This window comes from Indicator indicator, chromosome 24, assembly GCF_027791375.1.
Source record: "Indicator indicator isolate 239-I01 chromosome 24, UM_Iind_1.1, whole genome shotgun sequence".
NCBI classification, from domain to species: Eukaryota; Metazoa; Chordata; class Aves; order Piciformes; family Indicatoridae; genus Indicator; species Indicator indicator.
In genome coordinates, this window is record NC_072033.1 from 1,744,003 (window position 1) to 1,814,135 (window position 70,133).

General features: G+C 48.7%; 2 protein-coding genes across 2 annotated transcripts; one reads left to right on the plus strand and one right to left on the minus strand.

Annotated features, from left to right (window-relative positions):
- Positions 1-11,396: 11,396 nt before the first annotated feature.
- Positions 11,397-36,476, plus strand: AHCY (adenosylhomocysteinase). Its single transcript, XM_054392119.1, has 10 exons — positions 11,397-11,424; positions 13,220-13,410; positions 17,299-17,374; positions 20,283-20,435; positions 22,713-22,825; positions 25,467-25,674; positions 27,142-27,229; positions 28,701-28,818; positions 35,278-35,472; positions 36,070-36,476. The coding sequence occupies exons 1-10, from the start codon at positions 11,397-11,399 to the stop codon at positions 36,199-36,201; spliced, it is 1,302 nt and encodes a 433-aa protein (XP_054248094.1). The 3' UTR covers positions 36,202-36,476.
- A 10,376-nt stretch (positions 36,477-46,852) lies between these two features.
- Positions 46,853-57,185, minus strand: ASIP (agouti signaling protein). The gene is made up of 4 exons (XM_054391941.1): positions 57,172-57,185; positions 52,400-52,554; positions 48,313-48,374; positions 46,853-47,029 (listed from the first exon to the last, which is right to left on the minus strand). Exons 1-4 carry the CDS (start codon positions 57,183-57,185, stop codon positions 46,853-46,855), a joined length of 408 nt encoding a protein of 135 aa, XP_054247916.1.
- Positions 57,186-70,133: the final 12,948 nt, after the last annotated feature.

The window sequence follows — 70,133 nt, forward strand, 5'->3', positions numbered from 1 at the left end:
GACAAGATGAACATAGAGCAATCTTCACACTCACACTCACTCAGAGATCATTTTCCCTGTTAAAAAGCATGGCCTAGCAGTCAGCTGGAACTACAAATAATGAACTCATGCCAGAACAATGTGGCAAGCACAGATGAATATCACTGAGTGGCAGAAGAGCTACCTGGCTAGCATTTTACCTTTCTAGTGTTTGAATACTCGGGAAAAGGAGGAGACTACTTGATTAGTTTCTTGTTCCATGTACTTTCTATACCTACAAGATAGGCAGGATGGAATTTTCATGGAATCATAGAACCATAAAATGATTTGGGTTGGAAAGGACCTTAAAGATCATCTAATTCCAGCCTCCTACTAGCTCAGGTTGCTCAAGGCCCTGTCCAACCTGGCTATGAACACTTCCAGGGGAAGAACAACTTCCTTGGGCAACCTGTTCCAATGTCTCACCAGCAGAGCAAGGTAGATTTAGATTGGACATTAGGAAGAAGTTCTTTACTATGAGGGTGGTGAAACATTGGAACAGGCTGCCCAGGGAGGCTCCATCCCTGGTGACCTCAACGGCTCAGAGGCCCATCAAGGTCAAGCTTGATGGGGCTCTCAGCAACCTAATCTTGTTGGGGATGTCCCTGCAGTGGGGGTGGACTAGATGACCATTAAAGGTCCCTTTCCAGTGCATTCTATGATTCTATGAAGGCTGCAGAGTGGAGAGACTAATACCTTCAAGCAGAAGATCACAGCATCTTCATGCCCTGGTTGAGTTTGGTGATCTACATAACGATGTTTTTTCTTTATCTCTAATTGGAATTTTACTTGTAGGAACTTTCACTTCTTGCCCCTCATCCTGTCCCTGTGCACCTCTGTAAAGAGTATGGCTCCATTTTCTTTACACCCTCCCATTAGGCAATTGTAGACAGCAGTAGGACCCTCTTTGCCTTCTCCAGACTGAACACAATCACCTCTCACAGCATTTCCTCATATGTCCTGTGCTCCACCCCTGATCATCTTGGTCTCTGGTACCTCAGTGCCTGTTTTATACAGGGAACTCAAACTGGACCCAGCACTAGCAGATGTGCTCTTACCACTGTGGAATAAAGGGCAAGGCTCCTTTATCTTACCCTGCTGGTTGCACTCTTCATGATACAGCCCTGGATTCAGTTGCTCTTCTTTGTCACGGGGGCACTCCTGCTCTTTCCCAGGCCCCCAGCATGTCTTCCACCAAATTGCTTTCTAGGCAGTCAGCCCCATACCCTGCTGAGTTTGGGTTATTCCCTCCCCCAGCCCCTGAACCATCTTTGACCACCCATGTTTGTCTTTGTTGAGTTTCCCAAGATTTCCATCCACCTTCATTTAGGGACTCAGTCTCCTAATCATAGAACCACAGAATGGTAGTGGTTGGAAGAGAATGCCAGAGATCACCTAGTCCAACCTCCCTGCAAAGAAGAGTCATAGAATCATAAAATTGTTAGGGTTGGGGAGGGACCTCAAGGATCATCCAGTTCCAACCCCCCTGCCATGGGCAGGGACACCTCACACTACCTCAGGCCTGGCCTTGAAAACCTCCAGGGATGAGGCTTCTACCACCTCCCTGGGCAACCTCTGCCAGTCTCTCACCACCCTCACAGGGAACAACTTCTTCCTAACATCCAATCTGAATCTCCCCATTTCTACTTTTGCTCCATCCCCTCCAGTCCTATCACTACCTGACAACCTAAAAAGTTCCTCCCCAGCTTTCCTGTAGCCCCCTTCAGATACTGGAAGGCCACAAGAAGGTCTCCTCAGAGCCTCCTCTTCTGCAGACTGAACAGCCCCAACTCTCTCAGTCTGTCCTCATAGGAGAGGTGCTCCAGCCCTCTGATCATCCTCGTGGCCCTTCTCTGGAAACATTCCAGCACCTCCAGATCCTTATTGTAATAGGGGTCACCCAGGGCAGGTCACACAGGAACACATCCAGCAGGTTTTGAAGATCTCCAGAGAAGGAGACTCCACAACCTCTCTGGGCAGCCTGCTCCAGGGCTTCAGCACCCTCACAGTAAGTTTTTTTTCATGCTGAGATGGAATTTCCTATGACTGAGTTTACATCCACTGCCCCTCGTCTTGTCACTGAGCATCACTGCAAAGAGCCTGGCTCCTGACAGCCACCCTTCAGGTATTTGTAGACAATGATAAGAGTCCTCTGAACCTTCTCTTCCCTGGACTAAACAGCCCCAGGGCTCTCAATCTTTCCTCATCAGACAGATGTCCCAGTCCCTTTATCATCCTCATAGCTCTCCATTGACCTCTCTCCAGTAGTTCCCTGTCCCTCTTGAACTGGGTAACCTATAACTGTACACAATATTCCAGATGTGGTCTAACTATGGATCAGTAGAGATGAAGGAGAAGCCCTGGGCACCCTCTTTTGTATGAGTATACCATTGGCCTTCTTGGCCACCTGGGCACATTTCTGTCCCGTTGATAATTGTCCACAGGGGCTCCAAGGTTCTTCTCTGTGGAGCTACTCTTCAGCAGGTCAACCCTGAAGCTGTAATGTGTCTAAGTCCACAACATAAGCTGGTTATGGTCCTGAAGAGACAGGCCCCAAGCCAGTATCACACAGTTGAATAGTCATCAGATGGCATCAGGACCCATTAGCTGCCAAGCTATTTTAAACCTTTACCACTTCTGTCTGACTTAGGGCTTTGTAAAGTTGATGCTTTAGAAATAGAGGAATATTTTGTTTTCACATCATTTTTTTTTTCATGACTGATTTAAAAGCACTTTCTAAAAAACAAGTTACTTGTAACTAAGTCTTCTGGAGCTTTTTATTTACTAGGTAATTGTTGCAGCAAACGCTTACTAGTTTGAAACCAGTCTTACACCTTGAAATTGTCATCCCTAAACAGGGGATTTTTGTTGTGCTGCTTTGTTAGCAGAGTCTGAATTCATGATTTCCCTTATGAGGAAAGCCTGAGGGAGCTGAGGGCTCTGTAGCTTGGAGAGGAGGAGCCTGAGGGTGACCTCATTCCTGTTGATAAAGATGTGCAGGGGGAGTGCCCAGAGGCTGGAGCCAAGCTCTGCTGGGTGATGCCCAGTGCCAGCACAAGGGGCAGTGGTGGAGTTAAGGCATAGGAAGTTCCATGGAAACATAAGGTGACAGAGCCCTGGGACAGGCTGCCCAGGGGGGTTGTGGAGTCTCCCTCTCTGGAGATATTCAAGACCTGCCTGGTTGTGTTCCTGTGTGACCTGCTCTGGGTGACCCTGCTCTGGCAGGGGGGTTGGACTGGGTGAGCTGTTGAGGTCCCTTCCAGCCCCTAACATTCTGTGCCTCTGTGATTTCACTTGTGAAGATAACTGTGCTATCACAGAACGCTTTGGATTGGAAGGGACCTTAAAGCTCAGCCAGTTCCAATCCCCTGCCATGGGCAGGGACACCTCCCACCAGCCCAGGTTGCTCAAAGCCTCATCCAGCCTGGCCTTGAACACCTCCAGGGAGGAAGCAGCCACAACCTCCCTGGGCAACCTGTGCCAGTCTCTCCCCACCCTCACTGTCAAAAATTCCTTTCCAATATCCAGTCTAAATCCGCCCTATGTCACTGTATCTATATCTAATTGACCCTTAAAGCAGAACTGATCCATTTGAATTAGGATTTAGAAAAGTATCAGTAGGAAAAGATAAATTACTTCCTGTTATCTGCAGAAGGAATGAACAAACCCCTCAGGTTGGTGAGAAACTATTATTACTTATGAGTAATTGAGGGGTCAAACAAAGACATGAGACTACTTAATTAAGTATTTTATTACTCAATTGCTCTACAGTGCATAATCAGAGAACTGGGAGGGGGTGATTAGGTGTCTGGAGAACGGAAATGACACAACCAAGATAGGTAGTTTTAGAGGAAGGACAGGGCGCTGGGAAAATTGTCCCTCTCTTCCCCACACAAAAGGCTGAACATTATTTTTCCCTGGGCCTGAAGAACATGACACCATAAATCTGGGGAGTTTGCAGGTGCTGGGTAGGGGAAACACACTGTGCATTTTTTAACTGGATGGCTCCTTTGCAAGCAGCTTTCAGGTCAGCTGGGAGCATGGTGAGGCAGTATGGTGGAAATGCAGGGTACCCACAAGCACCACTTGGATCTCAGTTACAGCTTTGCTCTCAGCAAGCTCCACCTAGGACTCCTAAAGGACAGGAGCACATGCATTTGGTGCCAGTGTGAGTGGGATGCCTGCTTCTGCTAGGCTCCTTGAAAATCACAGGATCACAGAATGTTTAGGGACTGGGAGGGACCTTGAAAGATCATCCAGTCCAACCCCCCTGCCAGAACAGGATCACCTAGAGCAGATCACACAGGAACACATCCAGGCAGGTCCTGAATATCTCCAGAGAGGGAGAAAAGCTTTTGAAATGTAGATGCCAGTAGAGAGGCAGCCTTTTTCTTGTTTAGAGCCAGGTTTATTCCTGTCCCACCCTGATAACCTCCCTCATTTATACAGTCGTAAATTATCTACATCAGAAAGGCTGATTCATCCCCTAAGTGGTTTACCTCCTTGCAAATTGCTCTGGTATACACCAGCTTGTGTTTCTGAGCAGAGCAGATGCTCACAAAGGCAGTGTCAAAACTAATGCAAAGAGAAAAGGTCCAGTTGAAATACTTGGGGCTTGATCCAAAGCCAAATAAAGCTAATGGACTGCTGTTCCTTGTGAGGTCTTTAAAAGCCTTTCTCAGCTTCAGGGGTCTGTATTTTCCTTACCTTATGCAGTTCTTTGTACCAGGATACCCCCAATGCCCTCCAATGCAAAGAACAAAGCCACCCAAGCTATCAATCCTGTTAAGTGAGAGGTCAGGTTGTGTGCAGGTCTGTCTGTGCCTTGGAGCTGCAGCACTATACTTCTGAACAAGAACTCTGAACCAAATCTCTGGTCTTGGACTGCAAGCAAGCTCACAGGCCCAGGCTTTGCATGTCCCTTGCTGAGTGCTGATGGTGCTCATTCACCATTTCACAGAAACACAGAATCACAGAATGGTAGGGGGTTGGAAGGAACCTCAAAAAATCACTTAAATCCAAACCCCCTGTCAGAGCAGGATCACCTAGAACAGGTCACACAGGAGCACGTCCAGGTGGGTTTTGAATGCTTCCAGAGGAGACTCCACAACCTCTCTGGGCAGCCTGCTCCAGGGCTCCAGTACCCTCACAGTGAAAAGGTTTTTCCTTATGTTCACATGGAACCTCCTCTGCTGCAGCTTGCACCCAGTGCCCCTTGTCCTATCACTGGACATCCCTGAGCAGAGCCTAGCTCTGTCCAGCCTTTCTTCTGCTCAGTGTGCACTAAGTAAGTGGGCAGCTGACTTGCAAACTTAAGGTGAGTAACAGCAAGGGGCAGGAAGGTTGCTGTACCAGTCCCATCACATGCCATTAACATACCAGGTGCACTGCTCATTATTTCCCAGGCTGGATTAAAGGAGAATTCACTTGGTTAAACTTGCTCTGCAAGGCTCAGGGCTTGGTCCACAGTTCATGTTGTGCTCATGCTTGCTACAAGTGTAAGAGGGAGGAGAAGATGATGATGTTGTACTGACTTACCACCAGCTCAAAGCCTCAGGCTCTTGGCATCTGACCCAGCCTCTTGTGTATCAGGCTGGCCCCAGGGTTCCTCTAAGAAACAAAACCTGGGGTTTTTCACTTATTGAAGGTATAAGGAAAATAAGTGGCAAGAGGTAAAAATTAGTTGGAACTTCCCTTCCTAGCAGTCCATTTATTATCTTCTAGCTCTTGCTCCAGTGTGTACAGACAGCCTGCTCACAAGTAAATAATTTCCAGTATTCTTGCAACAAAACCATAGCTTCCTTTTAACCCTTGGACTAACCCTGCTCCTCTCAAAAGGTACCATCAGGATCACACCAAACTTAGTGGAGTGCTGCTGTCCTCACTTGCAGAGGAGTCAAAATGAAGGCTCCCTCTGCCCTCTGTTGGGCAGTTAATGATGGGAAGTGGATGGTACCATAAAAACAAAATCAGGACCTGGTGAAGTGCAGAAACCTTTACTGAGGAGAGGAGAATCATATGACTGCAAGATTGCAGAATCATGTTGCTCAGAGCCCCATCTACCCTGATGCTGAATGCCAGCTACAGCAGTGGCACCCAGCCTGCTGCCACTTCAAGGGCCATGGCTCACTTGCTCATCTTGAGCTTGGAGTACAGAAAGGTAGCTGCAGTGAATCTGGGATGTGTTGAATTTAATCTCACTGGGACGAGTGCCATTGCCATTGTAATGCTAATGCTTGCTACAGAAATAGGAATGTCACTGTGGATAGAGATAGCATTAACTGAGCCACATCTCAGAGGCATTATTCTGCACTGCTGCACTAGGTGACAGTGAGCAGGAAACCACATTGGGAAGGACTTCAGGCAAGCACACCAGGCAATGCATCTCTCACTTTATGCTTGAGGCAGGGAGGGTGAGTTCACTTGCAGCATGAGCAGCCTTGGGGCAGAGTGGCTGGAAACTGTACAGCAGAAAAGGATGTGGGGCTGCTGCTTGACAGCTGCTGAACATGAGCCAGTGTGTGCCCAGGTGGCCAAGAAGGCCACCAGCATCCAGGCTTGGATCAGCAATGGTGTGGCCAGCAGGAGTAGGGAAGTGATTATGCCTCTGTACTCTGACCTGGTCAGGCCACATCTTGACTGCTGGTTTCAGTTCTAGATGCCACAGTAGAAGAAGGACATCAAGATCCAGGAGTGTGTCCAGAGAAGAGCACCGAGGCTGGTGAAGGGTTTGGAAGGCATCATAGGAAGAGCAGCTGAGGGAACTGGGGGTGTTTAGTCTGGAGAAGAGAAGGCTGAGGGGAGATCTTATGGCTCTGTACAACTCCCTGAAGGCACGTTGGAGTGGATCTGGTGTTGGTCTCTTCTCCCAGGGATAAGATGAGAGGAAATGGCTTGAATCTGTGCCAGGGGAGGTTTAGGTTGGACATTAGGAAAAATTTCTTTGCTGCAAGAGTGGTCAGGGATTGAAACAGGGAGGTGGTAGAGCACCTGGAGGTGCTCAAGAAGCTGTAGATGTGACACTTCAGGATATAGTTTAGTGGTCATGGTAGCTGGGTTATGGTTGGACTTGGTGACCTTAAATGTCTTTTCCAACCTTAATGATGAGCTGTAACATCTTTGTGAGTACTCTAAATGTATGTCTATGGTACCCCTAGCAGCCCTGTATTAAAAGCCAATTTAAGGCACAACCAACAACGGCTCTAGCTCACATGGGACCCCTACTAAGCTAAATTAGCTGCATGAGTCATCCAGCATCCATGCAAGAAGGCTGCTGCAACCCTCAGCTGCTGACTGGGGCCCTCACAAGCTGTAAGGCTATTGAGCAAAGCATTTAGAAGATGTCTGTGATGAGCATCACTGCTACAGTCCTCATGAGCTATGGAGTTTGTTCAGCCTTGAGAAGAGAAGGCTTAAGGGAGACCTTATTTACCATGGACCAGTAAGAAAGGGTGGCTAGCAAGAGAATGGAGATTCCTTTTTTACAAGAGTCCCATGACAAAGACAAGAGGTGATGGGAACAAGTTGCTGCTGGGGACATTCCCATTGCACTCCAGAAGAAAATATTTCCCCCTGAGCACAGTCAGAGATTGGAATCATCTCCCAAGGGAAGCAGTGGATTCCAACCCAAACCATTCCATGACTCTATGGGTCTAAGAAATCTTCCTAGCCATGCCAGTAAGCCCATTTTTTAAAAGAATATAGTTCTATAGAAATGCCATATTCTCATTTAAAGTGATTTTTTTCTCCCGAGTCTCACAGCTTTTCACTGACTGTGAGTCATTTACATTTACAGCCCAGAACTTCCTTACTTGAACTACTGCAGTAAATGAAACTGTGACAGGATGTATAACATGAAAAACATCCTGTTATTGTTTTATCTGCTCTGGTAGGTAGTGGGGATTTGTGCTTTTCTAGTCATTGTCCTGTTCCTTCTTCTTCTCTACATCCTATTCCCTCTGTTTTGAGCCTATCTTGTGCCATCTGGTGTCCTATATCCACTTGTGACAGCAACAGTGAAAGGACCAGGGTGTTCCTGAGTAGTAAAGGCACTAACTACTTACACATTAGGTCATAGAATCATAGAATAGTTTGGGTTGAAAGGGACCCTAAAGAGCATTTAGTTCCAAACCCCTTGCCATGGGCAGGGACACTTTTACTAGCCCAGGTTGCCCAAGGCCTTATCCAACCTGGCCTTGAACACCTCCAGGGAAGGGACATCAACAACCTCCCTGGGCAACCTGTTCCAGTGTCTCACCACCCTCACTCTAAAGAATTTCTTCCTCATCTCCAGTCTCAATCTCCCCTCTCTCAGCTCAAAGCCACTGTCCTTCATTCTGTCACTCCCAGCCCTTCTCAAAAGTCCCTCCCCTGCTCTCCTGTAGCCCCCTTCAGGTACTAGAAGGCCACTATAAGGTCTCCCCAGAGCCTTCTCTTCTCCGTGCTGAAGCAACCCAACTCCCTTAGCCTGTCCCCGTAGGAATGGTGCTCCAGAACCACAGAACAATTCTGCAGAAGCATATAGGTAGAAGTGCAGATTAGCTCCTTCTCCAGGCTGGACTGTAGTAGTATAGAGTGCTAGTACGACTTGTCTTTAAATGCTCCTTATGCACTTAAAACCAGGACAAAGTATTTTGCCAAAGCTGTGGAGCACCTTCACACTAGGTGGAGCTGATCTGTCCTCATTCAATAATCAGCTCCAGCCACCCTCTCCTCATCTGAGCTGTACTCTGGTGCTGCTCCTTTTCAGTCTACACAGGGAAGCATGCCCTGAGATGAAGTTAGTGGGAATTCTGTGAACTGGCATCTTTGTTCTGGCCTTGCTCATTCCTTTAGGCAGGACATCTTAGGTGTTGCTGGGGGTTAGTGCATGAAAACATTTGACTACAATTGACAAACTGATGAGAGGTTTGCTGGGGAGGCTCTGGGCTGACACCTAAGGCAGGGCACGTTTGGAGCATTTTGTTGCCCTTAGGTCACACTAACATGGAGCTGTTGGGAAGCCTCCCATTTACCTGTTGGCAGAGGCAGGTGTGTAGAAACTGCAGTCTGCCAGGGATACAACCTTGGTGTCTCTGACAAGTGCTTGGGAAACTATCAAAGACTGCTGCTGCGAGCCAGTGCTGCAGAGCTGTGACCCACAGGTTGTTGGTGATGTACACCAGTGAAAGCAAGACTGAGGTGAACCTGCCCCAGGGCAACAGATATCACAGAATCACAGAATAGTCTGGGTTGGAAGGGACCTCCAAAGGTCATCGAGTCCTCTGCAGTCTGCAGGGACATCCTCCACTAGATCAGGTTGCCCAGAGCCCTGTTGAGCCTCACCTCCAGGGGTGGGTCCCCAGTCACCTCCCTGCGCAACCTGCTCCAGTGTTCCACCATCCTCATGGTGCAGAACTTGTTCCTAACATCCATGCTACTCCTTTGAGCACTTTTTGATTTACACAACTGCTTAGTATGGTATCAGATGTGCCAGTGAGCCTGCAGCACTCTGAATATAAATCATTATCACTTGCACATGGACTTGGTGTAGGTTTCTTACTTTGTCTTTCTGTCTACAGTCTTCACTGTAGGATTAATTTACTCTGCCCTGGTGAGACCACAGCTGGACTACTGTGACCAGTTCTGGGCTCCCAAGTTCAAGAGGGACAGGGATATACTGGACAATGTCCAAAGGAGGCTGTGAGGGTGATGAAGGGACTGGAACATCTGATGAGGAAAGGCTGAGAGACCTGGGACTGTTTAGTTTGTAGAAGAGAAGGCTGAGAGGAGATCTTATTTATGTTTACAGATATCTGAAGGGTGACTGTCAAGAAGGGGCCAGGCTCTGTTCAGTGGTGCCCTGTGATAGGACAAGGGGCAATGAACACAAACTGGAACCCAGAAAGTTCCACTATAACATGAGGAAAAACTTCTTTGCTGTGAGGGTGCTGGAGCCATGGAGTAGGCTACCCAGAGAGGTTGTGGAGTCTCCTGCTCTGGAGACTTTCAAACCCCATCTGGATGTGCTCCTGCGTGACCTGCCCTGGGTGACCCTGCTTTGGCAAGGGGGGTTGGACTTGATGATCTCTAGTGGTCCCTTCCAACCCCTACCATCCTGTGATTCTATCAGTCACTGAAGATCAGCTGCTGCTCAGGTAACAAATACTGAACTGGGGAGCACTATGAGTTGGGGTCTCAGGGTGAACTCTACACTGAGAACGATTTCAAATTTTGCAAAATAATTTACTGAGCATTTCTGGGTAAGTATGAGGAAACCCTCACTTTTAAATATGTCACAGATAATAGAAGAGGTGTATAGCCCCTGGTTGCAAAGTTTGCCCCAGATTATGACCAAGGTTTATGAAAAACCCATTTCAGCTGTTAGACCAGGAACGAATGTGTACGTGACCCCCACGCAAGGCTGAAGCAGGGCTCTGCCTCCTGCTTGTGCAGCAGGCATTGGCTGTGGCAGGGGGGCAGGGGCTGGCAGAACTGGCTGTGCTGTTCCTGCCCTGCACCTGGCAGACTGGCTACAGGCTAGAACGAGGAGCAGGTCACAGCCAAGTCCAAGGTCCAGGCAGATACAGCTCTCCACGTGCTGTGCCTCAGCAATGCCTACGTGGCATCTCACCAGGTGCTGCCCAGCCTTGCAGGCCTTGTTGTGTTCTCCACTGCCCTCGGCCTTGCTGCAGCAAAGGGTCTGCATATCACAGAGTGGCTACTTACATTGACCAGCTCATAGCATAGCCCGAGGAACTCCGGGGGATCAGGACAGGGTGTGCTGCCCCTTCAGTGCTCACAGTAGCTCCATGGGCACACCTGGCACTGGCAACCAGGGCCTGTCCTGGCACTGCCCTGAGACACCCTTTGGTCCTGTGTGGCTCCAAGGCCTGTCCTGGCACCGGGAGTGGTGGGTGGCAGGGCTGCTCTGGGTACCACTGGATGGGCGCCTCGGCGTGGGTCTGGGGCTCCCTCAGGTCCCTGGGGCAGTGGAGACCTCTGGAGCTCACGATGGTACTGGGGGAGCCTCTTTTGAGGACAGCCCAGGCACCGAGGAGCACTGGGTCCCCCTCTGGTCACGGATCAGAGACCAGGCCGGCCCCACGGGCCCGGGGGCAGCCGCACTTACCCGGCCTTGGCGCACGCAACCCGGCGGGTACCTCCCGAACGGGCACGGCCCAGCGCGGCCCCGACGCGCACAAGCCGACAGGTACCTCCCGAACGGTCAAAGCACGCACGGCACGGCACGGCACGGCACGATGCGCACAACCGGGCGGGCACAACCCGGCGTGGTCCAGCCGCGGCTCCGCCCCACACAGGCCCTGGCGCCTCCTCTACTTAAAGCACGCCCGGGGCCGCTCCCGCCTTCTTCTCCGCCGGCTCCTCCGCCCGCCAGCATGTCGGACAGGCTGCCTTACAAAGTGGGTGAGTGTGCGTCCCGGGCTCTGCTTGCTCCGCGGGGCTCTGGCGGCTACCCCGCGGCTGTCGCAGTGCGCCGGGCCCGGCTGGGCCTGCCGCGGCGGGGTGCGGGGCTGGGCCGCGGCCGGGGCTCTGCGGCCGCGGGGTGAAGGGAGCCTGTGGCCCATGCGGAGCAGGGAGTGCGGCACGGCAGGCAGAGAATCCCAGCCTGAAACCCGCTCTGCGCTCTGGGCCGGGCTGCGTTTGCGGCGTGCTGCTGCTAGACCCGGCGAGGAGGAAGGCGGCTTCTAGAGGGGCTGCTCCGGCCCTCTACAGCTGCTGCCTCGTTCCGCAGCGCGGCACCAGTGGGGTTTCCACTCGTGGTTTTGCTGCTCTGCTGCCCCAGAGCCCATGGTGCGGCTAAGCTCGGCCGCCTCGCCCCCAGCCCGCCTGCCGCGCTGCGTGCGCAGCCGGAGCCCTTGGCTGCGGGCGGGCTTTCGCTCCGAATGGGAAAGCTTAGGGGCACCTCGGTTAAACGTTTCCCTAAAGACTTTATAGACCTTAAACTACAATCCTTCCCCCTCCCCCAGATTTTTATCAAGGGCTGTATGCTTTTTGTTAAAGGAGAAGAAATTTAGTCTAGAAGGCTTAGATTCATAAATAATTCAACATGGAGGTTATGAACCTGAAGTACCACAGCCTCTATATCTATCTATGTATATTAAATAGCTTTGGTAAAAGTACCAAGGTCTTAAGAGAGGTAGAATACAAGCCCCTCTTGATGTAGTTTACATCATTCTTCCGCTGCCTGGGGCATTTGCATCACTCCTGCTGAGGTGAAGGCTGTGCAGCAGTTAGCTAACATGTAGGCAATAGCTCCAGTGGCCCCAAGGTTTCATTCTAGAGGAAGAAGCAATTAGCTTGTCTGTATTAAATGTAGTGGGGTGAGTCTGAGGTCTTCCTGTGCCTGAGTTCACTAGGTAGGTGAAAGGAAAGTGTGATCTTAAGAGAAATGGTAAGTTGCTGAAAGAGCAAACTGAGTGAGAGGGGCACTTGGTGTTGGCTGATGTTGTCAAGTGGTGCATCTAGACATTAGCTGCTTGAGTCTTGCCTTTTCAAGGCTGGACTCAGCATCCATGGTGAGTGCAGTATTTTTCTGCTGTGAGCTGGCCTGTTGGAAGTCTCTTTTGTTCATGTTTTGCAGACTTTCTACAGAGCCTTATCACAAAGGCAGAAGTAGACTTGTTCCTGAGGTAGTTCTGGTGCCAAAAATACCTTTGTGGATCCAAAGGGGTAGGAGCCCTGCAGCTTAGCTGTCAGGAGGAGCTGGGCTGGGTTCAGCTCCTGGTGCACCTGGCAGGGAGCATGCTAAGTGTGGGAGCATCCTTTTCATGTGGGGAAGTTCTTGCCAGACAGGCAACCCCCCCTTCATCAGAAGTCTTAATACTCTGGAAGTAAAACTTTATAGGAAGTGTCAGATCCTTGGGCAGGATTTGTAAGGGGGGAGAGTTTTAGGCTGGGGCTGACTCAGGTAGCAGACCCCAGATGTGTGCATGATAGGACACAGCTGATTAATATGCTCACACAGGAGCACACTTGTTTTCAGAAGGGCTGTTAGGTTTGGTTTAAAGTTGTTTGAAAGCCTGTGTGCTGTAGTAAAGAAAGAAGAGTAACCGGGATAGAGTCCATTTTCCCCCTAACTCTGTCTCCCAGCTGTTCCAGGGTCTTCAGCTGTTGCAGCCAATGCCTGTCGTCTAGTATGTGAACAGACACTAAAGTCTCTGCTATTTCAACTCTGACACCTGTCCTCTTTCTCTTGCAGCTGACATCAGCCTTGCAGACTGGGGTCGCAAGGCCATTGAGATTGCAGAGAATGAGATGCCAGGGCTGATGAAGATGAGGGAGATGTATGCTGCATCAAAGCCTCTGAAAGGGGCACGTATCGCTGGGTGCCTTCACATGACAGTGCAGACAGCAGTTCTCATAGAGACCCTGATCGTGCTGGGAGCTGAGGTAAAGTGTCTCTGAGCTTCTCATTCTGCTGTGGAGCTGCCTTAGGGGATCCTGGCCCTTGGCTGTATTTTTTGGAAGAAACTATGCTGCAGTTTCCAGGTGGATGAATTAGATCTTCTCTCCTTAAGTAAAAAGCATACTGCATACACCTCTGGGGTGTGAGATTTGTCTTCTCTCTGGGCAAGCTGCATAGAATGGTTTGGGTTAGAGTGCCTGTTTTGGGCTGGGTTGCTGGCTTCAGCAGCTCTGTCAGCTGTGTGTACAGCACTCTGGGCAGCAGTGCTGGAAGGTGCTCCCACACTGTTGTGCTGTGCTGGGGTGTGCTGTGCAGCTCTGGTGAGTGCCTCCAGCACAGATTAGTCTGTATTATGAACCACAGTGTGCCCTGGTGAAGTCAGCAAAAACTAATGAAGCTTTCTGAAAGCTCATGCTGGCCCTCGAGCTGAGCAGGAGAACAACAGGGACACAGGGTGATTTGGGGGCTGGGAACTCCCCTGATTTATTGTGTGACTGTGGACCAGTTAGTCTGGTCCATATTCAAGACTGAGATACCTGTAAGCCGTTTACTGCACTGTGCCCTCTGCCTTGCTTACTGAGTGAAGTCCAAACAGCATGGCTGAGTACTCACTGCACAGGGCATGGGGAGGGCCAAGTATCCACATAGCTTGTGTGCTGAGCAGGGAGCTGGCTGGAACTTGAGGATGGATTATGCTAAGTACATATGTGATCTGAAATTCCTTCTTAAAGTTTAGCTTCCTGAGCTCAGGTTGTCCAGGGCCACCCTGTATGGGATTTACAGATTCACAGATCACATTGGGTTGGAAGGGACCCTCAAAGGTCATCTTGTCCAACACCCCTGCAGTCAACAGGAATACCTCCAACTAGATGAGGCCACATCAAGTCTGATGCTGAATGTCTCCAGGGATGGAGCCTCAACCACATCCCCGGCCAACCGGTTGTCTCTCCACCCTCATTGTGCAGAACTTCCTCCTCATGTCCAACCTCGATCTCCCCTGCTCCAGTTTCAAACCATTGCCCCTCATCCTATTGCTACAAGCCCTTCTGAACAGTTCCTCCTCAGCCTTCCCATAGTTCCCCTTCAGATACTGAAACGAAGCTCTGAAGTCTCCCCAGAGCCTTCTCTTCTCCAGGCTGAACAGTCCCAATTCTTTCAGTCTGTCTTCATAGGAGAGGTGCTCTGGGCATCTTCATGGCCCTCCTCTGGACCTGCTCCAGCAGGGCCATGTCCTTGTGTTCAGAGCCCCATAGCAGTACTGCAGGTGAGGTCTCACCAGAGCAGAGGAGCAGAATTCCCTCGTGACCTGCTGATCCCTACCTGGGAATGGTTAAAAAAACTGGAGTGTCATGCTGATGAGAGGCACTGGCAGAAGGGTGAGCTCTCTGCAGCAGCTAAGGCATTTCCTTAGGAAGTAGAGAGGATGGGTCTAGACAGCCTGGCAGGTCAGCCTGGGCAGGGTGCATGCAGTCATGCAAGTGTTCTTCAGCCTGTTCAGAGCTGTTCCACTGTTGCAAACCATGCAGTGCTGATGGAGAGCTTTGTGGAGGTACAGTCCTGGCTGTATTCCTGCTGTTATTCTCCCTCCAGGATTTAAAATCAGTAGCCACTGCAATTTGGGAAGCTCCTTGCTGCTCCTCTTGGTTGCTGTATCCCAGCATGGCTGTGTGCTTATTTAAACTTTAGCATAAGGAAAATCCCAAATCAGTGTTGTGTGGGATTAATCCAAGTTATTCAGGGAGGTAACTGCAGAGATTGGTTCCTCTAAGCATAAGTTATGGTTGTATCCTTAAGGTGTGTGCTGTCATGTTAGCTCCTTCCTTGTCCTGATTCCTGCATGTTAGTTTAGACTTTGACTTGAGTTTGGATTTAGCTCTGGTTCATCTTTTCTGCCAGAGCTTTGCCTGGAAGAGAGGAGTAAACCTGGTGGAACTATACCCTACCTCATGAGGATGTGGCTCACTGCAGCATAGTAATCTTGGTGTCCCTTTTTTTATGCCATCTTGGCAGAGTCACTATAAATACCCAGAGTGTACACCCTAAAATTCTTACAGAAACACATCCTGTCCATAACCAGTGATGTAAATATTGGACTCCAGCCTATCAGGTATGCCAGATATTCTGGAGTCACAAACTGATGTCACAGATTGGAAGATGCAGAGTTGAAGAAGAGAAGGCTCCAGGGAGGCCTTAGAACAGCCTTCCAGTGCCTGCAGGGGACCTACAGGAGCACTGGGGAGGGACATTTGACAAAGGCTTGTAGTGACAGGACGAGGGGCAATGGTTTGAAACTGGAGCAGGGTAGATTTAGGTTGGACATTATGAGGAAGCTCTTCACAACGAGTTGTAAAATACTGGGAGAGGTTGCCCAGGAACCCCTGTGGTGGAAGCCCTGTCCTTGGAGACCTGGGCAGCCTGATGTAGTTGGAGATGTCCCTGCTGACTGCAGGGAGGTTGGACAAGATGACCTTTGAAGGTCCTTTCCAACCTTATGGAGTCTGTGAATCTGCATCTGTGAAGTGAGCTATGACTTGTACCAAGCATATACAATGTGTGTGGGTATTCTGTACACTTCCAGTTCCATGATACCTCCTGATGTCCTCTGCCCTGATATGAAGGGAGCTTTAGAAAAACCCAGGTGAGGAGGTGCAATGCTGAAGGTCATCAATTTGGTTTTCCTGTGCTTCTTCCAGATGTATTTTCCTGGCTTTTTCGGCTCAGGTGAGGTGCTTCCCCCTGCAGCCCTTGATTTGAGGTGTCAGTTCTTGATGAAATGGGCTGAGTGTCTGAAAATTGGCTGAGGGATTGTGCCTTACTGCCCTCTCCTCAAGGTCTGTTACCAGAAAGGATGCAAACTCCTGCCAGTCAGCGCTGTGCGGAGCAGAGAACTCCTGTGTGGCTCTGGAATCTGTGGATGTGGTCCCTCTGCAGAGGGACTTTTCATGAGGGTGTCCAGTGGCAGGACAAGGGGGAATGGTTTGAAGCTGAGAGAAGGTTAGACTGGAGCTTAGGAAGAAGTTCTTCAGCATAAAGATGGTGAGACTCTGGAATAGGTTGCCCAGGGAGGTTGTGGATGCCCTCTCCCTGGAGATATTTAAGGCCAGATTGGGCAACCAAGTCTAATTGAGAGGCATCCCTTCCCATGGCAGGGGGGCAGGAGTGGATGATCTCTGAGGGCCCTTCCAACCTAAGCCATTCCATGGTTCTATGGTTTCTGTGCCTGCTTGGGGAGCTACAACTGGTCTGCAGATACTTCTCAGTGCAACTCAGCAGCTTGCTGTTGCTTTTTTAGGTGCTTGAGCCTAGTTATGAAATCTGTGTGAAACCCACTATGCTCAGCTGGAGGAGCTTACATGACTGGAGCACAGAATGAGAGTTGGGTGAGCATAAACTTGGAGAATGCCTCTTGATCCAGTGTAGTGTTTCAGCTGCATTTCTGACTCTCCTGAGTGCAGCAGGTGTGTTGCTGCACATCTGTATCCCTCCATGGACACTTGCTGCGTGGCTGTGCTGAAACATCTGAACTTTATCGACCAAAACTTTCTAAACTCAGCCTGCTGTGTACTTCATGGAGAGCTGTAGGTGAATGTGTGCACTGTCCTGGCTGGCAGAAGCTCTTGTGAGTGAGGAGATGGCAGAAGATGTGGTACACCTGAAGCTCCATTGTGTTCTCTCCCAAGGTGACCTCATTTTTCCTGGCTTAGTCACATACTTGGGTCTCACCTCAACTTTGCAAGAGCTGCTGGGAAAAGCAAGAATCTGCACTAAAAGGCTTTTTTGCTCTTGCTGCCTTTTTAACTCCTGTGTCTGAAAGAGAGTGCCTGATCTCCCAGAACTTTGTTCAGCAAACAAAAGCTTGGGTTGTTTTCCAGGTACAATGGTCAAGCTGCAACATTTTCTCTACCCAGGACCACGCTGCAGCTGCTATTGCAAAAGCTGGCATCCCTGGTAAGTTTTCCATGTTCTGCTTTGGTGCTGAGTTGTTAGGGGGTGCTGCCTGCTCTAGCTAAAGCAAACTGTGTACAAACCAAGCTCTTCTGAACCAGCTTCAGGGTAGAAATAGCCTGGCAAAAGCAGTGATTGTTACAAAAGAGGACATTTGGTTCAAGCTGCATTGCATCAGCACTCCTGACAATGGCTGATGTGAGGCTGTGAAAGAGCCTGCCTGGATGTTACCAGCTTTGTGCCTGGGCACTGAGAAGATTAAATTGGCTGAGTAATTAAATTGATTGGTGTGTAGGAGTGTGGAGATGTTTGGTGCTTTTCAGCAAGCCTGGTACTAAATAGGGGTCAGAGAAGGAATGTCAGCTCCTCTGTGCTCTGTTAGATTGACAGGGTCAATACTCAAGCTGTTTTTAGGCTAGAGCTAGAGCAGTGGTGCTGCTTAATATTCCTGGGGAGATTTATCAGGTTGCTGCTGGTTTGTTATTGTCACCTTCCAATACAGAGCAATTCCTCATGGCTCACTATGAATACATTAAGCTGTCTGCTGTCATACTCAGCTTAAGGACACACAGTCCTCAGGGCTCTGGGCTGGGAACTGTGGCCTAAGCCTGCATGTTGGCAGAAGCCAAATCTGATTTCTGACACCTTTGGGATGTCATTAATTTATGTTATAATTGGCTATTGCCAAAAGCCTTTTCCCAGTTGTGGTCCATTCTAAGGTAACAGAAGACAGTGGTCACTTCATCAGCTCCTTTGGTGTTACTGGCTGCAGGCATTTCTGCCTCCTTGTCCCTGGCATGTGATGTCAAAGACCTGGTGTGGGACTCTAGATCTGATAGTAGGATATTACCTTCCTTGCTGCTCTCAACACCCAAAACTCAGCTGAGGAGCAGTTTGCAGGTGAAGTGTTTGACCTCTGCTCTTGGCATGCTCCTTTTGTGGAACTTGCTCTTTTTGTTAATGTTACACTTCCTGTGTTTACAAGATCTTGGAGGAATGCTGATTTTTTTTTTTTGATACAATGAGATAGTAATGAACATTTCTTCAGCAAGGGCAATTGCATCATTGCCTCCTGGTGGGCCAAGGTTAGTTTTCTGTGCAAACATTGAAAAGGTCATAATTTAGCCACATGTTGGGGTATGTGAGCCTTGTGCCTAATCACAGCAACGTTCAGGTTGGAAAAGGCATTCAGGATCACCAAGTCCAACCATTGACTCTACTCTACAAGGGTCACCCCTAAACCATAGCACCAAGCACCACATCCAAACCATGTCTAAACACATCCAGGGTTGGTGATTCCACACCACACACACTGCCTGACCACTCCTTCTGTGAAAAAATTCTTCTACCTGTCCAGTCTAAACCTCCCCAGTAGTAGCTTGAAGCCATTCCCACTTGTTCTAGCACTAATTACCTGGGAGAAGAGACCAGCACCAACCTCTCCACAATGTCCTTTCAGGGAGTTGTAGACAGCAAGGAGGTCTCCCCTCAGCCTCCTCTGTTTCACACTAACCATCCCCAGCTCCTTCAGTCACTCTTCATCACATTTCTTCTCCAGGCCCTTCACAGCTTCCTTGCCCTCCTCTGCCCTGGCTCCAGCACCTCCACATCTCTCTTGGATTGAGGTTGTGCCCAAACTGGACACAACACTCAAGGTGTGGCCTCCCCAGAGCTGAGTCCCAGGGGACAATCCCCTCCCTGCTCCTGCTGGGCACAGCATTGCTGATCCCAGCCAGGATGCCTTTGGCTTTCTTGGCCACCTGGGCACTGCTGGCTCCTCTTCAGCTGCTTGTCCATCAGTACCCTCAGGTCCCTTTGTGCCAGGCAGTTTCCAGCCACAGTGCCCCAAGCCTGGAGCATTGCTTGGGGTTGTTGTGCCCCAAGTGCAGGACCTGGCACTTGGCCTGGTTGAAGCTCCTCCTGTTAATGTTGGCCATGGATCCAATCTATCCAAGTGCCTCTGTAGAGCCTCTTTACCCTGGTGCAGATCTCTCCACCTAACCTGGTGCCATCTGTGAACTCACTGCTGCCACACTCTGTGTCCTTATCAAGGTCATCAATAAAGATGTTAAACAGAAGTGGTTTCAGCACTGAGCCCTGAGGAACACCACTTGTGACCAGCTGCTGGCTGGATTTAACTCCATTGACCACCACTCTTTGGGCCCTTTCACCCAGCCAGTGCTGTATGCAGCAGAGATGTTTGTTTGAATGGCTGAGTGCAGCTGAGGCTCAAGTGTAGGATGAAGCCTGGAAAGGCAGAAATCCTCCTGGGTAGATGGCAGTGGTTGCAGCATGTTGCTGCTGATGGCAGATGAAATGGTAGAGAAATATGTCCTAATAAGGGCAGACAGGGCCTGGCAGGTTAGGTTTTAGTGCTGGGTTGGAGACTAGAATTTAAACTCGGACTTGCTGAAGAGTTTGTCATCTGGTGCTTAGCTCATGCTGCAGTTTAGTCCTTTTCTGCTGTGCCAGGAAAAGCTGTGATTGTGTTTGCATTGGTTTGTATCAATATATCCAGTGGCTGATTGCTGGAGCTGTAGGGTATGTTAGGGGAGTAAGTGGGTGTTGTGAAGTCTGCTTTAGCTACCTTTGCTTTTCTCCCTCTTAACATTGGAAAATGAAAGCAGTGAAGTCTCAGATTTTAACCCTTTCTTCCTCTTAACATTGCAAAATGAGAGTAGTGAAGTCTCAAATTTTAACCAGGTTTGTAGCCTGGAACAGAAGGTAAAGTTGATTTCACTTCTCATTTTGATCTTTATTTTTTTTGCCCTGTGCAAGTGTCCTCCCTGTCCTGCAGGCACAGGAATTCACCTGTGTCAGCTCTGCTACTGAGAGCTGCTGATGAAATCTGCCTTTGGCTGCTTTGCCACATGCTGAGTAAAACTAATTATGTCTGTCTGCTCCTGTGTAGTGTTTGCCTGGAAAGGGGAGACAGATGAGGAGTATTTGTGGTGCATTGAGCAGACCCTGTACTTCAAGGATGGGCAGCCCCTCAACATGATTTTGGATGATGGTGGAGATCTTACCAACCTAGTTCATACCAAATACCCACAGCTCTTGAAAGGTGACTTGCATGTTTTGTTTTGTCAGACACAGTTCTACTTGGGAGGCTGTTTAGGCAGTCTGCTCCTGTGGGAATTCCCTGCTTGTGTAAAAGGGGTGGGGGAAGAGGGGCAGGCATGTGTGCAAACAAGCTATGAAAATTGTTTGTAGTCCAAAGCCAGAATCTCTTACCTGTGGGATCTGCTGCCACCTCTGTCCTGTGTGGTATACAAGTGGCCTGCCCTGGTCATCTTTCACAGTGCCCATTGCCTGGGAGTGACCACTGGTACTGCTGACTTGCAAAAGCTTCCAGGGAAGGGACTGAATTTTACAGCTGCCTAACATTTCATGGAATCACAGAATGGTTTAGGTTGGAAGAGACTGTAGAGATCACCTGGTTCCAAGCCCCTGCCATGGACAGGGACACCCTCCAGTAGACCAGGCTGCTCAAGGCCCCATCCAACCCAGCCTTGAACACCTCCAGGGAAGGGGCAACCACAACCTTTCTGGGCAATATCTGCTTGCAATTACTATTTTAATGTTATGCTTTTTCTTCCACATCCTTTTAATGCACCTCTAGATGAAGTCATGACATCCTGTAGCCCTTCTTGGTAAGGGAGCTGTTTGCTGCCTTAGATCAACTACAAGGCATTCAGTCATCCAGTTTGTCAGTGAAGCTGCTGATAGTCAGGGCTGAGACTCTTGCTCTGACTCATTATCTTCAGTTAGTAAAAGTGAAAACAGATCAGTGTGGTGCTGCTAGTGCATGTTTGTGTAAAGATTTATCTGAAGGGGATTTGACATGACCTGCAGCAGCAGCAGATCTGTCTGGCAAGTATGACAGGTCTTCTGTAGCTCTGCCAGTGCCCATTGTATGTGCTGCTGCAAGGGCTGGGCAAGTTTTCAGGGCTAATGACAAAGAGAATCATAGGATTGTTTTGCTTGGAAAAGTCCTCTGAGATCATCCAGTCCAACCTTAAACCCACCACCACCATGGCCATTAAAACAAGTACCCAAGTGCCATGGCCACATGTTTCTGGAACACCTCCAGGGATGGGGACTCCACCTCCCTGGGCAGCCTGTTCCAATTCCTGACCACTCTTGCAGCAAAGGTTTTTCTTCATCTCCAACCTAAACTTCCCCTGGCACAATTTCAGGCCATTTTCTCACCTGAGCCTAGGGAGAAGAGACCAATACCAGCCTCACTCCAACTTCCTTTCAGGAAGCTGTAGAGAGCAATGAGGTCTCCCCTCAGCCTCCTCTTCTCCAGACTAAACAACCCCAGGCCCCTCAGCTGCTCCTCACCAGCCCTGGGGAGACCCTTCTCCAGTTTTGTTCTTCTCTAGAGACACTCCAGCCCCTCAATGCCCTTGTAGTGAGGGGCCCAAAACTGAAGGTTAGATTAGGTTAGAGTGAGGTCTCTCCTAATCTAAAGCTGCTCCCTTCCATTTTTCTAAAGAATATTTTATCACAGGTCACTGAATCACAGAGTGGCAGGGGTTGGAAAGGACCTCTAGAGATCAAGTCCAACCCCCTACCAAAGCAGGATCACCTAGGGCAGGCCACACAGGGGTGCATCTGGGTGGGTTTTGAAAGCCTCCAGAGAAGGAGACTCCCCAACCTCTCTGGGCAGCCTGCTCCAGGGCTCCAGCACCCTCACAGTAAAGAAGTTTCTCCTCATGTTGAAGTGGAATTTCCTGGGTTCCAGCTTATACTCATTGTTCCTTGTCCTGCTACTGTGCACCCACTGAAAGGAGCCTGGCCCCTTCATCTTGACACCCACCCCTCAGATATTTGTAGACATTAGTAAGATCCCCTCTCAGCCTTCTCTTTGCCAGGCTAAACAGGCCCAGGTCTCTCAGCCTTTTTTCATAGGAGAGATGTTCCAGTCCCTCAGTCATCCTTGTAGCTCTCTGCTGTACTCTTTCCAGCACATCCTTGTCCCTCTGGAACTGGGGAGCCCAGACTTTGACACAATATTCCAGGTTGGCAGAGTAGAAGGGGAGGAGAACCTCCATAGGCCTGCTAGATGCTTATCTTGATGCACCCCAGGATGCCATCGGCCCTCTTGGCCACAGAAGCATCCTCTTTTAATTGTTTTATAGGGGAAGAAGCTAGTTTCAAGTTCCAAACTTCTGCTTTGAGGACCCAAGTGAGGGTTTTCATCTCATCCCTGCTTCCTGCAAAGGGTTTGTTTAATTTTGGCCTCTGGAAGATTCTCCTAGAAGCTTGGTGTGTTGGTTTGCAGCAGCTAAGGATGATTCACCAGCTAAGGTGACTCCTTTTCCTCTCTCCACAGGAATTAGAGGTATTTCAGAAGAAACAACCACTGGAGTTCACAACCTGTACAAGATGAAGGCCAATGGGACTCTGAAAGTGCCAGCTATCAATGTCAATGACTCTGTCACCAAGGTAATGCAAGTGGAGCCCTTCTGCTACATTCTACTGCCTGACCAGTTTGGGGTTGGGACGTTGGCATTCTCATGCAAGTTGTTCTTTCTCTTGACCTGGGACTGTTCAGTTATCCACAATATCCTTGAAACGGGCCCAGGATGGATGAAGCCATTGCATATGTTGTGCTTTCAGAACAGCAAGGGTTTTTTTGTGTAAGGACATCCATTCTTCTGCCTTCTGATAGTGTGAAAACACCTTTGGAAATCGTGGCTCCTGAGGTGCACTCAGTTCCTGTGCCAAGGGGCATGCCCTCACTCTGAGTAGCTTAAATTCCAGGGGTAGGTGGCAGGTACTTGCTAGAAAGGTTGCATCCTGGGCTGCAGCAAAAGAAGTGTGGCCAGCAGGCTGAGAGGGGTGATTCTGCCCCTCTGCTCTGGTGAGACCTCACTGCCAGTGCTGTGTCCAACTCTGGGGCCCCAACACAAGAGAGACATGGACCTGCTGGAGTGGATCCAGAGGAGGCCACAAAGATGATCTGAGGGCTGAAACACCTCTCCTACAAGGACAAGCTGGGAGAGCTGAGGCTGTTCATCCTTGAGAACAGAAGGCTCCAGGGAGAACTTAGAGTGATGATTCTGCCACATTGCTCTGCTCTGGTGAGACCTCATCTGGAGTACTGTGTGCAGGTCTGAAGCCCTCAATATAGGAAGGAAATGGACCTGATGGAGAGGGTCCAAAGGAGGCTATGAAAATGCTCAGAGGGTTGGAGCACCTCTGCTGTGAGGGCAGGCTGAGGGAGCTGGGGGTGTTCAGCATGGAGAAGAGAAGGCTCCAGGGAGACCTAGTAGCCCCCTGTCAGTACCTGAAGGGGCTACAAGAAGGATGGAGAGAGACTGTTTGCAAAGGCCTGCAGGGACAGGACCAGGGGCAATGGCTTCAAACTAGAGCAGAGCAGCTTTGCATTGGATGTGAGGAGCAAGTTCTGCACCAGGAGGGTGGTGGAGCACTGGAACAGGTTGCCCAGGGAGGTGGCTGAGGCCCCATCCCTGGAGATTTTCAAGGTGAGGCTGGACAGGGCTGTGGGCAACCTGATCCAGGTGAGGATGTCCCTCCTGAGTGCAGAGGGGTTGGACTGGATGAGCTTTGAAGGTCCCCTCTAGCCTGGACCATTCTGTGATTCTAATCTCTTCCAACCTGATTGATTCTGGGATTGTGTGCTGAAATCTAAAGGTTCTTGGTTGTGAAAGACTACCTGCTGCTTCCACATCTAAGCAATGGTGAGGTCTGGCAGTGTTGGTTTAACTGTGCTTGGGAGAAGATGTCATTTTGATCTTCCTGGGCTGCAGGAACCAGTTTCCCATGGTTGCTATGGGCAGCTTGCTGTTTCTGCAGGGTGCATGGGTCCTGCAAAGGTAAGAATGTGTTAACCAACTGACCAGGCATTCTGCTGCTGTTTTGCCTACCTGTGGCTCTTGGTTCTGTTGATTGGCTGATAAACAGCAGCAGAGAACTGGTGAGCACCTGGCTAAGGAACTCGGACCTACCTCTATGCAAAACTTGTGCTTTGACCTGATGTGGTGGATTGAAAATTCCCCCCAACATTAACCTGATAAATTCAGGTTACCTTTAACAAGATTTGAAGGAAGAAATTCTTCCCAGAAAGAGATTGGCCATTGGAATGGGCTGCCTGGGGAGGTGGTGGAGTCACTGTCCCTGAAAGTGTTTAAAAAAAGACTGGATATGGCACTCAGTGCCATGGTTGAGTTGATTAGATGGTGTTGGGTGATAGGTTGGTCTTGATCACCTCAAAGATCTTTTCCAACCTGGTTAATTCTGTGATTCTGTGTCCAAGCCATAGTCAGCAGACGCAGCATATTTATCATACAATCATGGAATTGTCAGGGTTGGAAAGGGACCTCAAGGATCATCTGGTTCCAACCTCCTGCCATGGGCAGGGACACCTCACACCACAGCAGGTTGCTCACAGCCACATCAGCCTGGCCTACAAAACCTCCAGGGATGAGGCTTCTACCACCTCCTTGGGCAACCTCTGCCAGGTTCTCACCACCCTCACAGGGAAGCACTTCCTCCTAATATCCAATCTGAATCTCCCCTTCTAGTTTTGCTCCATTCCCCCCACTCCTATCACTCCCTGACACCCTCAAAAGTCCCTCCCCAGCTTTCTTCAGATACTGGAAGGCCACAGGAAGGTCTCCTCAGAGCCTTCTCCAAACTGAAGAACCCCAACTCTGTCTCCAGAGCAGAGCAGCTCCAGCCCTCTGCTCATCCTCGTGGCCCTTCTCTGGACAGCTTCCAGCACCTCCAGATCCTTCCTGTAATAGAGGCTCCAGAACTGGACACAATGCTCCAGGTGTGGTCTCAGCAGAGTGGAGCAGAGGGGGAGAATCCCCTCCCTGGCCCTGCTTTTTACTAGGGATGTGCTGAAGCCTGTATCTGGTGTAACTCTACAGATTGAAGGTGGATAAACATCAAAGCCAGGTGATCGTTTTCCCATCCCTCACTGTGGGTACAGTGTTTGGCTGGCTGGCAGTCTCCTGCCCTGTAGCACTGGTACAGAAGAAACATTTTCTTTCTGTAAGGAATTTTGACTGGAGTGACTTTGATCTGTTCTGGAACTTTCTTCCTTTTCCTTCCTCAGAGCAAGTTTGACAACCTGTATGGCTGCAGAGAGTCCCTGATCGATGGCATCAAGCGTGCTACAGATGTGATGATTGCTGGCAAGGTGGCTGTGGTGGCAGGTTATGGGGATGTGGGCAAAGGCTGTGCTCAGGCCCTGAGGAGCTTTGGAGCCAGAGTCATCATCACTGAAATTGACCCTATCAACGCCCTGCAGGCAGCCATGGAAGGTGAGAACTGCAGAAATTCACACCTCTGATGGGGTCTCTGCCTGCCAGTGTAGAACAATCCATGACTGGGGCTGTTCAGCCTGGAGAAGGGGAGGCTCCAGGGAGACCTTAGATCTGTGTTTCAGTATCTGGAGGGGAGCTACAGGAAGGCTGGGGGAGGGAATGCTTAGAAGGGCTTAGAGTGATAGGATGAGGGGCAGTGGTTTGAAACTGGAGCAGGGGAGGTTTAGGTTGGACATGAGGAAGCAGTTCTTTGCTCTGAGTGAAATACTGGAAGAGGCTGCCCAGGGGTGTGGCTGAGGCCCTGTCCCTGGAAGCACTCAAGATCAGCCTTGATGTGGCCCTGGGCAGCCTGCTTTAGTTGGAGGCGTCCCTGTTGACTGCAGGGGGGTTGGACAAGATGGCCTTTGAGGGTCTCTTCCAACCCAGTGCATTCTGTGATTCATTTTGAGAGCTGGCCAGGTGAGTTTCAGCCCTGAGCCTGCTGAGGCAGCAATGACTCTAACTTAGCTGCAGGAATTCTTTCCTTACTGTTAGAGAAGGAGCTTATCAGTATAGGCCATGAAGATGTCTTCAGAGTTAAGAATACCGGTGAGGCCTCCATGGCATAATGCTGTATGCCTAACTTGGGATAAGTTCATTATCTTCAAGTTGTGGAACTCTTAATATCCAGTGTGGGTTAAGACCTCACTGGGATATCCCCACAGTAAACTAGGCTTTACCTTGCTTTTGGAGGGCAATGCCATGCTCTGCCTTTCCAGCTGTGCTCACAGCATGCTCTGCAAGCTGTCTTCCTTCTCTTCTGTGGGTGCCTCATGTAACTGTTTCTTAATACCAGTTTATCCCATTTCTGTTCATACCTGTCTGGAACCTGCAGGCATGGTGGGTGCATTTTCCCTGGCAAACTTGACCCCCTGGAATCCAGTCTGAGTGCTGTGCTAGGTACTATAGCTCTGGACAGAAGGGCCTGCATAAATCTGCAGATTGGAAGCAGCACAGAAATATCTGTCCCTCATCTATGTGCATATTTACTAAGGCAAGGATGCACACTACAGAATCACAGAATGGCAGGAGTTGGAAGGGGCTTCTGGGGATCAAGTTCAACTTCCCTGCCCCAGAGCAGGTTCATCAAGAGCAGGGTGCACAAGAGTGAATCCAGGCAGGTTTGAAACGACTCCAAAGATGGAGACTCTACCACCTCTGTGGACAGCCTGTTCCAGTGCTTCACTAGCCTTAAATGACAGAATTTCCTCCTCATGTTTGGATGGAACTTCCTATGTTCAAATTTGTGACTGTCAGCCCTTGTCCTGTCACTGGGCACCACTGAAAAAAAATTGGCCCCATCCTCCCTGGGTTGGCACAGGCTTCTCCATTCTCTCTCTGTACTTTTCTGCTTCTGCTATTGCATCCCAGTTTTTAGGAAGTGCTGGTGGTTGAGTAGAGCAACACTTTTTTTTCTCTTTTCAGGTTATGAAGTTACAACCATGGAGGAGGCCTGCAAGGAAGGCAATATCTTTGTTACCACCACTGGCTGCACTGACATTGTTCAGGGCAGGTATGGTCTGGCTACTTGCTTTAGTGACAGAAAGTACATGATTAAAGTTATGATTAAAGAAAAAAGAATAGTCAGCAGTATGGTGACAGTGTCCTGGACCTCACACAGTGTCCTGGACATGACACAGTGACGGTCACACAGTATCTCATTTCTGGACCTCAGAATTTAGCATCATTTTAATGACAAATTAAGGTTTTGGCCTTTCAGTTTGGATGTTGTCCTCTTGCAGTTGCTCCTGTCCATCTAATGCTGGAGAAAGAAAAGGTGAAGGAGGATAGACTGACTGCTGGAGAGTGAGAGCATCAGGGATAAATTCTGTGCTAGGACAGATAAAGGTGAAGAAGAGAAGGCAAATAAAGGTCAAAAGTAAAGGCTGAAAGTGATTCCATCTGAGTACACACAGCAGGCTTGACACTAGCCTGTTCTCAAACTACCCTGCAGGTTTTGTTGCTGCTTCTTAAATCTCAGCTTAGAGCCCCTCCACTCTACACAAACTCATTCCTGTCTTTGCCATTACCATAGAATGGTTTGGGTTGGAAATGACCTTAAAGACCACCTAGTTCCAACCTCCCTGCTGTGGGCAGGGACACCTCCCACTAGCCCAGGTTGCACAAGGCCCCATCCAGCCTGGCCTTAGACAATTATCCTCCCTGGAAGAGTTGATGTTGTAGTGAAAGATCAGAGTAAGTGGGAGGAGGCAAGGCTGTTGGTCTCTAGAGATGTCAAACTGCTGGAAACTTTAAAGTCATGAAGAAGACTTTCTTCTGTGTAAGAAAGTACAACTGGAGGTACTTAAAATGTGGCAAATGAAAATATTTTTACTTTCCATACTGGGAAAATATGAGGAAAGGCTGAGAGCCCTGGGGGTGTTCAGTCTGGAGAGGAGAAGGCTGAGAGGGATCTGATCAATGTCTATCAATAGCTGAGGGCTGGGGGTCAGGAAGGAAGGGACAGGGACAGGGACAGGCTCTGCTCAGTTGTGCCCTGGGACCTGACAAGGGGCAATGGATTGAAACTTCAGCATAGGAGGTTCCAGCTCAACGTGAGGAGGAACTTCTGCACTGTGAGGGTGCCAGAGCCCTGGAGCAGGCTGCCCAGAGAGGTTGTGGAGTCTCCTTCTGTGGAGCCTTTGCAGCCCTGTCTGGATGTGTTCCTGTGTGACCTGTGCTGGATTCTGTGCTCCTGCTCTGGCAGGGGGTTGGACTGGAAGATCTCCAGAGGTCCCTTCCAACACCTAACATCCTGTGAACCCCTTAGATTCTTGGGAAGTGTTCAGTGTCCTTTCCCCCAAGCTTGAGAGCTTTTTGCGGTAGCCTCATGCCTGGAAGATTGTCAGACCCACACATCTTGTGAGAGTGAAATGCAGTCAGTGAGCCCAGGCTTGTTTTCTCCTAGAGCAGAGCTAAGGACCAAAGCACCTTGTGCTGAAGAAATGTGTGTTAACTTTTGATGTAACTTTTTTCTTTTGCAGGCACTTTGAGCAGATGAAGGATGATGCCATAGTGTGTAACATTGGCCATTTTGATGTTGAAGTTGATGCAAAGTGGCTGAATGAAAATGCAGTAGAGGCAGTGAACGTTAAACCTCAGGTGAGACAGCCCTTGCACAAGCTCTCCTGCTGGGAAGAAGCAAAGCTGTTCAGTGTCTGTTTCCAGAGGTGGGGGAAAATTCTCTTCAGGTATTCTGTTTCTGGCTTTTTTTGGAAGCCAGTGCTGCTCTAGGCTGGTCAGAAGGGAGATTCTGCTGTTCCCTGATTAAACTGGAACGAGCTGCACGTTGTATTCTTGTCTTGGTATTGAAGCAATTGGTTCCAGGCAGTACCCAGATGTGCAGCATGGTCTCAGGTGAGAGGCACCTGGTATGGATGCATTTTCCTCCATGTGTTCCTACTTCCTTGACAAACAGGAGTCTACCCCTTAGTGGTGATTAGAGAATGAATTGCATCAAGTTCCTTCCTTAGAGGACGTCTGCATTGGTGCTAGGGATGTGGTGAGGAGGTGTGGAAGTGTGCTTGCTTTGAGAGCCCTCAGCTGAAAACAATGTCACAGCTCAGTTGCATGAAAGAAGGTAGATGCTGAATACAGAACAGGCCATTAGGCACCACATAAAACTGGAAAACTTAGGAACAGAGCCCAGAGGCTGTCTGGTGGCTGATTTGAAGTTGTTCTTGGGAAGCTGCTTGCTCATGTACTGCTCTGCACCAGAACATTCTTGGGTGCCAGGGTTAGAGTGAAACTCCAAGGGATGTTTTAAACATTCTGTTGAGGTTTGAAAAAAAATCCTCATCTGTCTGCACAGCTTTTTTGATGTGGAGATTCAAGCCTCAGGAAAGCCTCTCTGGAGCTCTGCCAAACTCAGACTTCTCTTCCAGACTTACTGGCTTCATTCTAGAGGCCTGTGTAGACCAGAAGTCTGATGTGGGCAGACAAGGTGAGATGATTTATCCTTGCTCACCTCACCTTCCCACTTTGTTCACTTCAAGCTGTGGCTGTAGCTGTAGCTGCACAAGAAAATAGAGATCTAAAAACTTCAGCTTTTCAGCTGGGTTCTGAAGCAGAGAAGCTAAATGAAGTGTTTTGTAACACCAGTTTTTTCTGCAGGCCAGATTGAGGGAAAATACCACATAAAGTAAGCCAAGCATCAAGAAAAGTGTGTCCAGCAGGGCTAGGGAGGTTCTCCTCCCTCTCTGCTCTGCCCTGCTGAGACCACAGCTGCAATCCTGTGTCCAGTTTGGGGCTCCCCAGGTCAAGAGAGACAGAGACCTGCTGGAGAGAGTCCAAGGGAGAGCCAGGAGGATGATTTGGGGACTTGAGCATCTCCCCTGTGAAGAGAGCCTGAGAGCCCTGGGGCTGTTTAGTGTGGAGAAGAGAAGGCTGAGAGGGATCTGATCAATGTGTCTCAATAGCTGAGGGGTGGGTGTCAAGGGGAGGGGGCCAGGCTCTTTTGGGTGGTGCACAGTGATAAGCCAAGGAACAAGGGAGACAAACTTGAACAGAGAAGATTTCAGCTCAATAGGAGGAGAAACTTCTTTGGTGTGAGGGTGACAGAGCCCTGGAGCAGGCTGCCCAGGGGGGTTGTGGAGTCTCCTTGTCTGGAGACTTTCCAAATCCACCTGGATGCATTCCTGTGGGGACTACCCTGGGTGATCCTGCATTGGCAGGGGGGTTGGACTTGATCTCTGGAGGTCCCTTCTGACCTCTAATGTACTGTGATACTGTGAAGCCTGGTCTGGCTTGGCTTGGCACTTGTAGCTACCTTTCAAAGAGGGAGTGTTCTTGCTGAGAGCAGGCTTCTGGGACAGGTTTTCTACTTTGAGAGTGCCACACCCCAGAACACATCTTAGATCTCAATCTGCCCTTGCAATTTTCATAACCCTCCTGTGGCCTACTGAGTACCCACATCAAACTCTTAGTAAGAAGCTGTGTCTTTCCAATATACTGTTGTTGGGACACACTCCATAGGCTCAACCAGGTGTGAAGTTAAACCCTCAGGTACTCACTAGCAAGTCTGCTCTTGCCCATGACCTTAGTGTGGAGCTGGCTTCACTCAACAACTTTTGTCCTAGAGGAGGCTGGAGCTAGCTGCTTGCTTTCTGGAAGCTCAGGGTTTAAAACTAAAAGTGGGACTGCTTAGTAAGGCTAAACTGGATGTCAGTATGGCACCACACAAGCTCCTGGCATGTGGCCATTCAGTCTGGCACTTAAAGTCCATGAAAAAATTGTCACTATTGGCAGAGGTGGTAGTCCCTTTTTCTTTGTTTACTCTGTGTGGAAGGAGCTTTTCCTTCATTCATATTTTTTATCCATCTCTATTTATTCATTGTGTGTCTCATGTGCAGTAAGATGCAGTCTAGTCCAAGGTATGAAAACTGTAACATGTTTCTGGTTAAAACCAGATGATTACCTTCTCAAAAGGATGGAACATGGGGTTGAGGTCATTCATGTGGTTTAAAGCCAAAGACCTACCTCCTGCCGTGAACCTTTCTGGTGTGTTGCATAAACTGCTGCTGGTGCAGGCAGGATGTTGTGTGTGGTGCAGAGATCATCACAGGATGTTAGGGATTGGAGAGGTCCTCTGGGGATCATCTATTCCAGCCCCCCTGCCAGAGCAGGAGAGATCACAGCTCCTGCTCTGTGAGCAGCTGACACAGCTGCCCAGCATGGTGTGGGTGCCACAGGTGGGTTTGCTTACAAGTCATTAGCTCAAGTTTGTAAGAGGTGTTTCTGCCAGCCCTGAGGGGACCACCTCTGTCTCAGCTTGATGCTGAGAGGGTTTGCAGAGGGGAAACAGCACTGTACCCTTGGGCTTCTCTTATGCTACTCCTTACCATCTAGTGGCTGCCACTGGAGATGGGACATGTCTAGAGGGAAATCTGATCTTACATGGCCATTCCACATGTTTCAAGCTTTGCTGAAGTGATGGTGGCCTGTAGATATGCTGCCAAGCCCAAGAACAGGTGGTCCCTGACTCTTGTAGCAGTGAGTCTGAAGCACTGTTCTCTCCAGCTGTTGTTTAATGCTGTGTGTAGCTACACTGTGCTTGTGGCATTCCCTTGTGCTCCAGTTTGTGTCTGTGGAGATTTCTTGCCTCTAAAGATTTCAGACCTGCATGACAAGGTGAAGGAGGTGCTGAGCAGGTGCTATGTGAACAAGTTCTGCTCTGTAAAAGCTTCCTTAATCTTCATTTATCAGTGATCTGGGTGAGGGGATCAGCTGCACCCTCTAAGGATGCAGATGATACAAACTGGGGTGGGAGTGTTGATCTGCTTGAGGGGTAGGAAGGCTCTGCAGAGAGCTATGGACAGGTTAGAGGCCAATGGGATGAGGTTTAGCAATAGCTATGGGATGGGGTGGGAGGAAATGAGCTTAAGCTGTGTCAGGGGAGGAGTAGATTTCACATTAGGAAGAATTTCTTTATTGAAAGAGTGGCCCAGGCATTGGAACAGGCTGCCCAGGGAGATGGTGGAGTCCCCATCCAGGGAGGTGTTCAAGAAGCTGTAGGTGTGGTGCTTCAGCATATGGTTTAGTGGTCATGGTAGCTGGGCTTGATGGCCTTTTCCAGCCTTAATGATTCTGTGTTTCTCTGCCTGATCACTGTGGTGGGGGAGCAGTTGAGCAGGAGTGGGCTAACACACATCCTAAAAACTTACTTGATTTAAAAGAGGGGAGAGCTGAGGCTGGGAGGCAAAATGTGATGTTAGAACCCCAAATTCCACACTTGAAACAAAAGTCCTTGGCTAGAAATTCACTGCAGTTGCTTAACTCTTCAGGACATGCAGTAACTAGAAACAAGCTCTCAGGAGGTATCCTCACCCTCTGCATGGGAGTTCATCTGCGTGTGATGAGACCACAGTGCAGTGCTGAGTCATTACAATAAGTGATAGAATTGCTCTGACACTGGAATCTGGGAAGGAAATTACCAGTTTGCCACTTAGGCTGTTGCTGGCTTCTTAGTTTTGTTGCTCAGATTCATCAAAAGGGACATTTCTGTGGCCTTCTCAGCCTTTTGGGCACCTCAAGGGGAGATCGGTTGTGTTAAAGGTGTGAGATCTTGCACTTGAAATGTTTTCTTGATGCCAATCTTCTGAGAGAGATCCTGTGTTTTATAATACCAAGTACAAGCTCTCTAAATCCTCAAATCTCAACCTAAGACCTGGCAGCTTTTTTTTCTGTATCTTGTATCAAGGAGAGGAATCATAGAATGCATTAGGTTGGAAGGGATCACAGAATTGTCAGGGTTGAAAGGGAACTCAAGGCTCATCCAGTTCCAACTCCCGTGCCGTGGGGAACCTCACACCAGATCAGGTTGCTTACAGCCAGATCCAGCCTGGCCTTAAAAACCTCCAGGGATGAGGCTTCCACCACCTCTCTGGGCAACCTGTTCCCAGGCTGAAGACTTGGCTCTGTAGCCCACATGAGACTTCATTCTGTGTGCAGATTCCTGTTGTTTCCAGCAGAGCTTTGAAACCTGAGTGAAGGGCCACTTTTTGGGCCCCCTGAGGGTGAAAGAGGAGGAGTTTGTACTGTAAAGCCTTAGAAGTGGGAAGAGCTACAGGGGAGCATTTTGAACAGGCTGAGGAATCTCAATGCTTGTGTGAGATGCAAAGGCTCTGGACTGCTGCAGGCAGAGGTGTTCCCTCTCCTCTTCTCTCTCCACAACAGCTGTTACAGTTAGGGCTGTATGAACTGCATTTGCCTGCTAGCAGAGTGCTCCCCACCACAGCCATCTGCCTCAACATGCCTGTGGAAAAGGCAGAACAACTGGATGATAGCTGCTGAAATATGAATCATAGCTGAAGGCGAACATTGTGTAGTCTTGCACCTGGGAAAGAACAACCTCATGGAACAGTAGAGGTTGGGGACTGACCTGTTGGAGAGCAGTGAAGGAGAAAGGGACCTGGGGGTCCTGGTGGATGGGAAGTTGACCACGAGCCAGCAATGTGCTCTGGTGGCCAAGAAGGCCGAAGGCATCCTGGGGTGGATTAGAAGGGCTGTGATTAGTAGGTCAGAGAGGTTCTCCTCGCCCTCTACTCTGCCCTGCTGAGGCCACATCTGGAATATTGTGTCCAGTTCTGGGCCACTCAGTTCAAGAGGGACAGGGAGCTACTAGAGAGAGTCCAGTGCAGAGCCACAAAGATGGAGTGGAACATCTTCTGTATAAGGAGAGCCTGGGGAAGCTGAGGGCCTGAGGGTGACCTCATTGCTGGGGATAAAGATGTGCAGGGGGAGTGCCCAGAGGCTGGAGCCAGGCTCTGCTGGGTGATGCCCAATGCCAGCACAAGGGGCAGTGATGGAGGCTGAGCTATAGGAAGTTCCATGGAAATAGAAGGAAAAATCTTTTCCCTGTGAGGGTGACAGAGCCCTGGGACAGGCTGCCCAGGGGGGTTGTGGAGTCTCCCTCTCTGGAGATATTCAAGACCTGCCTGGATGTGTTCCTGTGTGACCTGCTCTAGGTGCTCTTGCTCAGGCCAAGGGGGTTGGCCTGGATGAGCTTTGGAGGTTCTTTCCAGCGCCTCATGTTCTGCAGTTGTGTGAAGCCCAAAATTGCTGCAGGCTTTGTGAGTTCTTGCTGGGAGCTGAGGGAAGGAGGTCTCAGGTGTAATCAGAGGTGCTGTGTCGAAAGTCCACTGCTCAGTTGTAGATACAGGAGGGAAGCTCACAAAGCTCTGCGTGATTGATGTAGGAAGACGCTTCAGAGAGACCTGGCCAGGCTGGGTCAATGGGCTGAGGCCAGTGGTAGGAGGTTCAACAAGGCCAAGGGCAGGGTCCTGCACTGTGGCCACAATGACCCCATGCAGGGCTACAGACTGGGGGTTGAGTGGCTGGAGAGCAGCCTGGCAGAGAGGGACCTGGCAGTGCTGGGTGACAGCAGCTGAACAGGAGCCAGCAGTGTGCCCAGCGGGCACAGAGGCCAAGGGCATCTTGGCTGGTATCAGGAATGGTGTGGCCAGCAGGAGCAGGGATGGAATTCTGCCCTGTGCTGGGCACTGGTGAGGCCTCTCCTCAAGCACTGTGTGCAGCTCTGGGTCCCTCACTGCAGGAAGGATCTTGAGGTGCTGGAGCAGGTCCGGAGGAGAGTGACCAGACTGGGGAAGGGACTGGAGGGAAAGTCTGGTGAGGAGAGGCTGAAGGAGCTGGAGGTGTTCAGCCTGGAGAAAAGGAGACTCAGGGGGATCTTATCACTCTCTACAGCTACCTGAAGGGGAGTTGTAGTCAGGTAGGGGTCAGGCTCTGCTCCCAGGCAACTTGTGACAAGAGAAGAGGGCAGGGCCTGAAGCTGTGCCAGGGGAGGTTTAGGCTGGGTGTTAGGAAGCACTTCCTGAGGGAAGGGGAATCAGACACTGGAATGTGCTGCCCAGGGAGGTGGTGGAGTCACCATCCCTGGAGGTGTTGATGGAAAGCTTGGATGTGGCACTTAGTGCCATGGTCTGGTCGAGGTGGTGGTGTTAGGTCATAGGCTGGGCTGGATGTCAGAGGTCTCTTGCAGCCTCAGTGGTTCTGTGGTCTGAGATCTCTCCCTCCCTGAGCTGGCTCTGTGTTGCCCTCCAGGTGGATCGCTACACGCTGCGGAACGGCCGGCACGTCATCCTGCTGGCCGAGGGGCGCCTGGTCAACTTGGGCTGTGCCATGGGCCACCCCAGCTTTGTCATGAGCAACTCCTTCACCAACCAGGTGCTGGCACAGATCGAGCTGTGGACACACAGTGACAAATATGCTGTTGGAGTCCATTTCCTGCCAAAGAAGGTGAGTTAGAAGCCTGCATCTTTCTGAGGAAGCCAACTCCAGATGTGGCCCTGTAGGTTTGGTTGCTTTGTGCTTGAGTTGATTTTCCTGCTGAATGTTGTTGCAAGGAGCTTCTGGCTCTCCATGCATGCTTGGCTCTGGGCATGCTGAGTATTGTGGCTAACCTGTTGTGCTGAACCTGCACTTGTCTGTCCTGTGGTAGGAACATCCAGTCACTTTTTGGCCTCACTTAAGGCTTTCCCCTGACGTGCTGGGAAGCCCTATGCTGCCTCAGGCTAGCCAGGGTGCTTCTCCCAACCAGCTTGTTCCTTCTGAGTGTCTGCATTGTCAGCAAGCTTTCACGTGCTTATCCAGCAGCAGAGCCTAGTGGGACAGAGTTGAAGCTGGAGTGAAACTAGGAATTGATTTTACTGTGGTTGGGAAGAGTCTCAGTCATGTTGGCACAGAGCTTATCACAGTCCAGTCATAGAATGGCTTGAGTTGGAAGGGACTTCAAAGAGAATCTAGTTCCAACCCTTCTGCTGTAGGGTGGGACACCTGCCTTCCTGCGCTAAAAGGACTGTTCTAATCCTCTTGTTTCAATGTTTTGTTTTCCAGCTGGATGAAGCTGTGGCTGCTGCTCATCTGGACAAGCTGTGTGTGAAGCTGACCAAGCTGAGTGACAAGCAAGCCAAATACCTAGGCTTGCCAAGAGATGGGCCCTTCAAGCCAGACCACTACAGATACTGAGCAGATGGCACTACCCAAAGACCAAAGTTCAGGGATGCAACCTTCCAAAGCCCTTGTGTGTGTGCTGGGCTTCTGAGAACAAGTCCTTTGCCATGCTCCTCTCAGTGCTGCAGACCCCTTCCCCTTACCAAGGGAGCTTCAGGGCTTTATTAGTGAAGAGGATCACTCTGACTCTTGGAATTAGAATTGGTTTCTTGGCTAATGAAAAGGTTCTTATGCAACGTTTGTGGGCTCCTGATGTCACAATAAGGGGAGCAGCACAGAAGATTGCTAAATGAAACTGTCTAGTCTTGTCTGAAGTGGCTGACAACCTCTTTGAACAGACTAAGCAGCAAGATGGGGAAGAGGAGATGCTTTCTGCCATGCCCTGCTCAAGTTAGATGACTCCTGTTAGGAGGCTGCCAGTGTCAGGCTTCTGTCCACAAAAGTGCCCTGGCTCAAGTGCACACTGGGAAACTGGAGGCAGAAGGGGAGAGTACAGCTTGGCTGGTCTCCTTCCTATGAAAAGAAACTTCACCTCCTGCTTGGAGATGAGAGCTGGAGGCTTTTTCTGGCTTAATTTACTCCACTGGGTTTGGTCAGAACAAAGACCCTTCTGTGCTGCTTCCATACCAACTCCAGGAGGTGTGAGGCAAGAGAGACTCTTTTTGGTAGTCTTCTAGTGTGTTGTAAATGGCTGGGAAGCCACTGAGGGGAATGGTTAGGTGTAGGGACCTTGTTCACTCCTCTGGAAACCACTAGCAGCACACTTCTACCCCAACTTCATTTTTCTGAGTTGTCATACCTGCTGTACCTTGTCTGTCACTGACTCAAAGTGCTTTTATTAAAGATCTGACTGTGGCCTGACTCATTTTGCTGTTGATTTGTTCTCTTCTGTGTGAACCTAAACCTGCTCAAGATACTTCATGTACCCACATGGAATTTCCTCAAGACAAAAGGCAGTGCTTTGGCCAGCCTGCATTGTACCCTTGAGCTGAGGATCAGCTTTTCCCAGCTGCAGTGGTGGAGGGGCTGAATCTTGCAGGGAAAGCCCTCTTCCCCTCTGCCCACAGAGACTTGTCCCTGTATGCCATGGAAGTGCTCTCTTGTCGTTGTCCTCTTCAGTCAACGTTATGCAGCAAGCCACCTCTGTTTATGGGCAGAAGATGAAAGGTTTGTTATGATAAAACATGCTTGTGCTGAGCTTCATACAATGGTTTGAATTGGAAGGGACCTTAAAGCTCAGCCAGTTCCAACCCCCTGCCATGGGCAGGGACACCTCCCACCAGCACAGCTTGCTCAAGGCCTCATCCAGCCTGGCCTTGAACACCTCCAGGGAGGGCACAGCCACAGCCTCCCTGGGCAACCTGTTCCAGTGTCTCCCCAGCCTCATGCTAAAGAACTTCTTCCTCCTCTCCAGTCTCAATCTCCCCTCTCCCAGCTCAAAGCCATTGTCCCTTGTCCTGTCACTCCCAGCTCTTGTAAAAAGTCCCTCCCCAGCTCTTCTGTAGCTCCCTTCAGGTGCTGGAAGGCTGCTCTAAGGTCTTCCTGGAGCCTTCTCTTTTTCAGGCTGAACAACCCCAATTCTCCCCACAGGAGAGATTCTCCAGCCCTCTGATCATCTTCATGGCCTCTCCTGGACCACCTTCAGCAACTCCAGGTCCTTGTGCTGGGTCCCCAGAACTGGAGGCAGTGCTTCAAGTGGATTTCAGCAGAGCAGGACAGGGTCCCCTCTCTGTGCTTCTGCTCACACTGCTTTGGATGCAGCCCAGCACATGGTTGGCTGCAAGCACAGCCTAACCATTCATGAAAGCTTGTGACCTGCAAGCCAGCTGAGAAAAAGCAAAACCAAACCAAAGACTGAAAGAAGAAGAACAACAACAGTTCTGCAGGAAAAAAAATACTTCCAGGAGTTAATAGGATGAAATAAAGGGTTTAACATTTTGCAGCATCCTTTTGAACTGGATGGGGACTGACAGCCCTTCCTGCTTTTCTAATGCCCTGGAATTCCATACCAGAGGGATTAAGCTCTTCATCTTCTTCAATAAGCTCTTAATTTTAAGATTTGGTAAGGCTATGATGAAGTTTTTACTTCTTGTTCCATCTGTAGAGCACAGAGACATTTTTCTGCAAACCTCTTACTTTTCTATATCACTCTGGGTTTGATTTCATCAGTTGGGGAAATAATTTCCACAAGGGAATATTGAATGGGCCTCATCCACAGGCATGGGCTTGATTGAAGAGCAGGATTTAGAAGCAAACTGAACAGCATCTTAATTGCAATGTTGCAGATGTTGGGAGCCAGAGTGTGTTTTGAGCCAGCAATTATTGCAGGTATCTGCTTTGCATTAACTTGATTTCCACTCAGAACAAACATTTGATGCTGCTGGTTTTCCTCCTGCCCAAAACTTGCTTCCTATGTGCATTTTATTAACAGCTGGATACAAACTCCTTTGGCAGTGAAAGCCTTTGCCTGTGGTGGTGTCTGACTTGCCACCAAGATGCCATTTTGCAAACAAAGATCAGCATCTCTGACTAAAACCTGGCACTTAGGAGCAAGCAGTGGTGATGGAGGAGTGTCATGGAATCAAAGAATCATTTCAGTTGGAAGAGCCCAACCCCCACCTCACTGCAGCCTCCTTGCAGGGAGCTGTAGAGAGCAGTGAGGTCTCCCCTGAGCCTCCTCCAGACTCTACACCCCCAGTTCCCTCAGCTGCTCCTCACCAGCCCTGTTCTCCAGACCCTTCCCCAGCTTGGTTGCCCTTCTCTGGACACTGTCCAGCACTTCAATGTCTTTCTTCTAGTGAGGGTCCCAAATCTGAACCCAGGATTCAAGGTGCAGCCTCACCTAAGCCAGAGTACAAGAGGACAATCCCTGCCCTGCTCCTGCTCCCACACCATTGCTGCTCCAGGCCAGGCTCCTGGTGGCCTTCTTGGCCACCTGGGCACCTCCTGGCTCCTGTTCAGCTGCTGTCAACCAGCACCCCCAGGTCCTTTCCTGCCAGGCAGTTTCCAGCCCCTCTGCCCCAAGCCTGGAGCTCTCATGGGGTTGTTGTGACCAAAGTGCAGAACTCAACACTTGGCCTTGTTGAATGTCACACAATTGGTCTCACTGCATTGATCCAACCTGACCTCATCCTCATCACCACTCCTGCCTAACTTGCTGTCTTCTGGGAAGTTCCTGGGACTTGCTGCCTTTCGATTCTATGCTGCCTTCAGTTGTTCAGCTCTGTGACAGGGCATGGCCAGGCTTGCTCTGGAGCAGAAAGCAGAGTGAGCCTGGATGCTCTCCTGGGCTCATTTCTGCTTCTTACTGTTAGTAATTCTTACCTTGTCTACACCTGGGGCAGCTGTGCAGAGTGAAGGGAAGCCCAGAAGTGAAAATTTTAGCTAAAGAATCTGCCAAACCCAGCAAAGGGACCCCAAGAACACTGTTATTAGCTAAACTGTCCTGAGAGATGAAGGTGTTTATTAAAGGCCCCAGAAGATTTGAGGTGATTCCAAGGGGCCTGGGCTAGATCACTAGGGAAGGTACATTTTTGTCTTTTCCTGCCTTTATATGTATTAAATGGATGCCAGATGTGAGTTGTGCTATGACACTGTTACAGCCATTTTAGGGCTCCCATATTTCAGAGCAGGATTTCATCCCAAAGGATTTCCTGGATAGAGATAAGTGTGCATGTGGAAAAATCTTGCAGAGATGCCTAAAGGCTCCTTCTCCTCTTTCTGGGAGAGGGACTCAGCCATATGTTGGCCATCTGCACATCAGCTGAGGACTCTGCCAATAAACTGATTTTATTACCATTGAAAATGATCTGCAGGCACCACATATCTAAGAAGGACACTTGGAGAAGGAGGGATTGCTCTCTCAGGCAGCCTAGTGTGTGTCTGGCCTTGTGCTGCTGCTCCAGATGGGGAGGGTCTCCTCTAGGTCCCATGTCACATCTGCCAGCCTGGCATGGGTGTTCCTGATGTCTCTAGGATGCCGCTGGGCACTTACAGCAGCGATGCTGAGCTGCTTGTTTGGTGAAAGTCACTTTCTGGGGGGCCAGGGACACAACAAATTTGTGTTAGGGGTTGGAAGGGACCTCTGGATATTGTTGAGTCCAAGCCCACTGCCAGAACAGGGTCACCCAGGGCAGGTCACACAGAACACATCCAGGTGGGTTTGAATGTCTCCAGAGCAGGAGACTCCACAACCTCTCTGGGCAGCCTGCTCCAGGACTCTGTTACCCTCACAGGGAAAAAGTTTTTCCTTCTGTTTCCATGGCACCTCCTCTGCTGCAGCTTGCCCCCAGTGCCCCTTGTGCTGTCCTTGGACATCCCTGAGCAGAGCCTGGCTCCAGCCCTGCACATCTTTATCCCCAGCAATGAGGGCAGCCCTCAGGCTCCTCTGCTCCAAGCCCCAAGCCTCATCTCCCTCATCCTGGCCTCACAGGGAGTTGTTCCACTGCCTGCAGCAGCTTTGTGCCTCTGTGCTGGACTCTTCTTAGCTCTTTGAAGGATGACTGTGCCAGAAGCAGAAAATACCTGCCCTGACCAGAAAAACCTAAACTAGCCCAGCATGCCAGTCTGACCTTTGGGTGTCTTTGCCTCTAGGGCAGGGTAATTTGCTGTGGAAGGGTGAGAATATTCCACCAGATCCTCTCCAGGTATAAAACCTCTCTCACTGTTGTTTGATGCACTGGAGATAGCTAATCAGCAATGGGGCTGCAAGCTCCTGCTGGCTTCAGGATCCTGTTGCTGCATCTGAAGAAATCAGGAGCATTGTTAAAGCATGTAAGGTAAGTTATGAGCAGAACATCTCAGGACCTTCACTCTGGAGCTTTCTGGAGCAGATGTCTTTTTTTGTTGTGCTCAAGAATGGCATTAAGCACATTATGAGCACTGGGATAGTACAGCAGGCCCTGTAATATCTGGAACTAACCTGGGTGAGGAGCCATGAGGTTTCACTTCCACTTTGCAAGCTTAAGGAGCTGGATGTGTTCCTAACTGAGAGTGATGAGATGCATGGCCAGTCCCTTATGTGCATTCCCATGCTCTCATAGAATGGTCCAGGCTGGAAGGGACTGCCAAAGCTCATCCAGTCCAACCCCCCTGCAGTCAGCAGGGACATCCTCAGCTAGATCAGGTTACCCAGGGCCTTGCTGAACCTCACCTTGAATATCTCAACCACCTCCTGGGCAACCTGTTGCAGTGTTCCACCACCCTCCTGGTGCAGAACTTGTTCCTCACATCCAATGCAAAGCTGCTCTGCTCTAGTTTGAAGCCATTTCCCCTGGTCCTGTCCCTGCAGGCTTTTGCAAACAGTCTCTCTCCATCCTTCATGTAGCTCCCTTCAGGTACTGGAAGGCTGCTCTAAGGTCTCCCCAGGAGCCTTCTCTTCTCCAGGTTGAACACCCCCAGCTCCCTCAGCCTCAGTGCTGTGCCTGCACTGATGAGAGCTAGATACTGTATTGAATAATCCCTAGTGGAGTCTGGGCACTAGCAGGACAAGAGCTGAAACAGCTCCTAGTGGGCATGGTACAAACAGAGAGGAAGGAGTCACTCACGCAGGGACCAAGATGCAGCACTGTCCATGTGTGGGTCCACCTGTGATGCCTCCCAGTTGCCTACAGATGACCACATTGTGACTTGCTAACTGTAGCCTTTAGCAGACTGGGGGACCTCACTCTGCCTTTGGTGGGGTGCCCATCACAAGTGCCATGGGACTTTGTCTCAGCCCCACAGCTGGGAAAGTTTGAGGTGGTTTGCATTGGTACTCAGCTGTGGAGAGGCCACTCCTTGAGTATTGTGCTCAGCTTTGGGCACCTCAATCCAAGAGAGATGTGGAGGTGCTGGAGCCAGGGCAGAGGAGGGCAAGGAAGCTGTGAAGGGCCTGGAGAAGAAATCTGGTGAAGAGCAACTGAAGGAGCTGGGGATGGTTAGTGTGAAGAGGAGAAGGCTGAAGGGAGACCTCATTGCTGTCTACAATTACCTGAAAGAGGGTTGTGGAGAGGTTGGTGCTGATCTCTTCTCCCAGGTCATTAGTGATAGATCAAGAGGGAATGGCCTCAAGCTGCAGGAGGGGAGGGTTAGACTGGACAGTAGGAAAAGTTATTTCCCAGCAAGAGTGGTCAGACACTGGCACAGGCTGCCCAGGGAGGTGGTGGAGTCCCCAAGCCTGGCTGTGTTTCAAGGTGGTTTGGATGTGGTGCTTGGGGCTATGGTTTAGGGGTGACCCTTGCAGAGTAGGGTCAGGGGTTGGACTTGGTGATCCTGAGGCTCTTTTCAACCTGAATGTTGCTGTGAGTCTGTGATTCAACACAGGAAGGAATCCTTTCTCTTTGACTCTTCAACCAACATGGGATTGTGTTTGGGAACGAGCAGCTGGTGGCTGTGCACTTTCAGTTCTGAAGATGAAGTGTCTGTGACCAATCTGTTCCCAGGCACTCTGGTGGCAATTGGGACCTTGCAATGGGGTAACCATAGGAGGCCATCACATGCATTGCCTTCTGTGTGCTGGAGATGGCTGTTTGGAGAAGGGGAATGGTTTCTGAGCTCAGAAGTAGACGGGAAAGAAAAAAAGCATTTGTTAGGGGAGTCAGTTTGTAATTATTCTCTTGTTCTGCCCTGATTCTGTGACTCAGAGTTGTGCCTTGGAGTTAAACAGTGTGCTGGATGTGAGCAAATGAGAAATTGGTCTGCTTAGAGTGCCTGTGGAGTCACTGCTGGCCATGGAATGGTCTCTATTCAACTCAAAATGCTTTGATGAAGAATGTTCTGATTGAATGCTTTCCTGCATTGGCTTTGCATGTCACTGAATGTCTGCACTCCTCCTCTGAGTGACCTCAGGGCTGCAGACTCACCAGGAGCACATCCCACAGTACTCTGCATGTCACTGAATGTCTGCACTCCTCCTCTGAGTGACCTCAGGGCTGCAGACTCACCAGGAGCACATCCCACAGTACTCTGAAAAGCATCTTTGCTGTAAGAGCAAAGAGGTTTGTTTTCCTTCTGGGGTTTCCAAGAGGGTTGCAGCAATTAGCCTGGAAAATTGTGAAGTGTTTGGAGCTAGTTTGAGACAGCCATTGGGATGTTTACTCTGCCCTTTGTTTTCTCCATCGGGATAAACCTGGATTTAACAGCCTTTGAGTGTGACAATAAGCAATCAAGCTATGACTTTGGATGGGGGAAACACAGAGTTTCTTTTCAATTCACACAAGCCAGGCAGTATTTGGAAAAGCTAATAGTGATTTATTTGTGCTTAATCCTACCAAGCTTGTAATTGGTCATTAGTCTCCAGGAGCAAACTGGTTCTGTCATGGAGCATTGCTGACTCTGTCTCTAAGCTTGAACTGCAGGAAGCTTTTGCTTTGGTATGTGATGAGTGAAACTGAAACAACTCCGTCCTTGCCATGTGGTTGTTTCACCATCCCTCTGCTGGTGACATTTCAGAGAGGTCCCTCGGGGAGCTCTCAGACTTCCAAACAGCTCCTCAGGGTCAATACCTGCTCAGACTAAATACAGGAAGCAAGTGCTAGGTGCAAACGTTTTACTGATGTCTATAGCCTATCAATACCTCATGCATGCCCCAGAAAAGTCACTCAAGCTACTAACAGAGTACTTGATATATGTTCATTTTATAGATATTCTTTCTATAGATGTTCTTTCTGTAGATATTCTTTCTATAGATGTTCTTTCTAATCAATTGCAGTTACCAAAATAATAAACCAAAAATAAAATAAAGCAGCTTATTAATAGGTCACATTTGTCAAAATGCACTACAGAGAAAAGCTCTGCTCAAAAATCTGTGCAGATGTGTAGAAAACCAAACCTCCTCCCTCCCATACCACAGGAGCTTTCCTTTTCCTTCACTGCATGCATGGTCCCAGGTTTTGTTTTGCTGGTTGCCTCCCATGCCTACTATCATCTCACCCTGGCTCCCATGCCTGCCATCTCACCCTGGCTCCCATGTCTTCCATCTCACCCTGGCTCCCATGTCTTCCATCTCACCCTGGCACCCATGTCTTCCATCTCACCCTGGCTCCCATGCCTGCCATCTCACCCTGGCACCCATGTCTTCCATCTCACCCTGGCTCCCATGCCTGCCATCTCACCCTGGCTCCCATGTCTTCCATCTCACCCTGGCTCCCATGCCTGCCATCTCACCCTGGCACCCATGTCTTCCATCTCACCCTGGCTCCCATGCCTGCCATCTCACCCTGGCTCCCATGTCTTCCATCTCACCCTGGCTCCCATGTCTTCCATCTCACTCTTCACCATTTTCATTCATGATCTGCAGGGTGGGGCAGTGTACCCTCAGCATGTCTGCAGGTGATACAAAACTGGAAGGAGTGGAGGATGCAGCAGAGAGAGGGTCCTGCTGGCCTCCAGAGGGACCTTGGCAGTCTCACAGAAACCTGCTGCAGTTCAAGCAGGAGGAGCAACCCCACAGGTGAATGTGTGCTGGAAAGCAGCTTTGCAGAACAGGACCTGGGGGTCTTGCTGAAGACCAAGTTGAACAGGAGCCAGCAGCCCTTGTGGCAAAGAAGGCAAATGGTGTCCTGGGTTGCATTAGGAGGAATATTGCCAGCAGGTCAAGGAGGTGATCCTTTCCCCCTGCTCAGCACTGGTAAGGCCACACTTAGACTACTGTGTCCAGTGCAGGGCTCTCCAGGTTGCCTTTTACCTAGTACTAGATGGGTCCAAATTCTGATTGCTAAGCCCATTGCCATGTGGCATTCCTCCTTCTCATCCTCTTCTTATCACAACTGAATGGCTTACAGATTCCTGAGCCAGGATATCAAAGACAGACTTAGGCACATTTACAGGGCTCCAAGCTTCATCTGTGACAGCTGATGTATTTTATCACAAATAAGCAGCACAGTGGCTTCCTGTTATCAGTTGGCCTCTCTCTGAGATTATTCTCTGCAGATCTAGATATATATCTTCAAGATGAACAAACATTTCTGTCAGCATTTGACCTCTCTTTTGAGAGATTTTGTACTGGTTGTTAGAAGAAGAAAGCCTTTATCCCCTTTAGAGTGTCATCTGTATCATCTTTGCTTGCCTTGAAGACTTTTCTAGCCCTCAGCTGTGCTTAGAAATGAATCAATAAAGAAATTTCCTCTCAATTAGTCCTGCAGAGAGCCATTAGAAAAGTGATGGTTAGAAAAACTACATCTGACTGTGACAGCCTTGGTAGGGACACTGGCAGACAGTTGGAGTGACCATGGAAGAGGGTTTTAGCCCTGAGTGTGGACATGGCTCCTGTGGTGCCAGGCAATAGCAGTGGGACACAGGGAAAATCCTCACATCAGGAAAGCCTCACTGAAGAAAAAAGAGCATAGGGGAGTGGGGGAGAGGAACATTGTAGATATAGAACAGAGGAAGTAAAAAGAGCTGGAGTCTGGCAGGTGAAGGGCCATCATTGTTGGGGACAGCTTCTGGGTTTGTTTCCTCCTTGCCTGGGACCTACCACATCTGTACTTTAACCAAGAAGAGGTTTCCTCCTGTGCCACCTTCACAGCAAAGAGCTTCAAGAACAAGAGAGAAATGTCTTCTAGATACCTGTTTGCTTCTGCCTTGAGCTCCAGCCACACCTTCAGAGCTGTTTCTGAGCCTCTAAGGGTTGACACAGCTCTCAGGTTTGTATTTTTTGACCTGTGGTCACTGGTTGTGTGCAGCAGGTGGAGACTGTCACTGAAATTCACCCTTGGGGTAGGTGCTGGAAGGTGTCCATAGTAGAAGAGGCAAAGAAAGAGGTCAATTGCTGCAATGGTTTTCTTCAAGATGTGCTTCTGGGGTACATATTCCACTTTCTGCTGATCTTTGCTTTCCTCCTCAAAGTCCTGGATATGTGTCCCTGCTTTTGGGCTCCATATGCACTGTGCCCTTGGCAGCAGGAGAAGAAGGACTGAGGACTCTGTTCCTGTGGATATGACTGGGGAAGGAAATTCTGACGTTCAAGTCCTGAGGCACAGACACATCCAGGGTTCAAATATCTACCCTGGTGATACTGGTTAGTGGTAGAATGACTAAGTGCCCTGGAGCTGGGTAGTGTTCAGCTGGAGATGATTGAAAAAAAGCCTTCTTGGCTTGGATCTGTCTTTGCAGGTAGAACAACCTGTGGAAGTTCTCATCCTGCTTTTGAATGCTGAGTGAAAAGGGATTTCACCCTGAAACATTCAAAGCATCATCTTTTGGCTGTGTTGGAGGCTGCTGCTGTGCTGTCCTAGTAGGCAAACCCAGGCTTTGGTCCTTCCCTGGATGACCCAGTCCTGGCTTAGGGTGGCTGTTTCTGTGCCATCCCTGAGGGCTTTGTGGTGCTGGTTAATGTGGTTAATTAACCAGAGGACCATTCAAAAAGACCCAAACCCAACCTCCAGACAAACCAGAACCCCCCAAACCAACAAGAGCCTAGATTTCTTCTTAAAAACACAGATCAGTATTGTTAAGAATCCTTGTCCAATGCCAGTCTCCATGGTTGTGTGCTCCCTGGAAAACTCACCCATGATAGTTTTAACCCCACCAGAAGAAAGCATCATCCCTTTAAATTTGAAGAGGGGCAAGTCCAAGCTGCCAGCTTCAAAACTCTCTACTTAGATTACAAATATGCATGGAGCAGTTTGAAATAGACACTTGAGAAGCTAATGAAAGGCAGAAGCCCTTATTGTGTTCCCAGCTTGGCTTAGCACTTTGGGTTTAACATCAGACACTGACAGATGGTCTGGAAAATCCGGCACTTGCACAAGGCACAGTAGTTGCAACATGAATTCAAGTGTGGTTTGCAGGTTTTGAAGTTTGGCACACAGTCAGCAGCTGGGGTGGGCCTTGGTTTTGGAGGTGTCCTCAGCTGAGCATTTTTCTAGGAGAGAAAACCAGGAAAATTCATCTAGATGTGAAATGAGACTGGGTCAGGGCAAAGGAGAGGTGAGAAGGAAGGGAACTGACAGAGCTCTTGGCCTGAGATGAGCAGGCAGTGGCCAGCAGTGAGACCCTTAGATGAGTGGCAATGGAGATATGTGGTGGGACTGGATCATGGGCAATGCTGCCTTGGGACCAGCCTGCCACTCCAAATGGTGAACCTCATGAGCCCCAGACTGTTGGAAAATGCTCTGCAGGGAAGAGAGTGGCAGCAGAGGTGCAAGGGGCACAAGGATCTGCAAGGACAACGACGTTAGCAATGAAATTGAGGAAGGAATTACACTTGGAGCCCCAAACTTTTCACATGGAAGAGCAAAACCTCCCTGCCAAGCCTTGGGGCTGGTATCCACTTTGTTTGCTGAGCTACAAGGCTGAGAGGGAGGGCAGGAGGCTCGGCAGTGCTCCTCTCTGTGTGTTTGCTCAGTGATCTTTTGCACGTCGGATGTGTGCATGGGAAGCCTTCGCTGCAGACACAGCTCAGTGAGCTGAAAAGGATCTCTCAGCCTAGCCAAGGATGCTGCTTCTCTCTCTGTGATTTGAAAGGTGGAAGAATGTTTGGGTGATCAGCATGTGCCCGGGGTCTAGGAGAGGCCTCTGGAGCCCTCCAGCTGCAGACACCCGATGCACTTTTTGAGCGTGGGAGTTTCAGTTTAAAGGTGAAAGGTTTTGTGGTCCCTAAAAGCCTGAGGAGCTTTGAAGCCAAAAGTCTTTGATGCAGCTTGATTGCAAGAGCATCCTTCTTTGAGCTGAAGGTGGAACTGAATGACATTCAGAGGTCCCTTTCAACCTGGCTCTTCCTGTTAATTTAGGAAGTGCTGCAGAGATTCATAGAATGGGTTGGGTTGGAAGTGACCTTAAAGATCATCCAGTTCCAACCCCCAGCCATGGGCAGGGACACCTCCCACTAGACCAGGATGCTCAAGGTGCCATCCAGCCTGGCTGGATACAAATACCTGCACCAGCTCAAAGTTCAAGTACCTGGACTAGAGAAAAACCAAAATCAAACCTACCAAGACCCCCTAAAACCAAACCAAAGCCTTTAACCAATATCACATCACAGTGCTCTTTCCACCATGAATGTTTTGTAGCTACCAGCATAGAATTTTAGGTCCATAAACTGTGTGCAAGTGATTTAAATCAGGCAATGGCTGTAAAGGCACTGAGGGAAGGGACAGAAGTCATAAACCATTCTAATTCACCAAGGTTTTCTGAACATTCACCTACCTTGGAAGATTTCCTGTTCTCTGCCTCTTTCCTGCTGACTTTCTGGGATCTTTTAGTTAAATCTTCAAAGAGAGTAGCACAACAGAATATTAAATTTATTTCACTCCCAGCCCCTGCCAAAAGTCCCTCCCCTGGAGCTCCTTTCGGGCACCGGAAGGCTGCTCTAAGGTCTCCCTGGAGTCTTTTCTTTTCCAGGCTGAACAGCCCCAAGTCTCCCAGCCTGTCCCCATAGGGCAGGTTCTCCAGTCCTCTGATTATCTTTGATGATGTCATTAAACAGAGATCTAGACACTGCTGGGGTGTATGAGGGCTTAGTAAAGAAGACAATGATGCAGAATGGGCAGATGAGAGGGAAATTTTGCATCCAGTTCTGGGCTCCCCAGTTCAAGAGGGACAAGGACAGCATTCAGCAGAGGGCTCCAAGGATGCTGAAGGGACTGCAGCACTGCCTGGGGAGGAGAGGCTGAGAGCCCTGGGGGTGTTCAGTCTGGAGAGGAGAAGGCTGAGAGGGATCTGATCAATGTCTATCAATAGCTGAGGGCTGGGGGTCAGGAAGGGAGGGACAGGGACAGGGACAGGCTCTGCTCAGCTGCACCCTGGGATAGCACAAGGGGCAAAGGATATAAACTGCAGCACAGGAGGTTCCAGCTCAACATGAGGAGGAACTTCTCACTGTGAGGGTGCCAGAGCCCTGGAGCAGGCTGCCCAGAGAGGTTGTGGAGTCTCCTTCTGTGGAGCCTTTGCAGCCCTGTCTGGATGTGTTCCTGTGTGACCTGTGCTGGATTCTATGACCCTGCTCTGGCAGGGGGGGTTGGAGTCTAAGTTCTTCAGAGGTCCCTTCCAACCCCTAACATCCTGTGAGCCTGTGGAACTGTGACCCTGTGAAGCAGAGAGCTGTGGGGTTTGACAGAAGAGTGCTGTCATCATCTCTCCCATAGCTCCTCTGGGTTCAGTAAAACTCTTGGGTTTGCCCCAGCTGCTCTCTGCTCTCATATTCCTCATCCTCTGCCCACTCTGTTTTCAACAGCTGCCCAGCTGAGCAGTTCCTTACTGATCTCCTCTGTGGCACTTTGGGAAAATGTAAATAGAGGTTTGTGATAAATGCTGCCAGCTGCTAACTGCTGCTGATCCAGCTGTGCCTGGAAGTGCTACAAGCAGCACATATTAATTAGGTGATTGCTTGTTTTGCTAGCTGATGAGAGACAATCCTCTGCTTACCTTTTATGAGGTGATTTAATTCCAGCCTCAGGCTGCACTGAATTTGAACCAGGCAGATCACCTTTGGATGCCATGAGCACTGTGGCTGACTGACAGCTGTGCAAACAGCTAGTTGCAAATGAGTTTTATTACTCAAGTATGGCTACAGCAAGGTTTAAACACTGAGCTGTAACCCCAGGGAGTGCCTTCATCTCTGCTCAGTGTGCCCGACAAAAGGAACAGGACTTGGTAGAAGAAAAATGTCACAGGGATAGGAAGGAAGCTCTCTCTGAAATATTTAAACCAAGGTGACAAGAACTTTTTCTGTTAGCTTGTACAAAAATAGATCCTGTGGATCAATGTGATAAATTGTGACTGATAGATTGTGAAGCATCAGTATCAGTACAGGCTGGGGACTGACCTGTTGAAAGCAGTGAAGGGGAAAAGGCCCTGGGCATGAGCCAGCAATGTGCTCTGGTGGCCAAGAAGGTCAAGGGACTCCTGGGATGGATTGGAAGGGCTGTGGTTAGTAGGTTGAGAGAGGTTCTCCTGCCCCTCTACTCTGCTCTAAATATTGTGTCCAGTTCTGGGCCCCTCAGGTCAAGGAGGACCTCAGGGAACTGCTTGAGAGAGTCCAGCACAGAGCCACAAAGATGCTGCAGGCAGTGGAACATCTTCCTCAGGAGGAGAGCCTGAGGGAGCTGAGGGCTCTGTAGCTTGGAGAGGAGGAGCCTGAGGTTGACCTCATTGCTGGGGATAAAGATGTGCAGGGGGAGTGCCCAGAGGCTGGAGCCAGGCTCTGCTGGGGGATGCCCAAGGACAGCACAAGGGGCAGTGGTGGAAGCTGAGGCAGAGGAAGTTCCATGGAAACAGGAGGAAGAATTATTTCCCTGTGAGGGTGACAGAGCCCTGGCACAGGCTGCCCAGGGGGGTTGTGGAGTCTCCCTCTCTGGAGATATTCAAGACCTGCCTGGATGTGTTCCTGTGTGACCTGCTCCAGGTGACCCTGCTCTGGCAGGGGGTTGGACTGGATGAGCTTTGGAGGTCCCTTCCAGCCCCTCACATCTCTGACTCTGTGAAATTGGCAGTATCAGGAGAGGAGGAGGCTGTGGTTACTTAACCACACTTCTAATAGTTGCTCTGAATCAGTTGTTTCTGTGGCAGTGATGAGACATAGAATTGTCAGGGATGGAAGGGACCTCAAGGCTCAGCCAGTTCCAACCCCCTGCCATGGGCAGGGACACCTCACACCACAGCAGGTTGCTCACAGCCACATCCAGCCTGGCTGCAAAAACCTCCAGGGATGAGGCTTCCACCACCTTCCTGGGCAACCTCTGCCAGGCTCTCACCACCCTCATGGGGAAGAACTTCTTCCTAACATCCAATCTGAGTCTATCCATTTCTTTTTTTGTTCCATCCCCCCCACTCCTATCACTCCCTGACACCCTCAAAAGTCCCTCCCCAGCTTTCTTGTAGCCCCCTTCAGATCCTGGAAGGCCACCAGAAGGTCTCCTGGGAGCCTTCTCCTCTCCAGACTGCACAACCCCAACTCTCTCAGGCTGTCCTCAGAGCAGAGCAGCTCCAGCCCTCTGCTCATCCTTGTGGAGGATCCATCTCAGAGCCCCAAACAACCTGACCTGGAATGGTTCAAGGGATGCCTCTCTGGGCAACTTGGGTCAGTGTCTCACCATCCTCAGTACCTCAGAGAACTTCTGATTTCTCTGCCACAATAGGAGATCTTTGAAAAACCCCAGAAGAGCTAAGTTCAACTCCTTCTCTTTGCACCAGACTTGGACAGGAAGTTTTATGCCATAGGAACAGAAACCAACTTCTCCTGGGTAGCAAAAGATTTACAGCCTGGTGGTGCCTGAAGTCAAGTTGGTTAAAAACAAACAGAAGCTGCCTGACTTGATTTATTGGGGGTTGTTTTGTTTTGTTTTGTTTTACCCCAAAGTGTGGTTTCTCACATTGCCATTCCTGGATGCCTTTGGTTGTGTTGTAGCTGCAGTTCTGCCCTCTGCTGAGGAATTAGTATCAGGAATGGCAGCCTTGCAGCACAGGATCCAAAGGTCCTTCTGGCCAGGCAATTCTGTTCGCTGTGTGTCTAGTTCATCAGGGAAGGAAGAATAAACTGCACCAGGAGAGGCTGGGAGGTGATCTGCTGGAGAGCAGCCCTGAGGAGAAGGAGCTGGGAGTGCTGGTGGGTAACAAGTTCTGCATGGGACAGAAATGTGCCCTGGGGGCCAAGAAGGCCAATGGGGTCCTGGGGGGCATTCAGAGGAGTGTGGCCAGCAGAGCCAGGGAGGTTCTCCTCCCCCTCTGCTCTGCCCTGCTGAGACCTCCCCTGGAATATTGCAACCAGGTCTGGGCTCCCCAGTTCAGGAGGGACAGGGATCTGCTGGAGAGAGTCCAAGGGAGGGCTCCAAGGATGCTGAAGGGACTGGAGACTGCCTGGGGAGGAGAGGCTGAGAGCCCTGGGGGTGTTCAGTCTGGAGAGTAGAAGGCTGAGAGGGATCTGATCAATGTCTATCAATAGCTGAGGGCTGGGGGTCAGGAAGGAAGGGACAGGGACAGGCTCTGCTCAGTTGTGCCCTGGGATAGGACCAGGGGCAAAGGATATAAACTGCAGCACAGGAGGTTCCAGCTCAACATGAGGAGGAACTTCTGCACTGTGAGGGTCCCAGAGCCCTGGAGCAGGCTGCCCAGAGAGGTTGTGGAGTCTCCTTCTGTGGAGCCTTTGCAGCCCTGTCTGGATGTGTTCCTGTGTGACCTGTGCTGGATTCTGTGCTCCTGCTCTGGCAGGGGGGTTGGTGATATTCAAAGGTCCCTTCCAACCCCTCACATCCTCTGATCCTGTGAGCCTCTGATCTGGCAGCAGGGTTTTACTGACCTACAATGGAGATGGGAGGGAGATCTGAGAGGTTCATTTTGTTGCTCTTGGATGGGTTGCATTCTGTCTTCTCTTCGATCACCATGTGAGAGTCAGCAGTTCTGAGCACGCTGTAGCACAGCAGCAGGCTGAGGAAGAGGTTCTTGCTTTCCATCCTGGGGAGGGAGAATTCCATTGGCATGAAACCCAGAGCTGGTCAGAACCTGTTTACAGGGAAGAAGCAAGGATACACATCTCAGCAATGGTTTTCTGTCATGCTGTGCAGCTTTAGCAAGGTACTTCTGACAAGGCTTGGGTTTCAGGGAACTGATGGAGAGTGTTCAATAGAGAGCTATGAGGATGATGAAGGGACTGGAGCCTCTCTCTGATGAGGAAAGGCTGAGAGCCCTGGGGCTGTTTAGTCCAGAGAAGAGAAGGTTCAGAGGACTCTTATCATTGTCTACAAATATCTGAAGGGTGGCTGTCAGGAGCCAGGCTCTTTGCAGTGATGCTCAGTGACAGGATGAGAGGCAGTGGGTGTAAGCTCAATCACAGGAAATTCCATTTCAACATGAGGAAAAACTTCTTTACTGTCAGGGTACTGGAGCCCTGGAACAGGCTTCCCAGAGAGGTTGTGGAGTCTCCTTCTCTAGAGGTCTTCAAAACCTGCCTGGCTGTGTTCCTGTGTGACCTGCCCTGGGTGACCCTGCTCTGGCAGGAGGGTTGGACTTGGTCATCTCTGGAGGTTCCTTCCAACCACTACCATCCTATGATTCTGTAATTTCAGAACTCTGCCTCTAACTGTTGAACATCTGAAGCTGCAGCTGTCTGTGAAGTGAAGCAATGCTGGCTCAGACTTAAAGCCTTGCTAGAAAGCTAAAAGATGAAGAATCTCTGCATCAGAAGAGCTTCAATCTAATCACTGCTGCCAAACTAAGGCTGGATGATGCTTGCTTGTACAGCCCTTGAGAGACTGCTTGAGCCTGGAAAATACAAAGATAGCTGAATATGCATCTGACCTGAAACTGACAGCAGCTGGCTGGGCAGGCAGCACTGCCTAAAGCAGCATGGGCTGGGGCTGTGTGCAGCAGAGGTCATGAAACTGAAAGATGTAGAAAGTGGAATAAGAAGTGAAGACGAGGAAAAAAATGAGCTTGGAACCTTGGACTTCATCTTTTATATCATCTCACAAAACTCTTGCCCAAGTTTGTACTTTTTTTTTCCTTGGGTGTGCATTAAATAGAGGTTTACTTCCCAATTTTGCTCATCATTTTCCCTCAGGGACTCACAAGAAGCTGTTGCAGGTAATGAAACCATTCTCTGTAGCTCCAGCAGGCTTCACATCTGCTTTTCTATGCAGACATAATTGCACAGAACCATAGAATGACAGAATGGCTCAGGTTGGAAGGGACCTCAGAGATCATCTCCTCCACCAGGGACACCTCTCAACCAGACTCAGCTCCTCAAGGCCTCATCCAACCTGGCCTTGAACACCCCCAGGGAGGAGGCAGCCACAGCCTCCCTAGGCAACCTATTTCAGAGTCCCAGGGTACTGAAGAACTTCTTTCTAAGCTCCAGGTTAAACCTACTCTCCCTCAGCTTCAAACCATTCCCCTTTGTCCTGTCTCTAGACATTATGAAAAGTCCCTCTCCAGCCTTCCTCCAGGATCCCTTCAGGCTGCCCTAAGCTCCCCCTGGAGCCTTCTCTTCTCCAGGCTGAACACCCCCAGCTCCCTCACCCTGTCCTCATAGCAGAGGTGCTCCAGCCCTTGGATCATTTTTGTGGCTCTCCTCTGGACTTCCAAGAGTTCATTTCCCTTTTTGAAGTCCTAAAATGGAGATGCAAATTGCTTTACCATTTGTTGCTTTCACGAAGCTCAGTTGTGCCAGGAGACCTCGAACAACTCAGTTGTTGTTTGCAGAGCCTTCGTCTAATGGGGTGGCGAAATCAAACCACTGAACTCGAGCCGCGGTTCAGGGAATTAACTTAATAGCTGACATGTGGCAGTGCCCTTTATTGTCCCAGGAATGTCAGAACGTTTAAAAGCAAATCGAAAGGAAGCATTTAATCCCCTGTGGACTGTCAGTAGGGATGCAGTAGCCTTTTCTCTGCTGTTTCCTCTCTCCTTTGTTGCAGCACCTTTAATAAGTAAATAAGGTATCGGAGCTCCTTAGCTCAGTTTTTGTCTCTCCCAAACACTTTTCCTCCGTGTAAACTTGGAAAATGACAGATGGTGTGAAGCAGTTTTTGGCTCATTTTAAGCTAGTTTTTCATAGAATCACAGAAATTGAAAGGGACCTCTGGAGATCATTGAGTCACTACCCCCCTGTCAGAGCAGGGCCACCCAGGGCAGCTCACACAGGAACACAGCCAGGTGGATTTTGGATGTCTTCAGAGAAGAAGACTCCACAACCTCTCTGGGCAGCCTTCTCCAGGGCTCCAGCACCCTGACAGTAAAGAAGTTTCTCCTCATGTTGAGGTGGGACTTCCTGGGTTTCAGTTTGTGTCCATTGCCCCTTGTCCTGTCACAGGACACCACTGAGCAGAGCCTGGCCCCTTCTGCTTGACACCACCCTGCAGGTATTTGTCACCATTGATCAGATCTCCTCTCAGCCTTCTCTTCTCCAGACCCTCACAGTGCAGAAGTTCCTCCTCATGTTGAGGTGGAGCCTCCTGTGCTGCAGTTTCCATCCATTGCCCCTTGTCCTATCCCAGGGCACAGTGAGCAGAGCCTGTCCCTGTCCCTTCCTTCCTGACCCCCAGCCCTCAGCTATTGATAGACATTGATCAGATCCCTCTCAGCCTTCTCCTCTCCAGACTGAACACCCCCAGGGCTCTCAGCCTCTCCTCCCCAGGCAGTGCTCCAGTCCCTTCAGCATCCTTGTAGCCCTCCCTTGGACTCTCTCCAGTCCTGTCCCTCTAGAACTGGGGAGCCCAGAACTGGACACTTCTTGATCACCTCCAGGGATGGGGACTCCACCACCTCCCTGGGCAGCCTGTTCCAATCCCTGACCACTCTTGCAGCAAAGAAATTTTTCCTAATCTCCAGCCTAACCCTTCCCTGGCATAACTTAAACCCCTTTCCTCTCATCCTGACCTTGGTTACTTGGGAGAAGAGACCAACACCAGCCTCACTCCAACCTCCTTTCAGGGACTTGTAGAGAGCAAGAAGATAACTTCTAGATTGTTTCACAGGCATCAGTGACACATTCAGTCATTACAAGGCTAAGCATCACCAAGAACTACCAATGGAGTCACAAGAAAGGAATCCAAAGTAAAAAAAATTCAGAAAAGGAGTTTGTGGTTAGAAAGCTACAATGGAACTGCAGCAAATGAGGAAGAGCAACTATGTGATGAAGTGCTGCAAAAACAATGCTTAGAACAAGTCAGGGGTTTGGTCTTCTGCTTGACTGCAACCAACCTTCTCAGTCTGGGTTTTTGCGACCTGCAGTGTTTGAGGTTGTCAGCCAAACCATTTACAGCATCTTAAGATGCTGTAAGATAAATAAAAATAAAAATAAGACTTTTTGAGGCCTTATTGAAGTGTGGTGCTGAAGAGAGGACTTCACATGATGCTGGAACCTCTTGGAAAAGTATTCTTTGAGCCTTTACCTTGAAACACTGGCCCAGGCTGCCCAGATAGGTGGTGGATGACTCACCCCTGGAACCATTCCAGCTGGGGTTGCTTTGGAGTCTGGATGGGTGGACTGTGCAGTGGATAAGGAATTGGTTGGATGATTGCATCCAAAAGGTAGTGGTCAATGGCTGCATGCCCAGGTGGAGATGGGTGATAAGTGGTGTCCCTCAAGGGCCTGTGCTGTTCAATCTCTTCATCAATGCTATAAACCAGACTGAGGCACCCTCAGCAAGTTTTCAGATGGCACCAAGCTGAGTGGTGCAGTTGATAAGACTGAAGGACAGGATGGCACCCAGAGGGACCAGAGGGGCATCCAGAGGGATCTGGACAGGCTGGAGAGGTGGCTGAGGAGACTCTCATGAGGCTCAGTAAGGCCAAGTGCAAGGTCCTGAACCCAGGTTGGGGCAACCCTCAATATAATCCAAGCTGGGGGTGATGAGATTGAGAGCAGCCCTGCAGAGAAGGACTTGGGGGTGCTGGTGGGGGAGAAGCTGGACAGGAGCCAGCAATGGGCACTGGCAGCACAGAAGGCCAAGGGCAGCCTGGGCTGCATCAAAAGCAGCGTGGCCAGGGATGGTGAGAGGGGATCCTGCCCCTCTGCTCTGCTCTGCTCTGGGGAGACCTCACCTGCAGGGCTGGGGCCAGCTGTGGGGACCCCAACACAAAAGAGACATGGGCCTGATGGAGTGGGTCCAGAGGAAGCCACCAAGATCAGAGGACTGGAGCAGCTCTGCTATGAGGCCAGGTTGAAAAAAAATTGGTCTGTCCAGCCTGGAGAAGAGAAGTCTCCAGGGAGACCTTAGAGCAGCATTTCAATACCTGATGGGGACCTACAGGCAGGCTGGGGAGGGACTGGCTTAGAATCACAGAATGTTAGGGGTTGGAAGGGACCTCCAGAGATCAAGTCCAACCCCCCTGCTCTAAAGTCTCCATGAAGCTCCAGGCTGACCAACCCGAACTCTCCCCATCTGTCTTCATAGAAATGTTCCAACCCCCTAAAGATTTTCTTGGTCCTAAGAGAGACATCTTCTGTCTTTTGTTTAAGTTTTAGTGATCCATTGTGCCTTGTAGCTTCTGACAGAAAGCTTTCTTCAGACAAATTTCTCTTCCCTTTCATGAGTTTAGTTCTTTTTTCCTCTTTCATTCTTACCCTACCTTGTCCTCATCATTTCCAGATGGATAATCCTGAGGAATGAAGCAGTGAAACTGGAGGAGATGCAGCACTGCAGAGGCCAAGTTCAAACACTTGAGCCTGAGAGCAAAAAAAGTTTCTGAAGTTAATGGCTTCTGAATTTCAAATCATGGAAGGGGAAGTCCTGGCTGTATTGATGACAGCATGACCAAGAGTGACAATGTGATGCAGCTGCAGAGAAAGCAAAATTCAGTCCTAGGATGATTCAGGAGAAATATTTGTAACAGAAATCTGAAAGCATTTCATATTGCAAGCAGGCTCTGGTCTTCATTTAGGGTATTGTGTCCAATTTTGGTCACCCATGTGGGGGGCAAAACTGCATTGAAATGGGAGTGGATGCCAGCAAAGTAGAATAAAATGATTACACAATGTCACTGCTGGAGGTAGATCAGCCAGCAATGGCTCCAGTTAGGCTGCCCTGGACACCCTGTTTCTTTGCACTCCACCTGATGTGACTTAGCACAGAGGCTGGTGCAGGGCCTCCAGTCCCTCCTGCCTGCTGATCACAGATGTGGGAACATTTTATTCACACCTGTGGGAAGGCTGCAATTTATCAGGCAGAAGGATCTTGTTCTGTGCCTCTGGAGTCAAATGTTCTTGAATGCTTGTGGTAGTTTTAGGCTATGCCTTTAAAATTTTTTCACAGGTCTTGAAGAGAAAAGTAGTAAAAATGTAAATACATCACTATTGGGTGTAAAAAGGAAAAATAATGATCATTCTAAACAGCTCTGGCCAGCCTCATCTAGTGTGAGGTGTCCCTGCCAATGGCAGGGGGGTTGGAACTAGATGATCCTTGTGGTCCCTTCCAACCCTGACTGATTCTATGATTCTATGATTCTATTCCACTGGAAGGATATTTTCCATAAGATTTGGTTCCCCAAACAATTTTTCTCTCCTCTTGCTTCTTTGCTGGGGAGATCCTAACTGGCTTTTGCTTTTCATTTTGGTTAAGTCTAATATATCTCTGCTTTTCTCTCTTTCCTTGTGTACAGGGGGGGAAGGGAGAGGCAGGGAGAGAGAAGCTGTTGCAGCTCCCCTGCTCTTTGGCCAGGGGGATGCTTGTGCTGGTTGTTAATGCTAAATATCTGTCAGTACTGTGACTGTTGTATATTTGGACACATCCATTCATTGCAGTTCATTGCAGACTGCAGGTTTGCCTGTGAATACAGCTTCCATTTGCTTCCAAACTGAGCTGCTCTGGCAAAGTTAATGTTGGGAGTGGGAATCTTCAACCCACCACAATGCCCTACTCTACCAAGCCCCCCTGGAGCAGCTCTGCTGTGAGCACAGGCTGAGGGAGCTGGGGGTGTGCAGCCTGGAGAAGAGAAGACCCCAGGGGGACCTTAGAGATGCCTTCCAATAGCTGAAGGGATCCTGCAGGAAGGCTGCAGAGAGACTTCTCATGAGGGTGTCTAGAGACAGGCCAAGGGAGAATGGTTTGAAGATGAGGCAGAGCAGGGTTAGACTGGAGCTGAGGAAGAAGTTCTTCAGTGCAAGGGTGATGGGATTCTGTAATAGGTTGCTCAGGAAGGTTGTGGCTGCCTCCTCCCTGGGGATGTTCAAGGCCATATTGGATGAGGCCTTGAGCAGCTGAGTCTAGTTGAGAGGTGTCCCTGCCCATGGTTGTGAAATCTCCTTCTCTGGAGGCTTTCAAACCCCACCTGGATGTGTAACTGTGCAGCCTGCCCCTGGGTGACCCTGCTTTGGCAGGGGGGTTGGACTCAATGATCTCTTAAGGTCCCTTCCAACCCCTAATATTTTGTGATTCTGATTAATAACTTTTTCCTTCAGGTCCCCACATCCTAGAGGAGTGCAGTAGCTGAAATCTGCAGGAGCACAGCCACCAATTACTGGGGAAAGGGAGTGATCAAAACCTGATGGCAGGCAGTCCCCAAATCCTGGAGGACTCAAATGCTCATAATTTGGACAGGTGGTTGTCCTGGGTTTGGCTAGGACAGGCTTAAGGTTCTTTGCTTTTTGTTTGTATGGTTCAGACTACAACTGAGAGTCCTAGTAGAAGAAAAAATTATCTGCCACATAAATTACTCTTCTCCCTTCTGTTGCTCATTTGGAGCCACCCCTGTCTGCTCACATGCTCTGTCCTTTGGTCAGGATGGACAGGACAACAAGCAGAGGTTTGAACTACAGGAGAAAAGGTTGAGGTAGAACCACAGAACTGCTTCAGCTGGAAAAGCCCTCTGAGGTCATCCAGTCCAACCACCAACCCACCACCACCATGGCCATTAGACCATGTCCCAAAGTGCCAAGGCCACAGGTTTCTTGAACATCTCCAGGGATGGTGACTCCACCACCTCCCTGGGCAGCCTGTTCCAGTGCCTGATGGAAAACATCTCCATTGTTCAGGATAGGGAAGCACCTGGAGATAATTATCCAGTCTCCAAGATTAGACATATGCCTGGCAGTCACTCTGGGATACCACTTCTCACATTTAAAAGTAACACAGATTAAAAAGAAAACCCAACTAATCCAAAACCAGATCAAATTACACCCTCCTAAAATCTATCCAGAGGGATGGTGCCTGCAAAGCAAAGGGTTGGATCCTTGCCTTGTCATACTGGTGGTAGAGCCCCTGTTACAAGAAGGATCTGGAGGTGCTGGAAGGTGTCCAGAGAAGGGCCATGAGGATGAGCAGAGGGCTGGAGCTGCTCTGCTCTGGAGACAGCCTGAGAGAGTTGGGGTTGTGCAGTCTGGAGAGGAGAAGGCTCCCAGGAGACCTTCTTGTGGCCTTCCAGGATCTGAAGGAGGCTACAGAAAAGCTGGGGAGGGACTTTTTAGGGTGTTGGGTACTGATAGGACTGGGGGGATCCAAGCTAGAGGAGGGGAGATTTAGATTAGAGGTTAGGAAGAAATTCTTCCCCATGAGAGTGGTGAGAGCCTGGCAGAGGTTGCCCAGGAAGGTGGTGGAAGCCTCATCCCTGGAGGTTTTTGCAGCCAGGCTGGATGTGGCTGTGAGCAACCTGCTGTGGTGTGAGGTGTCCCTGCCCATGGCAGGGGGTTGGAACTGGATGAGCCTTGAGGTCCCTTCCAACCCTGACAGCTCAGTGATTCTAGAGGCCATCACTGAGGATGGAGTGACATGGAAGTGTAGAAATAGACTCTGACAATGGATGTACCCAGACACAACTAATGCCAAAAGCAGCAGCTCTGGATGCTGGGAGCTGTTCTCAAGCAAAAGAGGCACAGAGGATCAGCCATTTCTGTGCCTGTTTGTGGGCATTGTGCCCATTTTGTGCTCAGTGGGAATGTTTTGCTTTTTTGCAAGTTGTTTTGTGGGTGCTGCCTGTTTACAGTGCTGTTGTGCTTCTGTGCTTGCAGAGGGTTTAGAAGTGGCTGTTAAACTGATTTAAAAGAGCTCTTGAGAAAGTAGCTGACAGGTCTGGTAAGACAATGTGCTGGCAAATGGCTCGGAGAGAGCAAAGCTGTAATAGATCTGCAGGCTTAGAAAAGCAAACACCATCATTGTGACTTCTACAACAGGCTACAGACCTTGCCTGGATTTCTTGGTTCTTGGTTTGTTCTTGGTTCTTGGTTCATTCTTAGTTAAACCAAATGAGAAAGTGTCTGGTAATTTGCTACTCTAAATTTGTCTTACTTCAAGGTCTAGGAACTGGATCCTTCTCAACATTTCTCTATGGACATCATAGAATCACAGAATTATTTGGGCTGGATAAAGTCGTCCAAGCTCATCCAGTCCAACCATCAACCCAATCCCACCATGGCCATCAAACCATGGCCCCAGGTGCCATGGCCACACATTTCTTGAACACCTCCAGGGATGGGGACTCCACCACCTCCCTGGGCAGCCTGTGCCAATCCCTGACCACTCTTGAAGCAAAGAAATTTTTCCTCATCTCCAACCTAACTCTTCCCTGGCACAATTTCAGGCCATTTCCTCTCCTATCACCTGATCCTAGGGAGCAGAGCCCAACCTCCACCTCACTGCAACCTCCTTGCAAGGAGCTGTAGAGAGCAATGAGGTCTCCCCTCAGCCTCCTTTTCTCCAGACTAAACACCCCCAGCTCCCTCAGCTGCTCCTCCCCAGCCCTGTTCTCCAGACTCTTCTCTGGACCTGCTCCAGCCCCTCAATGTCCTTCTTGGACTGAGGGGCCCAAAACTGACCCCAGCACTCAAGGTGGGGCCTCACCAGAGCTGAGCACAGGGGGACAAGCACAAGAGGATGCTGTAAGAGACAGTGTCAAAGGCTTCATTAAAGTCCAGTCAGACAACATCCACAGCCTGTCTCTCGTGCACCAAGCCTTGTTGTAGGACATCAGGTTCATCAAGCAGCACCCATGAACCCATGCTGGCTGGGCCTGGTGCCCTGCTTGTCCTGCCTGTGTGGTGCGATGGCACCTGCTCCATGACCTTCCATGGCACTGAGGTCAGACTCACAGCTCTGTAGTCCCCTGGGTCCTCCTTCCAGCCTTTCTTGTGCTTGGGTGTCATCTGGGACTTCCCAAGCTAGCCAGGACTGCTGGCAAAGGGTGGGAAGTGGCTTGGTGAGCACTTCCAGCAGCTCTCTCAGTACCATTGCATGTTCTCAGAAGATGGAGAACCAGCAAAGTGTCTGTCTTTGAAGCCTAGGAAGGAGTGAAGCTGTTGTTGCTTCATGTTCACTTCTCAAGGAAACAGCTATATGAATTTTTATGACCATATTCACTTGTGACAGCTTCCACATTGCTTTCATTAAGAGACATTACTCTTCTCTTTTTTTTTTTTTTGACATGTCCTTCTGTTCTCTGCCTATGCATGGCTAGATACAAGCTTCACAGACACAGATTCATGAGCTTTCCTCTTCGGATTCACAAAAGAGCAGCGACTGTCTTAGGTTTTGTTCTGTTTGTACATCCAGGAGCAGTTTGGCTTTGGTGTTACAACTGAGACATCTACGGGGTGAAGTTACTTTTGGTTTTAATGGGATGTGAGTTGCAAGGGATTTCATCTGTGGCTGGTGGGGGCTGAGAGAGCAGCTTCAGAAATCCACTGGGCAACAAAAAATCCTTCTGGTGATAATGGCAATGTGATATATAAGAACAAGGGTTAAATTATATTAGGTGGTAGAAGTAAGCAATTCTCTGGCTTTGCCTGCAGATTAATATTAAGAAACTTGCTGGAAAGTTAAAAAGATGGAGAGTTTCCACAGGGAAGGTACCAGAACTGGGAGAAAAGGCACATGATACCTATTTGCAGTGGACAGAAAGCAAAGTGAGTAATGAGAGAGGTGTGGAGCTGGTGGAGGTTCCTGCTGTGCAGTACATGCCTGGAGGATGTGGCACAGCTGTGCTGTCAGACTTGGTGATCAGTCCAGGATGTTATGGCTGAGGACTGCTGGGGCCCCAAGCCAGGTCTGCAGCCTCTTCCCCCTTGCTGTCACTTTGTCTGCTTGTGCTTGAGGTTGACTTTGATGTGGTGCAGCTGTAACCTGGGACCAAGCTGCCGGGGACACAGTCTCAAGCTGCTCCAGGGGAAGTTTAGGCTGGAGGTGAGGAGAAAGTTCTTCATGGAGGGAGTTGTTAGACATTGGAATGTGCTGCCCAGGGAGGTGGTGGAGTCCCCATCCCTGGAGGTGTTCAAGAGGGGATTGAATGTGGCCCTTGGTGCCATGGTTTAGTAGTCATGAGGTCTTGGGTGACAGGTTGGACTTTGATGATCCTTGAGGTCTTTTCCAACCTTATTGATTCTGCAATTCTGTGGGAACAGTTGGGGAATTCCTCCTCGGGGGCTCCCTGCTTTGCTTGGATGCCATGGAAAAGGAAGAATTCATCCTTGGCTGATTCACAGATTGCATTGGGTTGGAAGGGACCCTCAAGGGTCATCTGGTCCAACTGCCCTGCAGTCAGCAGGGACATCTCCATCTAGATCAGGCTGCCCAGGGCCACATTGAGTCTGGTCTTATGTCTCCAGGGACAAGGCATCAAACACATCCCTGTTGCAGTATTTTACTGCTGTCAATGATGGCAGAAGGACCTGCCAAAAGGAAAGGGCTAAATTAAAGAGGAAAAAAAAATTACAGAACCATAGAATGGTGAGGGCTGGAAGGTACCTCTAGAGATCACTGAGTCCAACCCCTCTGCCCAAGCAGGGTCACCTAGGGCAGGTCACACAGGAGCACATCCATAGCTTTGTTTTGCAGGTGTAATGAAACTTCTAACCAGCCCTACTCTTCTGCTTGCCCATAGCCTTCACAACCTGAACTAGAGAGTTCTGCCTTGTGCTAGTCTTTTTCTGATAATAAACACAATTTCTGGTGGAAGGCACCTCTTGCATATTGGTGCCACATGTTGGCTTGCCACAGCCAAGAAAGTGCTGAATGGAGGGGAAGAGAAACCTTTCTGATGTGGTTGCTGATGACTGTGTGGAGAAACAGAGGTTTCTGGACTTTCCTTCCATGCTCAGACAAGGTCATGTTACCTTATCTGTGTCATGGACAAATAATAAAAACTGGAGCCATTCCAATTTGCAGTTGCTTGATGCAGCTCACTTGGTTGCACTTTACACGGGCTGTCAGAAATTAGGAACTGGAAAATAAGAGCAAGATGCATTGCACTGTGCTTAAAAACCTGGCTTCAGTGAGTGAGCTATGGTGACCCATATGGAAGGAAGATGTTGGAGCAGTTTGGGTATCTCCACAAGATCAATGAGAGGGCCTGGACAATCTCTAAAAGTGCTGGCTGTGAGGCACAGCTTTCTTTGTGGAAGAAGGGAAACCCATGTGTGGAAGAAGGGATACCTGTGTGTGGAAGAAGGGAAACCCATGTGTGGAAGAAGGGATACCTGTGTGTGGAAGAAGGTATACCTGTGTGTGGAAGAAGGGAAACCCATGTGTGGAAGAAGGGATACCTGTGTGTGGAAGAAGGGAAACCCATGTGTGGAAGAAGGGATACCTGTGTGTGGAAGAAGGGAAACCCATGTGTGGAAGAAGGGATACCTGTGTGTGGAAGAAGGGAAACCCATGTGTAGCCCGTAAGTGGGAAACAAGGATGAAGTTAAAAGTCTGGGAATTGATAAACTACCCAGAGGGGAAAAAAAAAACCATCAGGAACTGACCAAAATCCCCAAAACCCCAGCCCAACCCAAAGCAAGCCAACCCAAAGCAAAGCAAAGCAAAGCAACCCAAAGCAAAGCAAAGGAAAGCAAAGCAAAGCAAATAAAGCAAAGCAAAGCAACCCAAAGCAAAGCTCTGTATCTCCAGACTGTCAGGTTTGGAGTCAGGTCAACTGAAAGCAGCCTGTTCCAAACTATTAGAAAGCTTTGGAATTCAACAAGCAAATGATAAAAAAGCTCAGAGTGGATTTTTAAATAACATAGACATTAGTATTATTTAGGCATAGCTATCCATCCATCTATCTATGTATTATCTATCTATTTATCTATCTATCTATCTAGCTATCATCCATCTATCAATCTAATCTATGTATCTGTCTTCCTATCTATCTATCTATCTATCTATCTATCTATCTATCTATCTATCTATCTATCTTCCTATCTATCTATCATCTATCCATCTATCTATCATCCCTCTATCCATTTATCAATCTAATCTGTTGTGGCAGTGTGAGCTGAAATTCCCCCCCACCAACAATAACCAGGCTAGCTCAGTCTGGAAGCAAATGAAGGCTGTGTTTACAAGCAGATCTACAATCTCTGATGAAATGCAATGAATATAGACAAAATTCACAACATTTACAAATGTATACAATCAACAGAAAAGCACAACCAAGCTCCCTTTGCTTCCCCCCAAAGGGGACCTTTCCCAAGGGACCTCTCTCCCAGGGGCCTCCTCCCCCAGACGCCCCCTGGCAGAAAGCAGAGTTAGCTAAAAGCCCAGAGGCTGTTAACTTAGCTCCCCAAGGTCAGTGTGTTATCTTCAGCAAGAAGAGAAGAAGCAGCAGCAGCCAAACAGCCCAGCAAGGAAGCGAACTCCCCACTCTGACTCTCCCAACTTTGCTTTGAGTAGTGGTTCTTAAACATTTGTATCTCTCCAATGGAAGTGTTTAGAATAATCGTTATTTTGCTTTCTTACACCCAATAGTGACTTATTTACATTCTTTAGCTTTCTCTGCTTGAACTTTGAGAAGAAGAATTAAAGAGACAGTTTCAAACTATCACATCTATCTATCTATCTATCTATCTATCTATCTATCTATCTATCTATCTATCTATCATCCATTTATCAATCTAATCTATCATCTATCTTCCTATCATCCATCTATTTATTGATCTAATCTATATATCCATCTATCATCCATCTATTTATCTATCTATATCTATCTTTCTATCCATCTATCTATCTAGCTATCATCTATCTTTCTATCATCTATCTAATCTATCTATATCTATCTATCTATCATGTAATCTAATTCATCTATCTATCATCTAATCTATCTAATCTATCTATCTTTCTATCATCTAATCTATCTAATCTATCTATCTGTCATCTATCATGTATCTATCTTCCCACCTATCATCCATCTATTTGATCTGATCTATCTATCTATCTATCTATCTATCTATCTATCTATCTATCTATCTATCTATCTATCATCCATCTATCTATTCATCTATCTATATCTGTCTTTCTGTCCATCTATCTATCTAGCTATCATCTTTCTATCATCTATCTAATCTATCTATCTATCTATCTATCTATCTATCTATCTATCTAATCTCTCTATCATCTATCTAATCTATCCATCCATCTGTCCATCTCTCCTTCTATCTATCCATCTATCCTTCTATATTTCCAACCATCCATCCATCCATCCATCCATCCATCCATCCATCCATCCATCCATCCATCCATCCATCCATCCATCCACCCACCCATCTATAATAGGTAGTAACTGTAGTGTACTTATTTTTTTGTGCACTGTGACCCTGAACTGCAAAGTGTATTGCTTTCAGATGATCTGCCCAAAGCTGCTTCTCTTCCACCTCGTGTAAGAAACTGACATGGGGTAGGAAATAAATCCCTTGTAGATTCTGCATGGCTCAGACAGGCATCTGTAGGGATTCTTTCTGCCTTGTGTTTTTAACTGACCCCAGAAGTGAACTCGACCTGCTCAGTAGCGAGCTTTGCTGCATTTTGCTACATTTAGCAGCATTGCTACAGCTGATGATTCACTGTGGGTCACTGCAGATCACAGTGGGAACATCACCTCTTTAATTTTTAAGCAAACATCTTGCCATGAAAGAGAAACTTGGGTGCTGCTACCAGCTGCAGCCCTCCCAGAGGGCTCCCTTGACAGAATATAACCTGCTGCCCTCAGCAGACCGCTACTGGCCCTGCAGCTGCTCTGAGCAGAGCTTAGCTCAGGGCTGCTTTGCACTTCTACAGTTAGAGACTGCTCTGGAAAGGACACGGCAAAAAACAGCGAAAAGTGAGCTCTGTGGGAAGGGTAGAAGCAGGGCTTTGTGTGGACACTCAGCTTAGACTTTTAACTGGGATACTCCTCTTGAGGGGGTGAAAACATACTGAATATTTTGCTAAAGAGCCGTGCTCAATGTATTTGAAATGCTTAACTGAGCACTTATTAATGTAAAATTAATACACACTTATTAATATAAAATATTAATATAAAATAAAAAGAAAAATTTCATTCCCTGGCATAAACCAGGCAGAGAGAAGTAAATGAAAACTGCAGTGAGGGCTTCCTGAGCAGAGCACTGATCAGTGCTGCCTTCTACTTCCTCCTCAGTATGCTTCTGTCACATTAAATAGAGTTTTTTGGCCACCTGAGTCAGAGAAGATTGAAGAGAAGTAGTGTGATTTGCAAAAAAAAAAAAAACCCAAACCCCCAAATTTCCTAAGCAAAACAAATTTCCTGTTCAAGAAGCCAGTGAGATTTGCTTAGGAAATGTCAGAACTTAAATAATAAGGATGATGATGATGATGATGATAATAATGATAACAATGATGATAGTAATGATAATAAATAATGAAAATAATAATGAAAATACTAATAATGAAAAATAATACTACTAATAATGAAAATAATACTACTAATACTACTAATACTAAAAAGTTATGTTGCATCTCTTCTGTGCCAATACAACTCCCACATCATCAGGCACAGTGCATCAAGGAGGTGTTACCTGCCTAGGCAGAGGGTTTAGCAGGTCTTTGCCACATACTGGAGGCTAATTCATGTTTGTGGCTCATGTGCAGCAGATTAGAGAACTAAGGATAAAAACCTATACTGGAGCTTGTGAAATTCTTCCTTAGTTTTCAGTAAATTGCCTTTTTTTCCCCCTCCATGTACAAGAAAAAAACAAACAAACAAGCAAATAAACATTTTCCCCTGGTTATCTTCCCTACCTTGGGCTAGAATCCTCGTGAAATCTTCCTGGGCCTGACTCAATGGAGAAAAAAATCCTTTTCCTGTAACATGTGGGCATGCACAGGGCAGTGCAGCTTCGATGTTTGGAAAGCTGAACCAAGAGACTCGTTCTTTTAAAACAAACCCAACAAACCCAACCAACAAAACCCACCCAAACCAACAAAAAAACAAATGACAAAAGTTCCCCCTCCCAACCCCAAGAGCATCAAAGGAACTTTTTGAGAGAGACTGTGCCAAAAACTGCCCCAAATGTGAAGTGGAGAGGCAGAAACGAATCCAAACAAAGTGCACGTAACTGGACGGGTGGGGGAGGCTCTAAAACCAGGGAACACTTCGGAGGAATCCTTCAGGTCTCACTCTGAATTGTTTCGGCAGTTAAGAAGAGCGCCCACAAGGCATGAAAAGGGCAGCAGGGCAATAAAGGCACTTTTAAAACACGATGAGCTGTCCTTTGCTTTCTTGTTGCTGAAGATCGACAGAAAGAAAAAGGAGTTCCAGAGAGACATAAAGTAGGGGAAAAAATGAGGCAAAACCAGTCTGAAACGTAGCAGTTTAGGAAAATAACAAACGTCACAAAATGAACAATTTCATTGTTCACAATGAAACAATTTTATTGTTCATTGAACAATTTTATTGCTCCCAATTAAATAATTTTATCGTTCACTGAACAATTTCATTGCTCATTTTTTTCTAGTGCCTTTAGTCATTCTAAAATCGATAATGCTGTAGAAACTTAAGTTTGGAAGAGAAATGCTGGCGTTGGAGATGGTAATCCTGACTGATAGACGCATTTTATACCTTCTTAAAGAGGCAAAGCATCTGTTCCTTGCTAAACCTGCCCCAAATGCTATCCCATTCTGAATGCTGGTGGAGAATGAGGCATCTGGATGTGTATTTTGTGATGTGCCAGAGAGAGAACGCAGAGGTCAGATCAGTAAAAGAACCACAGTGTGAAGCTTGAAGAGAAATATTACCACTGCCAAAGCAAATAGAATCAAAAGCCTTCAGATTTGCCAGGAGTTATAAAAGCTTCAGGAAAGGCAAGATTTTGTTTCTGCTATTATATAGTGATTTAATTTACTACAGCTAGATGGGGAAATAAATTAATTCAGCATTGGACTGGAAAGAACAAAAAATACCCAAAAAAACAACTTAGGAAATGTATTTTGTTAACATTAAAATCAGGCAGGAAAAGCATGTGTAGAGCTAGGAGAACATTTAAAATGTGCTCAGGAGTGAAAAGAAAACAAACCACTTAGCTACGAGTAGAGTAAACAGAAGAGCAAAATTTTCCATAAAAATAAAGTTAAATTAAATATCAAAATACAATGAAATAAATAAAACAACGAAATTAACAAAAGAAATAAATTAAAATAAATAAATGATAAAATAACTAAAAGAAACAAATTTAAATAAATAATTAAATAAAGAAAATAAATAATAAATTAAAATAAATTAAAACAAATAATAAACTAAACTAATTAAATAAGGAAAACAAGTAACAAACTAAAAGACATTAAAATAAATAAATAATAAATTAATTTAGATAAAAAAGAAAATAAATGATAAAATCAAAGAAATTAAAATAAATAATAAAATAAATTCACATTAAAGTAAAATAACAAAATAAAATAACAGCTAAAGAAAAAAAATTTGAAGAACCAGATTCCTCAAACAGACCTGAAACGATCTAAAAGATGGGCAATACTGAAAAAGAAATATATGAAGTCAAAGAGAAATCTGGAGCAAACCAATGCAAAAGAGCAAAAAAGAAGTAAAGTATCAAAGTCGAGAGAGGTTTCAAATTTTCCTGTTTGCCAGAGCAGTGAAACCTATTTGCAGGACTGATTGGAAAGACAAATGTCTCAGGAAAACATGAGCCCTTCATTCCGAGCAAGGAGAGCGGGAGTTAAATGCCCTGTACAATAGGTTTAATGTTTTGGTCCTACCGAAGGAGAAAGCTTCTGTCCTATTCATCAGGCCCTAGCGCACAGCAGTGCAGCTGGGCTCCCTTCTTCTGCTGACCGGCACAGAAGAAGCTTTTGGACTTGGTTGTGCTCCCGTTTGGCGGCTCAGCAGCCTGCTTTTAACTATCACCTCCTCCCGAAAGCAACGCTGACGGGTTTACTGAATTTTAGCAGACAAAGTTTTAACGAGGATGAACAATCTATTCTCCTCTACTTCCATTTCTGCTTTTTCTCACCTTCATTTCTTTTTTTCCCCTTTTCTTTCTTTCCTTTTTTTCTTCTCCCCCCCTTTTAAAAATGTTCTTCTTTTTTCTTTTTTTCACCCCTTTTAATTTTCCTTCCCCCCTTTTTTATTTTCTTCCCCCCCTTTCCTTTTCTCCTTTTCTTTCCCCCCGTCTTTTTCTTTTTCTTTTCCCTTTCTCCCTCCACCCGCCTCTCCTCTTTTTCGCTGCTGCTCTAAACGAAATCTGCTGGAAACCTGACCCTCAACCCCCTCCTTTTATCTCACCCCTTGAAAATCATAAGGACAGGCTTGATCCTGCAGTCTTCAAGCCGCATTTTCAACTGATGCAGCTGCCTGTTTCGTCTTGCTGAGGT

Bases quoted from the DNA above. Each gene is read 5' to 3' on its own strand.
- AHCY (XM_054392119.1), top strand. From the start codon at position 11,397: ATGTCGGACAGGCTGCCTTACAAAGTGG. The intron at 11,425-13,219 runs GTGAGTGTGCGT...TTTCTCTTGCAG, and splicing joins CAGGCTGCCTTACAAAGTGG to CTGACATCAGCCTTGCAGAC. The intron at 20,436-22,712 runs GTGACTTGCATG...CTCTCTCCACAG, and splicing joins ATACCCACAGCTCTTGAAAG to GAATTAGAGGTATTTCAGAA.
- ASIP (XM_054391941.1), bottom strand. The intron at 48,375-52,399 runs GTCAGTAAAACC...CTCTCTTTGAAG, and splicing joins CCCTCCCATCTCCATTGTAG to ATTTAACTAAAAGATCCCAG. The intron at 47,030-48,312 runs GTAGGTGAATGT...TTTCTCTCCTAG, and splicing joins AGAACAGGAAATCTTCCAAG to AAAAATGCTCAGCTGAGGAC.